Consider the following 72089-nt stretch of genomic DNA (forward strand, 5'->3'; position numbering starts at 1 on the left):
CTAGCAGTTAAATTCAGCATTTATAGTATTAACAGCACAATGGCTGGATACCTGCTAGGAGTGCTAAGGGGACTGGAGATGGATTACAGAAATGGCTGAAGAAGATTTGTTCTAGCCCTGGAAACAGACTTAACCCTTTTCCTTCCACACGGAGGAAAGAAAAACTAACAAAATAATTTTTACTATCTTTAACTCACCCAAAGCTCAAAATCTTGGGTCTTTTTCCCTCAAACCTGCAAGAGAGAGCCAAAACCAAAGATACAACCAGGACTGCATATTCTTGCACTTGAGCAAGCACAGCCTACAGCAGGCAGAGAATCCAATGTGCCAACTTTCCTGAAGTTGTCTTATCACTTCAAAATCCCATTGATAGTTTTTACCACTAATAACACACTGTGGGTCAGCTACTGTTTCATAACACAGGTAGTGACTTTATAGCTACCCAGGCATCAGATTTTGTAATCCTTGACCCATTCCTCCTTCTTTTGGCTAATTAACAACATGGCCATATTTTACTGAGTTTGAGTCATTATACTGATTTGGGGGTCACCAAGTCTACCCACACATTTGGTGATTCACTGAAAGGATTCATGGGACTCACATATAATCATACTCATGGCTAAGATTTATCACAGTGACAGAGAAAAGATACATAGCCAAGCCAGTGAGAAAAAAAGACACAGGTGGAATCTAGAACAATTCATGTACAAGTTTCCTATGTTGTCCCACTCCCATGAGGGATCATAAAAAACACATTCTCCCACCACAAAAAGAAAAATAGCAAAACATGCATAATATTTATGTTCATGGAAGTCATTTTGAGACTAAGAGTGTAGAGATTTAATTGAACACTGGTCTTAGTCTGTTTGGGCTGCTATAACAAAATACCACAGACAGGGTGGCTTATAAACAACATAAATTTATTTCATATAGTTCTGGAGACTGGACATCTGAGATGAGAATACCAGCATGGTAGGGTGGAGGCCTCTTCTAGCTTGCAAAATTCTCATTGTGTTCTCAAGTAGTGGAAGGAGCTAGGGAACTCTGTGGGATCTCTTTCATAAGGGCACTACACCCATTCATTAGGTCTCCACCTTCATAACCTGCTCATCTCTCAAAGGCCCCACTTCCTAACACCATCACATTGGGTATTAGGATTACAAGATGTAAATCTTGAGGGGGATACAAACATTCAGACCATAACAAGGGTGGGCACATAGGCATTCTCTGTGTCACTAATAAAAATTCTAGACTTCCAGAAGGAAGATGCTCACCATAAATCATGTTATTTGTAAAAACAGCCAAGGAACAATGAGACATTTTCGGTTAAGGAATATTTTAGAGGTCAAGATCCAGACACCAGGCAAGGGTCAAATCTTAAAGCTCTGGAGAATTTTTATCTGCCTTTGCTGTACACTTTCCCCATTGCAGTGGTAGTCTTAAAGGGGTAGCATCCCAAATTTCCATAATGGAACCATAGGCCCTAGCTCCAGAGAAAGTAGAGCCAAACTTATTAACAAATTATTGTGTGTGTGTGTTCTAAATCATCACGGGGCTACCTGAAGGACTAACATGAGATGCTCATCCCCGTTTTGCATAGTTGGAAACTCAGGTTAGAAAACATCAGGCACTGCTGAAAAATACTACAAACTAAACTAACAACTTGCAGATGCCTGAGATGAAAGATTATACTTGAAACACAATAGACCAGCTAAGGTCCATGAACAAAAGCTGAGAAGAGTTCTTTGGGAAAAAGAAATATTCAAAATCACTCATCTATAAAGGAGAATGTAAAAGGCTACAAAGATGCCCAAGGGAAGATGCATGTCCAGGGCAAGACTCATGCTCAGAAAAGACTTGAGAAGGCCCTAAGCTTTCACTGTAAGCTGATCCCTAGTGTCACTGCAAACCTAGCTAAGTGCTGAAGGAGTGTCTCACAAAAACCCACTCTGTAAAGACTTGGAAAAGTTTTGATTATATATAATTTTTTCTTTTCGTTTTCTTTTCCAGTTTCTTGAATTCAAGAAAATCTCTTTTAAAACATAAGCTGAACACAATCTAAGGACCAGAGAGTTCAGTGACCACAGATAACAACAAATACAGTCTTTTGAAAACTAGAGAAAGTTCTGAAACAAATGGACAACCTTTGAGAATATAAAAAAATAAAGCAAACCCTTGGGAAGCATGAGAAAATGATTTCAGAGTTACCACTTCATAAAAATCAAATATCCACTTTATGAACAAAAAAAATCACAAGGCATATAAAGACACAGAAGAATATGGCCTATTTACAACAAAGGAAAGATAGAAACTCTCCCCAAAGAAATGCAGATATTGGATTTACTAGACAAAGACATTTAAAAAACTTGCTTTAATATGTTTGAGGAACAGAAAACATGGACAAGAACTATAGGCAATCAGGGAAATTACATATTAACAAAATGAGATTATGCAATCAGTAACAAAATGTAACAAAATAGTAACAAAATGAGATTATTTATAAAAAGATACATATTAGAAAAAGTCACCAGACAAATTTGGAGCTGAAAAGTAAAATAACTGAAAATAAAAGTTCACTAGAGGAGTTCAATAACAGATTTGACTGGGCAGTAGAAAGAATAAGTGAATATGAAAGAGAACCACTGAAATTATTGAGACTGAAATCAGAAATGAAAAAGGAAGACGAAAAGCGACCACAGCCTAAGGGATGCATGGGAGGGCATAAAGCAGCCCAAAAGTATGCATTATGGGAGTCTCAGAAGGGAAAAAGAGTGAAAGGAACAGAAATAATATTTGAGAAAATAATGGCAGAAACTTTCCAAATATGAAATATCTAAGAAGTTCAGTGAACTTCAAATATACAATACACTTAAGTAGATTCCCAATAAGACATATTATAATCAAACTATCCAAAGTCAAACTCAGAGAAACTTGAAAGCAACAACAGAGAAACAACTTGTCATGTACAAGAGATCCTCAATGCAATTAATGCCAGTTTCCCATCAGGAACCATGGAGGCTAGAAGACAGTGGGATAGAATATACAAAATGTTGAAAGGAAAAAAAGACAACTAAGAATTCTATATATGCCAAAACTATCCTTCAAAAATGAGGGTGATATTAACACATTGCCAGGAAAACAAAAGCTAAAGAGGTTTGATACCTCTAGAATTTCCCTACAAAAAATGCTAAGGAGAGTCCTTCAAATTGAAATCAAAAGACATATAGACAGTACCTCAATGCCACAGGAAGAATTGAAGATCTTGCTAAAGGTAAATACACTGGCACACACAAAAGCCAATATTATTGTATTTTGGGTTTGGAATACCACCTTTTATTATCTACAGCACTTAAAACTCAAATGAAGGGATTTAGATCCAAAGACATAAATAGATTGAAAGTAAGTTCATGGAAAAAGATATTCCATTTAAATAGTAACCAAAAGAGAGCAGAGATACTATAAGACTACCACACAAAATAAACTTTAAGTCAAAACCTGTTATAAGAGACATGGACATTATATATTGATAAAAACTCAACATATCAAGAAGATATAACAATTATTTTTAATTTAAATTTAGTTCACATACAGTGCAATATTAGTTTCAATGTAGAGTTTCATGACATCTGTGAAGAGTGAAAATTTGACTTCTTCCTTGCCAATTTGTGTGTCTTTTACTTCTTTTTGTTGCTGAGGCTAGGACTTCCAGTACTATGTTGAACAACAGTGGTGAGAGTGGACATCCTTGTCGTGTTCCTGGGAAACCTCTCAGTTTTTCCCCATTGAGGATGATATTAGCTGTGGAACTTTCATATATGGCTTTAATGACATTAATTCATGTTGTTTCTATCCCAACTTTCTTGAGAGTTTTTATTAGGAAAGGATGCTGTATTTTTTAAATGCTTTTTCTGCATCTAATGGGAGGATCATATGGTTCTTATCTTTTTTTTTTTTCATTAATATGGTGTGTCACGTTGATTGATTTGCAAATATTGAACCAGCCCTGCAGCCCAGGAATGAATCCCACTTGATCATGGAGAATAATTCTTTTAATGTACTGTTGAATTTGGTTTGCTGTTGTGAAATTTGCATCCAGGTTCATCAGGGATACTGGCCTGTAATTCTCCTTTGCAGTGGGGTTTTGTCTGGTTTTGGGATCAAGGTAATGCTGACTTCATAGAATGAGTTTGGAAGTTTTCCTTCCATTTCTATTCTTTGCCGAAGATCAGTTGACCATATATACTTGTGGGTCCACTTCTGGGTTTTCCATTCTGTTCCACTGATCCATGTGTCTGTTTTTGTGCCAGTACCATACTGTCTTGACTACAGCTTTGTAATATAGCTTGAAATCCAGAATCGTGATGCCTCCAGTGTTGTTTTTCTTTTTCAGGGTTGCCTTGGCTATTTGGAGTCTTTTGTGGTTCCATATAAATTTTAGGATTATTTTTGAAATGTCCATCAACTGATGAATGGATAAAGAAATTGTGGTTTATATACACAATGGAGTACTACGTGGCAATGAGAAAGAATGAAATATGGCTCTTTGTAGCAAGATGGATGGAACTGGAGAGTGTTATGCTAAGTGAAATAAGCCATACAGAGAAAGACAGATACAATATGGTTTCACTCTTATGTGGATCCTGAGAAACTTAACAGAAACCCATGGGGCAGGGGAAGGAAAAAAAAAGAGGTTAGAGTGGAAGACAGCCAAAGCATAAGAGACTGTTAAAAACTGAGAACAAAGTGAGGGTTGATGGGGGGTGGGAGGGAGGGGAGGGTGGGTGATGGGTATTGAGGAGGGCACCTTTTGGGATGAGCACTGGGTGTTTTATGGAAACCAATTTGACAATAAATTTCATATATTGAAAAAATAAAATAAAATAAAATAAATAAATTTTAGGATTATTTGATCTAGCTCTGTGAAGAATGCAGGTATTTTGATAGGGATTGCATTAAATGTGTAGAGTTCTTTGGGTAGCACAGACATTTTAACAAGTTTGCTCCTCTAATCCACGAGCATGGGATGCTTTTCCATTTCTTTGTGTCCTCTTCAATTTCTTTCATAAGTCTTTCACAGTTTTCAGAGTACAGATCTTTTACATGTCTAGTTAGGTTTATTCCTAGGTTACTTATTGGTTTGGATGCAATTGTAAATGAGATCGATTCCTTGATTTCTTTTTTCTGCTGCTTCATTATTGGTGTACAGAAATGCAACAGATTTCTGCACATTGATTTTATATCCTGCAACTTTGCTGAATTCATGTACTGTTCTAGCAAGTTTTTGGTGGAGTCTTTCTAGCTTTCTACATAGAGTATCATGCCATCGGCAAATAGTGAAAGTTTGACTTTCCTTGCCAATGTGGATGCCCTTTGTTTCTTTTTGTTGTTTGATTGCCTAAGGTGAGACTTCCAGTACTACGTGAAATCATAATGGTGAGAGTGGGCATCCTTGTCTTGTTCCTGATCATAGGGGAAAGGCTCTCAGTTTTTCCCCTTTGACGATGATATTAGCTATGGCTCTTTCATATATAGCCTTTATGATGTTGAGGTATGTTACATCCATCCCTACTTTGTTGAGAGTTTTTATCAAGAATGGATGTTGTATGTTGTCAAATGCTTTTTCTGCATCTGTCAAGAGGCTCTTATGGTTCTTATCCTTTCGTTTATTAATGTGGTGTGTCACGTTGATTGCTGTGCGAATGTTGAAACAGCTCTGCAGCCCAGGAATAAACCCCACTTGATCGTGGTGAATAATTCTTGTAATGTGCCTTTGAATTTGATTTGCTAGTATCTTGCTGAGAATTTTTGCATCCGGGTTCATCAGGGTTATTTATTGGCCTGTAATTCTCCTTTTTAGTAGGGGCGCCAGGGTGGCTCAGCCACTTAAGCATCTGACCCTTGTTTTCAGCTCAGGTCATGATCTCACTGTCGGGAGATCGACAACCATGTCAGGCTCCACACTGAGCGTGGACCCTGCTTGGAATTCTCTCTCTCTGCCCCTCTCCCACTCATCGCCCCCCATCTCTTTCTCAATATAAGTAAACATTTTTTTTTTAAATCTCCATTTTAGTGGGGTCTTTGTCGGGTTTTGGTATCATGGAACAGTTTGAAAAGTAGGTGTTAACTCTTCTTTAAATGTCTGGCAGAATTCCCCTGGGAAGCCATCTGACCTAGGACTCTTGTTTGTTGGGAGATTTTTGATTACTGATTCAATTTCTTTGCTGGTTATGGGCCTGTTCAAATTTTCTATTTCTTCCTGTTTGAATTTTGGTGTGTGTGAATGTGTAAGAATTTGTCCATTTCTTCCAGATTGTCCAGTTTGTTGCATATAATTTTTCATAGTATTTTCTCATAATTGTTTGTATTTCTGTGGTGGTGGTTGTGATATCTCCTCTTTTATTCGTGATTTTATCTATTTGGGTCCTCTTTTCATTTTGAGAAGTCTGGCTGGGGGGTTATCAATTTTGTTTATTCTTCCAAAAAACAAACTCTTAGTTTCACTGATCTCTTCTGGGGTTTTTGTTTGTTTGTTTCTATATCATTTATTCCTGCTCTAATCATTATTATTTCCCTTCTGGTGACTTTACACTTCATTTGCTGTTCCTTTTTCTAGCTCCTTTAGGTGTAAGGTTATGTTCCACATTTGTGATCTTTCTTGCTTCTTGATACAGGCCTGCATTTGAATGTACAGTTCTCTTAGGACTGCTTTTGCTGCATCCCCAAAGGTTTGGACTGTCGTGTTTCATTTTCATTTGCTTCCATGTATTTTTTATTTCTTCTTTAATTTCCTGGTTAACCCATTCATTCTCTAGTAGGATGTTCTTTAACCTCCATGTATTTGGGGGCTTTCCAATATTTTTCTTGACATTGATTTCAAGTTTCATAGTGTTGTGTTCTGAAAATACGCATGGTATGATCTTGATCTTTTTGTATCTGTTAAGGGCTTATTTACAACCCAGTGTGTGATCTATACTGGAGAATGTTCCATGTTCACTCGAGAAGAATGTTATTCTGCTTCTCTGGGATGAAATGTTCTGAATATATCTGTTAAGTCCATCTCATCCAGTGTGTCATTCAAAGCCATTGTTTCCTTGTTGATTTTCTACTTAGATTTAACCAAGGAATTTGAATCTACAAAAACATTCCTGAAGGAAATTAAGACTGTAATAACTAGAAAACATTCTGTGTTTGTGGGAGTAAAACTTAATGTTAGGATGCCAACACTACCCAAAGCAATATACAGATTCAATGCAATATCCAGCAGAATTCCAACTGTTTTATTTGTCAAAGTTGATGAGCCAATGTTCAAATGTATATGGTATTGCAAGGAACCCTGAATAGCAAAAACAATCTTGAAAACAAAAAAGAGATCAATGTTGGAGGTCTAAAACTTCCTCATTTCAAAATCTAATGCAAAAGTACAGTAATTAAATGGGTGATATTGACATAAGGACAGACATATAGACCAAGGAAATATTGTGAGTTCACAAATAAACCCATACCTCTATGGTCAATTTATTTTTGACAGGTTTGCCAAGACCGTTAAACTTGGAAAGATTAATCCAAAAAATGATGCTGGAACAACTGGATTTCCACATGCAAAACAATTGATTTGGACCCCTATTTATACCATATACAAAAACTAACTCAAAATGAATCAACAATGTAAATATAAAAGCTAAAATATCATAAAGGTCTTAGAAGAAAACACAGGGGTAAATCTTAATGAATTTGGATTTGGTAGTAAGTCCTAAGATATTACACTGAAAACACACGCAATAAAAGAAAAAAAAACAGATAAATTAAACTTAATCAAAATTAAATACTTATAAAATGTCTTTTGCCTCAATATTAACAATAAAGTAAAAATGTGACATTCAGATTCAGAGAAAATATTTGTAAGCCATGTATCTGATAACTATTTAATACCCAAAATATCTGGGGCTCCTGGGTGGCTCAGTCAGTTAATTTTCTGACTTCAGGCTCAGGTCATGATCTCCCAGTTAGTGGGTTCGAGCCCCACATTGGGCTCTCTGTTGTCAGAGATACTCTGATCCTTCTGATCCTCTGTCGCCCTCTCTCTCTGCTCCTCCCCAACTTGCTCTCTCTCTCTCTCTCTCTCTCTCAAAAATAAAAATAAGGGGCGCCTGGGTGGCGCAGTCGGTTAAGCGTCCGACTTCAGCCAGGTCACGATCTCGCGGTCCGTGAGTTCGAGCCCCGCGTCGGGTTCTGGGCTGATGGCTCAGAGCCTGGAGCCTGTTTCCGATTCTGTGTCTCCCTCTCTCTCTGCCCCTCCCCCGTTCATGCTCTGTCTCTCTCTGTCCCAAAAATAAATAAACGTTGAAAAAAAAAATTAAAAAAAAAATAAAAATAAAAATAAACGTTTAAAAAAAAGGGCAGGAGGACTGGAGATGCAGTTGGGAACCAATCCACTGGTGCAATTAACCACAAACAGGAGGGACATCACAAGCATGAAGAAGCAAGAGGATCAGATCCCACACCAGGCACCCCTGCATGGAACCCACACTGGGAAGATGAGTCCCCATAACATCTGGCTTTAAAAACCCACAGGGCTCAACTCCAGGAGCTTTAAAAGTCAGCAAGGCTTAACTATGGGTGATTTAAAAGTCGAGTGACAACTACAAGAGAAACAGAAGGTTATAGGAAATTGAGTACCCACACTTAGCCAGAATACTAAATAACTTGGCTGGAGACACAGCACAGAAGCAGCAGTTGAAAATAGCCTAGGTTATTCAGGTCCTCTGCCCATGTTTTAATTGGATTTGTTGCAGGTGGTGGTGTTTAGTTGTATAAGTCCTTTATATACTTTGAATATTAACCTCTTACCAGATATATCATTTGCAAATATCTTCTCCCATTCACTACATAGCCTTTTTGTTTTCTTTTTTTTTTATTTTTTAATGTATATTTTTGAGACACAGAGAGAGAGACAGAACATGAGCAGGGGAGGGGCAGAGAGAGAGGGAGACACAGAATCCAAAGCAGGGTCCAGGCTCTGAGCTGTCAGCACAGAGTCTGACATGGGGCTCAAAACCTTGAACCATGAGATCATGACCTGAGCTGAAGTTGGATGCTTAACCAACTGAGCCACCCAGGCACCCCAAACCTTTTTGTTTTCTTGATGGCTTCCTATACTATGCAAAGGATTTTTATTTCAATATGATCTCAATAGTTTACTTTTCTTTGTTTCCAATTTAAAAATGGGCAGAGGACTTGAATAGACATTTTTCCAAAGAAGACAAACATGAAGAGATGCTCAACATCACTAATCATCTGGGAAATGCAAATCAAAACCACAATGAGATATCACCTCACACCAATCAGAATGGCTAATATCAAAAAGACAAGAAACAGCAAGTATTGGTGAGGATGTGAAGAATAGGAATCCCTCATGCACTATTGGTGGAAATGTAAACTGGTGCAACCTCTATGGAAAACAGTATTGACGATCCTCAAAAAATTAAAAATAGAAATGCCATATGATTCATCAATCCCACTTCTGGCTATTTACCCAAACAAACAAACAAACAAAAAACCTCTGCTAATTTGAAAAGATATATGCATCTCTGTGTTTACAACTGTCCATCCTTAGGTGAGTGGATATAGAAGATGTGGTAAGGGGCGCCTGGGTGGTGCAGTCGGTTAAGCGTCCGACTTCAGCCAGGTCACGATCTCTCGGTCCGTGAGTTTGAGCCCCGCGTCGGGCTCTGGGCTGATGGCTCAGAGCCTGGAGCCTGTTTCCGATTCTGTGTCTCCCTCTCTCTCTGCCCCTCCCCCGTTCATGCTCTGTCTCTCTCTGTCCCAAAAATAAATAAACGTTGAAAAAAAAAAAAAAGAAGATGTGGTAAACACACACATACACAAACACACACATGCACACACATTACTTGGCCATAAAAAAGGATAAAATCTTGTCATTTGCAACAACATGAGTGGATCTACAGGATATTATGCTAAGTGAAATAAGTCAGACAAAGAAAGACAAATACCAAAACATTTCACTTATATGTGAAATCTAAATAACAAATCAAATGAACAAACAGATTCTTAAATACAAAGAACAAACTGGTGGTTGCCAAAGCGGAGGTTAGTGAGGGGATGAGCCAAATAGTTGAAGGGAAAAAAGAGGTACAAACTTCCGGTTATAAAATAAATAAGACATGGAGATGTAAGGTATACAAAAGGGACTAGAGTCAATAATATTTTAATAATACCATATGGTGACTACAATTATCATGGTGAACACTGAGTAATGTATAGAACTGTCAATATGTTGTACACCTAATATAACATTGTATGTCAATTATATTTGAATATAACTGGAATTTTTGGCAAGATAACAAAAATTATAATATAGGACTTCCTTCTCAGAAAAGTGGAAAAATAAAAGCAAAATAAACCAAAAGTAGGAAGAAAAGGAATAATAAAGAGCAGAAATCAGGGAATAAAATGCGAAAATAAATGAAACAGAAGAGGAGGTAAGATGGTGGAGAAGTAGGTGCACCCTGGGCTTTCCTTGCCCCTCAGACACAGCTGTATTGAGGTCAGATCACTTGGAACACACAGGAAATCAATCTGCAGAGTGGTAGAAGGATCTCTGTAGTTGGAGGGAGACAGCTTGGCAGGTGCTTGGATCTGAACTGGGGAAGAGAAAAATGGTGATGCCATGGAGTGGAGGAAACCCTTCCCATGGAGAGACAAAAAAGAGAGAAAGAGGGGTTGTGAGAAACTGCCACATCAAGTTAGCACAAGAGGAAAACTCTCTGGACCAAGGACTGGGAAGTGAGAAGTACTGATTGTGCCAGTTCTTTTGTGCAAACAGCTTTTGGAGCTCAAACGCTGAGGTTTTAGAAGTTCACAACTTTCTCCAGAGCGCAGCAGTGGCACACACTCCTGGGGAGGAGGGAGCTGGCCCTGGTGCTCATAGGGTGGTGTAGAGGTCTCCAGGGTGCAGTGGGAGAGAACATTCCCCTTCTTGGAGTACTTTTGGAAGAAGGTTTATTGCCTCCCTAGGAACAAAAGGTCATGCAGGTGCCAGCCAAAGACCTTTCATCTGCAAGGTGGAGAGACTCTACTCTGGAGGAGGAGAGCAGATCTGTGCGGTGCCGGGTCCTTTAAGACTTTGGGTTTTGAATCCCAGCTGTGAGCTAAAGAAGAAACACAGGAGACTTGTGAGACAGGGCCAGCTGACTGCTCTCACTATTCTTTGAGGGCTGCCTGAACAGCAGGGGATGCAATATTCCCAGTCTGGGGATGAGAGATTTGGGGTGGTGCCATTTTCCACCCAACACCAACACAGCGAGACTTGAGAGAGCAACACAGTGGCCCCTGGTGGAGGTGGGATCGGCTTGCACCAAACCCCACCGCCCTGTGCCTAGCAAATACTTATTTACTGGGGCAAGACTGACTCTAAGCCAACATAATGAGCCTCTCTTCCAGAAGACCAGCATAGGCAGCACGCCCCATGCACCAAGTGCACTGAAAATCGAGTGCTTCAAAATGACACCTACAGTACTTTCTTTTTTTTCCTTTTTCTTCTATTCTATTGAATTCAAGCTCATAGTTTCTTGTTTGCTTGTTTTCCTATTTCCTTTTTTTTGGATCAGGCTTTTTTATTCTTTTTTCTTTCTTTTTTCTTTTCTTCTGCTTTTCACCCTGTTTTTTTTTTTTTTTTTTCCTTTTTAATTTCTTTGGAGTCAGCTTTATAGTTCTTTGATTCTCTGTTTTTTTTTTTTTTTCATTGTACACTTTCCTTTTCTCTTTAGTTGGGATCAGGCTTTTTTGCCCCTTTTTTCCAGAGTTAGTTCAACAAACAAATCAAAGCACACTGAGTTAAAGGTCCAAATATTCCACCACTGCAAGCAAGGAAGAGCTCGGCAGAAGACTAACCAGAGGAAAAGAGCAGCCAAAACACAACAGCAGAGTGCATACAGCATACACCAGAAACACTTCCTGAAGTGCCAGCCCCTGGACAATGTGTGACCCCTTAATATAGCATTCTTCTCCAGTGCAGGAAACGTAACAACTTTTAAAACACACAAAAGAGAAACTTAGCCAAAATGACAAGACAGAGGAATTCTCCCCAAAAGAAAGGTCAAGAACAAATCATAGCCAGGGTCTTTTTCAAAAGAGATATAAGCAATATATCTGAACAAAAATTTAGAACAACAGTCATTACTTGGCCATAAAAGCATAGAAAACACCAGATAAACCCTTGCTGCAGAGATCAAAGAACTCAAAACCAGTCTGGATGAAATAAAAAATGCTATAACTGAGATGCAAAAAAAACCCAAACTGGTTACAGTGAAATGAGGATTGAAGAAGCACAGGAGAGAATAGGTGAGATAGAAGATAAAATTATGGAAAATAATGAAGCTGAAAAAGGAGGGAAGAAATTATTATATCACGAGGGGAGATTTAGAGAACTAAGTGATACCATGAAATGAAACAATATCCGTATCATGGGAATCACAGAAGAAGAGTAGGAAACAGTAACATAAGGTTACTTGAACAAATTATATCTGAGAACTTCCCCAATCTGGGGAAGGAAACAGGCATTGAAGTCCAAGGAGCACAGAGAACTTCCCTCAAAATCAACAAAAACAAGTCAACAGCATGACATATCATAGTGAAACTTGCAACATACAAAGATAAAGACAGAATTCTGAAAGCAGCTAAGGACAAAAGGTCCTTAAACTACAAGGGTAGACACATAAGGTTAGAAGCAGACTTGTTCACTGAAACATGGCAGGCCAGAACAGAGTGGCAGGAAATATTCAATATGCTGAATGGGAAAAAATATGCAGCTAAGATTTCTTTATCCAGCAACACTGTAATTCAGGATAGAAGGAGAGATAAAGAGTTTCCAAGACAAACAAAACCTAAAGGAAATCATGACCACTATGCCCGGCCTGCAAGAAGTTTTAAGGGGGACTCTTTGAAGAAAAAAAAAAAAGGAACAAGGCAACAAAGACTACAAAAAAACAAAGAACATTACCAGAAACACCACCTCTACAGGTAACAAAATGACACTAAATTCATATCTTTCAATAATCACTCTGAATATAAATGGACTGAATGCTCCAATCAAAACACATAAGGTATCAAAATGGATAAAACACAAGATCCATCTATGTGTTGCCTACAAGAGATTCATTTTAGACTTAAAGACACCTGAAGATTGAAAATGAGGGAATGGAGAATTATCTATCATGCGAATGGAGTTCAAATAAAGCCAGAGTAGACATAATTACATCAGACATGAAGATTTTAATACAAAGACTATAACAAGAGATGAAGAACAATATTATGTCATAATTAAGGGGTCTATCCATCAAGAAGATCTAACAATTGTAAATATTTATGCTCTGAACTTGAGAGCCCCCAAAATATAAATCAATTAATAAGAAACATAAAGAAATTCATTGATGATACCATGATATCCGGACACTTTATACCTGACTGACAGCAATGGACAGATAATTTAAACAGAAAATCAACAAGGAAACAATGGCTTTGAATGACACACTGGATGAGATGGACTTAACAGATATATTCACAACATTTTATCCCAGAGCAGCAGAACACACATTCTTCTTGAGTGAACATGGAACATTCTCCAGTATAGATCACATACTGGGTTGTAAATAAGCCCTTAACAGATACAAAAAGATTAAGATCATACCATGCATATTTTCAGAACACAACACTATGGTTCCATCAGATTTGGATTTTTAAATAACCATGATTAATACATTAAGATTTCCAATGGAAACAGTGAAAAAAATTCAAGAACAGATGAGAAATGTAAGCAGAGGGATGGAAACTCTAAATGAGAATCAAAAGGGAGAGGGGCCAACATGGTGGAGAAGTAGGCGGAATCCATACTTCCCGCATCTCTCAAACGAAGAAGTGTAGAAGCCAAAGGACTTTGAACACCAGAGCCTGGGAGGAAAAGAGACTGAGTCTACTAGGAAGAAAATGGGAAAGCTGGAAAAAAGATAGGTGGGTAACTACGAACTGGGGGAGATTAAAAAAAAAGGCCACAAGGGCACAGAAGGGAGGGACTCCCTTCTGTGGAGAGACAAAGGGAAGAGAAAGAGGGGCTAGGGAAGTGCAGGACTGTATCTGGACAGGAGAAAGACCTCAGACTGAGACTGAGAGGGATCCGATCTCTAACTGTGGGGCTTTCTTCGACTGGAGCTGGCTCCCTGTTTGTGCACCTGGGGAGGAGGGGAGCCAGCCCTGGGTGCGGTAGTAGGTCAGGGGCTCAGTCTGCATCTGGAGAAAGTAGTTCCCTCCCTGGAGGCCTGCACGATAGTACAGAACCTTCCTGCGTCCGCCACCCCCGGGTGCAGTGGCTGGGCCGAGGGCACAGTCTGCAGGAGGAAAAGGTGGCCATTTCCCTAGAGTGCTGTGGAAAAGACAAAGGCTACCTGCGTCTCCCACCCCGGGGGCTCACGGTGAGGGCTGCAGCTCAGTCCCCAGTAGGAGAAAGCATTCCTCCCTGAAGTGCTGTGGCACAGACAAAGCCAGCTGGGACCACATATCTCCACACTGAGAGGCTCTTCCCCAGAGCCAGAGCACATGGACCAGGACTTTTAATCCTAGCCAAGTGCAGGGTCAGGGGAGTTGGTGGAGAGAGGACCTCCCCATCTGCGCCCCCGGGCACAAAGAAAGAAACTGATCCCATTCACAATTGCACCAAGAAGCATAAAATACCTAGGAATAAACCTAACCAAAAATGTAAAAGATCTATATGCTGAAAACTATAGAAAGCTTATGAAGGAAATTGACGAAGATATAAAGAAATGGAAAAACATTCCGTGCTCATGGATTGGAAGAATAAATATTGTTAAAATGTCAATACTACCCGAAGCTATCTACACATTCAATGCAATCCCAATCAAAATTGCACCAGCATTCTTCTCAAAGCTAGAACAAGCAATCCTAAAATTTGTATGGAACCACAAAAGACCCCAAATAGCCAAAGTAATATTGAAGAAGAAGACCAAAGCGTGAGGCATCACAATCCCAGACTTTAGCCTCTACTACAAATCTGTAATCACCAACACAGCATGGTACTGGCACAAAAACAGACACATAAACCAGTGGAATAGAATAGAGACTCCAGAATTGGACCCACAAAAATATGGCCAACTAATCTTTGACAAAGCAGGAAAGCATATCCAATGGAAAAAAACCAGTCTTTTAAAAAATGCTGCTGGGAGAACTGGACAGCAACATGCAGAAGAATGAAACTAGACCACTTTCTTACACCATTCACAAAAATAAACTCAAAATGGATAAAGAACCTGAATGTGAGACAGGAAACTATCAAAACCCTAGAGGAGAAAGCAGGAAAAAAACCTCTCTGGACTCAGCCATAGCAATTTCTTACTTGACACATCTACAAAGGCAAGGGAATTAAAAGCAAAAATGAACTATTGGGACCTCATGAAGATGAAAAGCTTCTGCACTGCAAAGGAAACAATCAACAAAACTAAAAGGCAACCGACGGAATGGGAAAGGATATTTGCAAATGACATATCGGATAAATGGCTAGTATACAAAATCTATAAAGAACTCACCAAATTCCACACCCAAAAAACAATCCAGTGAGGAAATGGGCAGAAGACATGAATAGACACTTTTGCAAAGAAGACATCCAGATGGCCAATAGGCACATGAAAAGATGCTCAACATCACTCCTCATAGGAGAAATACAAATCAAAGCCACCTCATGCCGGTCAGAGTGGCTAAAATGAACAAATTAGGAGAGTATAGATGCTGAAGAGGATGTGGAGAAACGGGAACCCTCTTGTACTGTTGGTGGGAATGCAAACTGGTGCAGCCACTTTGGAAAACAGTGTGGAGGTTCCTCAAAAAATTAAAAATAGGACTACCCTATGATCCAGCAATAGCACTGCTAGGAATTTCCCCAAGGGATACAGGAGTGCTGATGCATAGGGGCACTTGTACTCCAACATTTATAGCAGCACTTTCAACAATAGCCAAATAATGGAAAGAGCCTAAGTGTCCATCAGCTCACAAATGGATAAAGAAGATGTGGTTTATATGCACAATGGAGTACTACGTGGCAATGAGAAAGAATGAAATATGGCCTTTTGTAGCAATGTGGATGGGACTGGAGAGTGTTATGCTAAGTGAAATAAGTCTTACAGAGAAAAACAGATACCATATGTTTTCACTCTTATATGGATCCTGAGAAACTCAGCAGAAGACCAGGGGGGAGGGAAAGGGGGGAAAAAAAGTTACAGAGAGGGAGGGAGGCAAACCATAAGAGACTCTTAAGGACTGAGAACAAACTAAGGGTAGATGGGGGGTGGGGGTGAGCAGAAAGTGGGTGATGGTCAAGGAGGAGAGCACCTGTTGGGATGAGCACTGGGTGTTGTTTGGAAATCAATTTGACAACAAATTTCATTAAAAAAAAGAATCAAAAGGAAATATGAATTTTTTTTTAAATCATGGTAAGAAAGTAAAAAATGTTTTTGATGGGATCTTCAAGAGACTGGTCATAGGTGAGAAAGGAAGAGTGAGCTTCAAGATATGTCAATAGAAACTTCCTACACTGAAAAGCAAACAAAAAAGAACTAGAAAACAAAAATGGAACAAAATATGCAAGAATTGTTGGACAATTATAAAAGATATTATATCCACATAATGAGAATTCTAGAATAAAAAAATAAAAGAGAAGAAATATTTGAAGTAATGTTATAGAACTTTCTTTTTTAATTTTTTTAATGTTTATTTATTTTTTGAGAGAGAGACCGAGCATGAGTGGGGGAGGGGCAGAGAGAGGGGAAGAAACAGAATCTGGAACAGGCTCCAGGATCCAAGTTGTCAGCACAGAGCCTGACACGGGGCTTGAACCCATGAACCATGATATCATGACCTGAGTGTAAGGTGGATGCTAAACCAACTAAGCCACCCAGGTGCCCCTAGAACTTTCTGAATTTAATGACAGACACCAAACAGAATCTAGGATTCCCTGAGAATCCCAAGCAGAAAAAATACCCCCAAAATGCACACCAAGAATAGTACATTCAAAATGCAGAAAATCAAAGATGATTTTAAAAATCTTGAAAAAAAAATCTTACATATAGAGAAACAAGGATAAGTATTACATCGGAACTTCTCTTAAAAAAAAATAAATAAAACAAGGAGGGTAGAGTGAAATACATAAATTGTTGAAAGAAAAAAAAAAACACCCAAATCCACCAACCTAGAACTTTGTGTCTAGCAAAATAATCATTCAAAACTGAAGGATGAATAAAGATTTTGAACAAACAAAACTTGAGGGAATTTGTCACCATTAAACCTGCCTTGCAATAAAACCTAGATGTTCTCCTGAGAGAAAAAATATGATATATGTCAGTAACTTGTCCTATATAAAGAAAGGAGAGTGTTAGAGAAGGTTTAAACAAAGGTGAAATAAAATCATTTGTTTCTCTTATTCTTAATTGCTGTAACAGATAACAGTTTGTTTAAAATAATAATAGCAACAATGTGTTGGGTGATCTTAGTTTACAGATAAGTCAAATCAATGTCAGAAATGTAATAAAGGATAGGAAGAAGGAAGTGGAACACTAGTATACAGTACCTGAACTGCCTATAAAACAGTATAGTGTTATTTGAAGGTGAATTTAAATTAGTTATAAATGCATATTGTATACTCTAGGGCAACAACTAATTAAGAAAGAATTAGAATAGAAATTTGAAAAGAAAGAATATGGAATCACATAAAATATTCAATTAAAATCTGAGAAAATGAAAGATGAGTGGAAGACAATAAAATAAAAACAAAAAACAAGGAGTTACACATATGGTACATATTATTCTAGCCATACCAATATTCCCTTTAAATATTAATTGTTTAAATACACTTAGTCTTATTGGGCTGGTATGACAAATATATCACAAACTGGGTGGATTATGAAAATCAAAAAATTTATTTTTTTAATGTTTATTTATTTATTTTGAGAGAGAGAGTTCAAACAGGGGAAGGGCAGGGAAAGAGGAAGAGACAAAACCTCAAGCTGGCTCGACACTATCAGCACAGAGCCTGACATGAGGCTTGAACTCACGAACCAGAACCGTGAGATCATGACCTGAACTGAAATCAAGAGTCAGGCTTAACTGACTGAGCCACCCAGGCACCCTGAAAAAATATTTATTTCTTAAAGTTCTAGAGGCTGGAATTCTAAGATCATGGCACCAGCTGATTTGTTGTCTGGTGAGAGTCCACTTTTTGGTTCATAGGTGGATGTATTTTCACTGTAATTTCACATATTGGAAATGGCAAAGGAGTTTTCTCAGGCCACTTTTATGAGTACTAGTTCCACTCACAAGGACTGTGTAATACCAATCAAAATCCCAGCAAGTTATTTTGTGGATATTGACAAGCTTATGCTAATGTTGATATGAAATGACAAAATTGCCAACACAGTGCTGAAAAAGAACAAAGTTTCATAATTGATATTTTCCACCTTAAAATTTTTTTAATGCTTATTTTTATTTTTGAGAGGGAGAGAAAGAGAGAGTGCACGCACTAATGTGCGCAGAGAGAGAGGGGAAGGGCAGAGAGAGAGGGAGACACAGAATCTGAAACAGGCTCCAGGTTCTGAGTTGTCAGCAGAAAGCCCGATGTGGAGCTGGAACTCAGAAATGGTGAGATCATGACCTAGGCCAAATTTGGATGCTCAACCAACTGAGCCACCCAAGCGCCCCGGTATTTTCCATCTTTAAAATTTAAAATAAAGCTACACATAGCAATTTATATAAAAAAATAACATTGAGGTTTGGGTGGGGATTAAACAATCTGGAGACTGCTTTGGGTAATATAGACATTTTAAGAATATTAAGGATTCCATTCCGTGAATACAAGATGTCTTTCCATTTGTTTGTGTCTTCTTTTTTCTTTCAGCAATGATTTATACTTTTCAGTATACAAATCTTTCTTCTCCTTGGTTAAATTTATTTCTAAGTATTTGATTACTTTTGATACTATTTTAAATGAGATTTTTTAATTTCCTTTTTGGAAAGTTTCTTGTTAGCCTGTAGAAACATAACTGACTTTTGTATGCTGATTTTGCATTCTGCAACTTTGATGAATTTATTAGTTTTAGCAACTTTTTTTGTGGCTTTTAGGATTTTCTACATAAGATCATGTCATCAGCAAACATATATCATTTTACTTCTTCCTTTCCAATTTATTTTTTAAGTTTACTTATTTGAGAGAGAAGGAGAAAGTGCAAGTGGGGGAAGGGCAGAGAGAGAGAGGGAGAATCTCAGGCAGACTCCACACGGTCAGTGCAGGGCCTGTTGGGGGGCTTGAACTCACAAAACCCTGAGATCATGACCTGAGCCAAAATCAAGAGTCAGATGCTTTAGATACTTTTAGATTTAGATACTTTAGATACTTTTCTTTCTTTTTCTTGTCTAATCGCTTGAGCTAGAAGTTCTGGTACTATGTTGAACAAGAATGATGAGAAAAGGCATCCTTTCCTTGTCTCAAAGGAAAAAAAAAACTTCGTTTTTTTTCCTGTTGAGCATGATGCTAGCTGTGCACTTATAATATATGGCCTTTATTACATTGAGAAATGTTCCCTCTAATATACTCTTGAGAGTTTTTATCATGAATAATTGCTGAATTTTGTCAAATGCTTTGTCTGCATCTGTTGAGATGATCATGTGAGTTATATACTTCATTTTGTTAATATGGTATACCATGGTAATTAATTTACATATGTTTAACCCTTCTTATATGCCAGATATAACTCCTACTTGACCATGGTGGGCAATTAGTTTATTATGCTATTGAATTTGTTCAATAGCATAGTATTTTGTTGAGAATTTTTGCATCTATGCTCATCAGGGATACTGGTCTGACGTTTTATTTTCTTGGAATGTCTGCCTACCTTTCGTGTCAGAGAAATGCTGGCCTTGTAAAATAAGTTTGGAAGTGTTCCTTCCTTTTCAATTTTTGAAAGAGTTTGAGAAGAGTTGGCATTACTTGCTTTATGACTTTTAATTTATATTTTTATTTGGTTATAGCTGACACATAATGTTACATTAGTTTCAGGCATACAACATAGTGATTCAACATCTCTATATGTTATGCTATGCTCACCACATGTATAGCTACCATCTGTCACCATACAACGCTATTACCATATCATTGACTATATTCTCTATGCTGTGCCTTTTATTCCTGTGATTTATTCATTATTTAATTGTTTGTTAGAATTCACCAGTGAAGCCCTCTAATCATGGGCTTTTCTTTGTTGGGAGGTTTTTTATTTATGATTCACATAAAGCCACAAAAGACCCCAAATAGCCAAGGCAATTTTGAGCAAGAAGAAGAAAGATGGCAGCATCACACTTCCTGATTTCAAAGTATACTACAAAGCTACAGTAATCAAAACAGTATGTACTGGAACAAAAACAGACATATAGAGCAATGCAACAGAATAGACAGTCCAGAAATAAACCCACACATATACAATCAACAGATCTTTGGCAAAGGAGCCAAAAATACACAGGGGGAAAAGACAGTCTCTTCAACAACATTGACAAACATTGACAAATGGGGTTGCATCCAACTAAAAAACTTCTGCACAGCAAAGGAAACAATCAACAGAGTAAAAATGCAACCTACTAAATAAAAGAAAATATTTGCAAACCATACATCTGATAAGGTATTATATCCAAAATGCACATGGAATTACACAACTAAAAACATAGTAAAGCAGTAAGAGAAAAAGTGAGGGACCAAAATGTATGACATACAGGAAACATCAGAAAGTGAAATCCAAGCCTTTTCCTTTATTTAAATAGATTAAATTCCTCAATAAAAGCATAGTTTGACAGAATGGATTAAAAAAATATGATCCTACTCTATGCTGACTGTAAAGACTCTCTTTACATCTAAAGGTATACTTAAGTTGAAAGTAAAAGAATGTAAAAGACATTCCATGCAAATAGTAAGCAAAAGAGAGTAGCTGGGTAGCTACAGTAATAGCAGATAAAATAAACATTAATTCAAAAATGTTTTAACAGAAAAAGATAGTATATATTAATAAAAGAATCAATTCACAAAGATAAAACAATTATACATACACCAAATATCGAAACTCATTTAAAAAAAATTTAATGTTTATTTTTGAGAGAGAGACAGAGAGACAGAGAGTGATGTTGATCTATCAGCACAGAGTCTGACACAGGGCTTGAACCCACGAACTGAGATCATGACCTGGGCTGAAGCTGGACGCTCAACTGACTGAGCCACCCAGGTGCCCCAAAACTCATTTTGTAGATAAATAGATATGGATATAGATATAGACATATATATGACATTGAAATAATTGATGAGAGAAATTGACAGTTCTATAATAATTGTAGGAATTTTTATTAAAGTCTTCCTTTCAATAATGAATAGTAACATCTGACAGAGATTAATAAAGAAATAGAGAACTTGAACATTATAAACCAATTGGATGTAACAAGAATATATACAACACTTTACCCAACAAGAGCAGAACACACTTTTTCTGATGTGTATATGGAACATTCTCTATTATTAAGAACACAAAACAAGTCTTAGTAAATTTAAAAAGAAATCACACAAACTATTTTCTCTTATCACAGTGGAATAAAACAGAAAAATCATGGGGCACCTGGATGGCTCAGTTGGTTGAGCATCTGACTCTTGGTTTGGGTTCAGGTCATGATCTCATGGTTTATGGGTTCAAGCCCCATGTCAGGCCCTGCACTGACAGTGCTGAGCCTTCTTGAGATCCTCTCTCTCCCTCTCTGCCCTTTCCCTGCTTGTGCTCTCTCTCTCAAAATAAGTAAAAAAAATCAACAGTATAAGGTAGAGGAAAATACTCAAATATGTGGATACTTTTTTAAAAATTAGTCAAAGAAGAAACTACAAGAGAAATTAGAAAATATCTTGAGACAAATAAAAATGAAAAGACAACATTCTAAAACATATGGGATGAATTAAAGTAGTTCTAAGAGAAAAATTTATTGCTTTAAAAGCTTACATTAAAAAAGAAATACCTTAAATCAACAATTTATCATGACACCCAAAAGAACTAGAAAAATAACTAAAGCCAAAGCTAGCATAAGGAAGTAATAAAGATTAGATCAGAGATCAATAAAATATTGAAGAGAAAAACAATAGAGAAAATCAACAAAACCAAAAGTTGGGACTTCAAAAAAAATCAACAAAATTGACAAACCTTCAGGTAGACTGAATAAGGAAAAAAGAGACAATCCTCAAATTACTTAAATTAGAAATGAAAGCAGTGACTTTACTACCAATGTTACAGGAATAAACAGGATTACTAGAGAGTTTTTTGAACAATTGTACATCAACAAATCAAATAATCTAATTGGACAAATTCTTAGAAGCACATACCCTACCAAGACTGAATCATAAAGTACTAGACAATCTGTATAGACCCATAACTAGAAAGGAGATTGGATCAGTAACCAAAATCTTCCCAATAAAGAAAAGCCTAGAACTGGATGTCTTCACTGGTGAATTCTACCAAACATTTCAAGAAATAATACCAATCCTTCTCAAGCCCTTCTAAAATATTGAAGAGGAGGGAATACATCCTTATTTTATGAAGACAGCTTTATTCTGACATCAAAGACAAAGACCTACAAGACAAGAAAAATACAGACCATTACCCTTTATGAACACTGATGCAAAAATCCTCAACAAAGTACTAGCAAAATTAATTCAGCAACATGTTAAAAGAATTATATAGTATGACGAGTGGGATTTTTTCCTGGAATGCAAGAATGGTTGAACATATGAAAATCAATCAATATAATACACCACATTAAAAGAATGAGGGGAAAACCACATGATCTCAATTTATGCAGAAAAAGCATTTGACAAAATTCAACATACTTTTATGTTAAAAACACTCAACAAGCTAGGAATAGAAGAAAATTACTGAAATATATATTTAAGGTATAATGAAAAGCCCAGTGTGAACATCATACTCAATGGTAGGAGACTGAAACTTTTCCTCTAACATCGGGGACAAGATAAGGGTGCCCACTTTACCACTTCAAGTCGACATATTATTGAAAGATTTATCCAGAACAATTAGTCAAGAAAATTAAATAAAATGCATTCAAGTTGGAAAAGAAATAAAATAATCTCTGTTCATAGATTACATGATCTTATATGTAAAAACCCCTAAAGATTCCACAATTTTTTTAGAATCAAATTAAGCAAAATTCCAGGACACAAAATCAATACACAAAACAGTTACATTTTCATGCATTAATAAATAATTTGAAAAGGAAATTAAGAAAATAATCCCATAATTCTATTTATAACATCAAAAACAAATAAAATATTTAAGAATAAATTTAACCAAAGATGTGAGAGATCTGTGCACTGTAAACCACAAAACATTGCTACAAGAATTAAAGACAGAAATAAATGGAAGGACATTCCATGTTCACAGATTGGAGGAATCAGTATTGTTAAGATGTTAATACTACCCAAAGCAATCTACAGATTTAATGTAATTCCTATCAAAAACCCAACTACAATTTTGTAGAAATATAAAAACCCATCCTGAGTTCATATGTAATTTCAAGGGATCTTGAATAACTCAACAATCTTGAAAAGGAAGAACACTTTTGGAGGACTCATACTTCCTGATATAAAAATTTATTATGACGCTACAGTAATCAAAGCAGTGTGAAAATGGCACAAAACAGACATATAGATCAACAAAATAAAGAGCTCAAAAAATACACCTTTGCAAAAATGGTCAGTCTTTTTTTTTTTTTTTTTTTTGACAAGTCTGCCAAAATCATTCAATTGGGAAGGGACAGTCTTCAACAAATGGTGCTGGAAAAACTGATGTCCACATGCAAAATAATAAAGTTGTACCCTTATCTTACATCATATATAAAAATTAACACAAATGGATCAAATACCTAAGTGTAAAAGCTAAAATCATAAAACTCAGAAGAAAACATAAGGGAAAATCTCCATGGAATTAGCTTTGGCAATGATTTCTTGGATATGATATCAAATGCACAGGCAACAGAAGAATATATAAATAAATTTGATTTCATCAAAATATAAAACTTTTGTTCATCAAGGATGCCATCAATAGGGTTAAAAGGCAATCCATGCAATAAGGGAAAATATTTGCAAATCATAGATCTGGGATAAGGGATTAATATACAGAATATACAAAGAACTTCTACAATTCAATAGCAAAACAACAACTCAATTCAAAAATGGGCAAAGGACTTAAATAGACATTCTTCAAAAGAAGAATACAAATGGCCATAAAGCATGTGAAAAAATTCTCAACATCACTAATTTTAGGGAATTTCATATCAAAGCCACAATGAAATTCACACATTATAATGGCTATTATTTTTTAAAAGTACAGAAAATAACAAGTATTGGTGAGGATGTAGAGAAATAGAAACCCTCATGAAATGGTACAGCCACAATGGAATTGAGGGTATTCTACAAAGTACCTGACTGATTCTCCTCAAAACTGTCAAGATCATCAAAAAGAAAACACCTGCACATGAAACCTAACCAGGGTGACTTGTCTGCTAAAATATAACAAGATTTAAATAGGATCTAGTGTATCATAACATAATACTAAAAATGTCCAGGATATAATCAAAAACCACTCATCATATCAAGAACCAGAAAATCACAACTTGAATGAATAAAAACAATCCACAGATGCCAACACCAACATGACTCAGATATGGTGATGATCTGATAAGTATTTGAAGCAGTTATTATTAAATGCTTCAACAAGCAATTATGAAGACTTTTGAAACAAATGAATAAGAAAATCTCAGCAAAGAAATAGAAGTTATAAAAAATAAACCAAATAGAAATAAAGTTGAAAAAATAAAATAAATAAACAAACACACTGGATGGGTTCAACAGCAAAATGCAGATGGGCAGGAAATAATAAGTGAACTTGAACACAAATAAATAGAATTGACCCTAAATAAACAACAGAAAGAAAATAGACTGAAAAAAAATGAACAGAACCATGAAAGCTATAATAATAATAAAAGATCTAACATTCATGTCATCTAGGTTCCAGAAAAAAGGAGAAGGGTTGTGGAACTGACAAAATATTCAAGGAAATTAAAGCTGAAAATTTCCAAAATCTGGCAAAAAGTATAATGCTACAGAGCTCATGTAATTCTATGTGCTATTTTTGCACCTGCCTGTGAGTCTCTAATTATTTCAAATAAAAGGTTTAAAAAAGAGAAAATGACAAAAGAAAATGACCTCAAATCCTCTTGTTTGTTATTACCTCAGGGGTATAAAGTTATAAAAGAGTAGCTATAATTTATTAAACCCTTATTATGTAACAAGCCCATCATATAATAATTTTTTCTTCATAACAATCCTAAGAAGTGATAATGATTATTATAATAATAACCACCTAATGTTTTAGGGCTTGCTATGTACCAGGCATTGTGCCAAGTGCTGGGCAGTCATATCACAATGAATTATCAAAACAATCTTATGACCTAGGCACTATTAATTATCTCCACTGTATAGATATGGAAACTGGTGACCCAGATCACATAATATACAAGTTCCACAATAGGAACAAGAACTGAGATTTTAAATTTGATATTTAAAAAAGCAATAAATTTAAATTAAACCTATGATTATGTGGGAAAGAATAGGTCACATTAGCAAAGCCTAAATTATAGAATATTTAAGAGAAAATGAGATTTAATTCCTGTAATAATTTTACATTGTTAACCTGCATTAGGAAGTTTTCTTAAAAAGCTTCAGCCCAGCTATTATGATATATTAAATCAATGAGGTAACATACCTAACAAAGAAATATGTTCATATCTATCCCTACACTAGTACCAAGCAGCTTTAATATGGGCAGAGGCATTTTGATATTAAGCAAACTTGCAATATCATTCATCATTCAGTTTCACCGAAGGCAGCATAGTGTGATGAAGAGCATGAGCAATGAGATTAAATATGAACTCCTGCACCACTAATTGAATGGTATTGACAAATTACCATGTCTGTATCTCAGATTTCTCATCTGAAAAATGGAGATAACCACCCTTATCCAAACTAGTGAGAACATAATTCTGAAATGTCCTAAAATGCCACGTTAATATAAAGTAAGAGTATGCAATTTAATACTTGACCATGAAGTGCAAATGCCTTAAATTGACTAATATGGATCTTAGTAAATATAAATACCTCCTCAATTCCTCTAAGCTGTAAAATAAAAAGTACCTTATCACAGGGAGAAAGGGAACTCATCACAAACCACTCAATCTTCCCTTATCCATAGGACTCCTGGCAAACTATAGGTGATATCTTGGGCAACAAAGATTTATGGTGGGAATTTCATTTCCACTTGTTACTGATATATTCCACATTAAAACATGCACATACAGGGGCACCTCGGTGGCTCAGTCAGTTAAGTGTCTGACTTCAGCTTAGGTCATGATCTCACGGTTTGTGAGTTCGAGCTCTGTGTTCGGGCTCTGTGTTGACAGCTCAGAGCCTGGAGCTGCTTCGGTTTCTGTGTCTCCCTCTCTCTGCCCCTCTCCCGCTCTCTCTTTCTCTCCCTCTCTCTCAAAAATAAATAAACATTTAAAAAACTTAAAAAAAAACATGCACATACATGCAGAGATGCATACATAGACACAATATCAATATTTATTACCTCCTTTCACCTTGATAGCTGATGTAGAAATATGAAATGATAAAGCACTCCATACTGGTTCCACCTGCTGTGAATCCCTCTGACCATGCGTTTCCTCTCACTCTGGATCATACAGATGTGTGTGTGTGTGTGTGTGTGTGTGTGTGTGTGTGTAACAGTCTGAGAACATGTTAAATGTGAAATACAAAATGTAAAAATACAGCCGCTTTTCACCATTTTCATGAAGTTGCCTTGTGAAATTTTTATTTCAACACCAATCTGCTTGGAAAGCTTTTATTCTTATGTCAAGTGATACACTTGATTGGAATGCTGAAGCTTTCATGTGAAGTTTAAATTAATACACAGATTCTGTACTTTACAGAAGCAGTGAATCACAAATAGATGATTAACGTATTACAGACTGATTTCGTCTTCCAAATACACCTACACTAGTATTGACATTGAAGTAGGTGTCAGAACCAGTAATACACCTTTTATATACACTACTTCTTGTATACATGTTTATACTTGTATTTATATACACCTGACCCAAATCTGTCCTGGGGCCAAGGTGCCACTGTACTTCATCAACCAAAAGGTATCTATTCTGCAGGTATTTAAAACCAAAACCTCCCACATTATCCAATTCTGGGACTCTTCCCTTGTCATCCACTTAAGTTTCTCTTTCCCCCAGGTGGGGGTCAGAACAAATGCTAACCAAGCTAGGATTCTCCCACTACGCTGCAACCTATTTTTGCCCTCCCTACGAGTACCTTGGCTTTAGCAGACAAGTCGACCTTGACCTCATCGCGGAAGAACGCACCTCTACTTCAGATCTCCTCCAAAACCACTGACACCCGGCCTGGGTATGCCTCCTCCAGAACTGCCTCTCTTCTTACCGGCCACAGGCACTAGTACACACACAATGTGGTTTCATAAAGCACCGGAGCCAGGAAGACGTCTCACCCACTCCTTTTGACCAGCAGGCACAAACACACACACGCACGGACGCACGACCGTGCGCACAAAGGCCAAAGAGGATACTTAAACACTAGTGGCCTCCATGATGATTCAGTCTGTCTCCCCTACCCCCACGTATTCTTGCACACGCCCTAATAGAAAAGTTTTACCAGGGCTAGGGTCTTTTGTGACAAGTGACCATCCCGCACTAGCTTCCCTCCCACTTTACCCCATCCCACACGGGACGTCGCGCAAACACACAGAAACGCACGCACGCGCGCGCGCACACACACACACACACACACACCGCCTGAAGAGCCAGAAGTGAGATGAGTGCACCTGCAAAATGGAAGTAGTGATTACCCATTGGCTGCATGACATAGAGAGTTTTATGCCTTGAAACACCCTGAGAATAGGTCAACAAATGGATCATTAGTTTTAAAAAACAGGCAGAGATTGTTTACTTTTGGACATTCTTTTCTCTTTTGCTCTAAAACCCTGTATTATTCTGCAAAAAAACAAAAACAAAAACAAAAACTCAGAGACAATATATTTCAGAAATGTGTTCCATGTTAAACTTATTCTTTATTTTTAAAAGTATACTGCTTTAAAATAATCGCTACATGTTGCATACATACCTATGTGGTAACTAAAAAAAAAAATTGTTATGTACCTATGGATGATATATAATACCATGTGATTCTTATTTTATGTATTCTATTTTTCTCTGGTTTCCAAATATTTTAATATAATAATGCATCATTGGCCAGTGAACAAATGGCATGTGGTATTGAGTTTGGCATACACAGCTACAAAGATAATGAATGTACTCAGTGGTGAGGAAGTAACACCACAGTCACTATATTTTCCTCTTCATTAACCAGGCTTGCCAGTACCTTGCCAGTCCTTAAGTACTGCTGCTAAATTTGCCACTTAGCCTTCCTTAATACTTGCAGAAATCCTGGAGATTTTGTTATTAAACTGCAAAGTATGTTCTTTCACTTTTTGTTAAATTAGAAACAAATTAGGGAGACAATTATTAATAATTCAATAAAAATTTATTGCACTCCTATTGTATACCAGTTTTTAGTATTTCACAGATAAAAACTTAGTAATAAAAATAATTCAGATACACCTATACAGCACTCACTATGTGTCATACAGATTTCAAGCACTTCATATAAACCAATTAAATCTTCATAATAATCTGTGAGGTAGATGCACAAATTATTATTATACTTTTACAGATATGAGAACTAAGACACACAAAGTAGCTTGTACAAGGTCACCCAACTAGTAAATTACAAAATTGGGATTTGAATTTAAGCAGCCTGGCTTCAAAGATGAATTACTCTGCTATATGGTATATAATACTAAATACTGTAATTTACACCATAAATTATTAGGTTCCCCCAAAATGGAATTTTATTCCATTTAGGCATTTCAGTATATTCCCTGGGAATACCAAAATTCTAACAAGGCCCAATAGCCACCTTAACAACCCTTTCAGGACTTTATAAATGATACATTTTTCAACAGAACAATTACAAAAAGAATTAAGGTAAAAATTCTATTCTTAGTCACACTTGGGCCCTACCTCCTAGTATAGGCCTCTCTGGTATATGGGCTGAAGCCTATGGCCTACCCTCAAAGCCTAAATTTTCTTTCCACTAGTCTAAACTTAAATCAAATGAACATCCATCCCAAGACAAGCTGAGAGTGATGACTGCCTCAAATTTCATCCCTGAGAAGGGGTGAAAGAGAAGGAAATATAAAAAAGCAGTCCCTGACATTAGGAACCTGGTCTGGTCCTCACAGCTAGGCCATGCTATTCTATTGGATAAACCATCTAATAGAATACCAACTTCAGACAAGGTTATGCTGGGACTGTATGAAAATGAGGCAAAGTAAGGCCATCTAATTTTGTCTAAGCACAGACAAAAACAAGGTCACAAAACACCAAACATCACTACCATTCTAGTTAAAGTCAGTGGCTACAACCTCTTTACCAATTACAGCTTTATCCTTGTTCTAGTATCTCCCCCCTATAGAAGAGATTTATTGAACTACCAATCATTAAATTGTCCTACAATATAAAATAAACCCCCACTTCCATAGACCCTCCATCAAATCACACAACCAAAGCCCAAATTCTGCAATATGTTTTCTAACACTTACTTACTGATAACACACAGTGGTTCCCCAGGATGTGTGTTCTCCTGGGGGAGATGATGGAAGCTGGGTATGTTCAACTTGTTCACCTATGTTCAACTTGGGCATGTGCTTATTCAACTATGGGTATGTCCTTGATGGTCTTTGGCTGGACACCACTGACATGAGGGATAAAGCAAAGGGGCTGGTCTGCCCTTACAGAAAGCCCAGAAACAGCTTTACTGCTCGCTCTTCTGGAGGCAAGAGAAAGGGACAAGGAGAGACTTCAAGATGCCTGATCCTCCTCTGTAAAATAGCAGGAAAGATACACCCACGTTCCTGACTTTTTAATGCATAATAACAATAACAATGACTAAAAGGGTCCCAATCTTTATTTTGTGGAAGGGTTTGAAGAGGAATGGGAATTTAACAAACGTCAAGACTGAGGGTGGTGAAGACTATGAAAATGTTTACATTTATCAAGCATACATTGTATTTCCCAACTTAGGTTCCCCTATAATAGTAAGTTGTCTCTAGTTCCTTATACCCTGCCAACTATTGCAACCCCATAGAAAAGCAAGTGAGCATTTATTACTGACCCTGGGAGGAAGATATATTTAGAGGAGGATCCCATCCAGACAGGAAAAGGAAAGAAAAAGCCCATTATCTTCCTCCTCAGTTGATTGTAAAGATGAGGCAGAGGTAAAAAACAAAAAAAAAAAATCAGTGTTATAAACTTACCTCTCTTAGCCAAAATCCGAAGGAGGCATGTTCAATAATGGAGGAATAAGTCACAAGCAGAAGAGATTTTGTTCCACTTTCATCTTATAATTCTGTGGGATCACATCACAATCACCTGGGATGGAAGAGTGGATAGGCAGCAATAACGAGACACAGCACTTCTTAGCCACTCTCAGATCTCACACGGCTTGGAAAGGATTTAAAAATTCCCTGTTGTCCCAGAGGGATAGATGTGACCTTCACAGAGTCTGCCAAAATGGGAAGCTGAACCTCTGGGTTTCCACACGTGAAGAAGGCAATGCCAACTCTGGGACAATGTCAGCTCTCTAACCAACCACATCCCTTTTCCCTGGTCAGTGCAGCCCCCTCCCCACCAATGTCATAAAACAATATAAGCCCCTGTACATCCAGATGACATTGTGGAAGGGTAGGTAAATCTGAAATATAGACTAACACACAGGAGCCTGTTATTTATGCAGTGTTTAAATTATAAACAGCAGTTAATTTCCTGGATTAAAACTGAGACTTTTGTTTCTCTGCAAACTTGGGGTGTGGAGGTGCACTCAGAATTAAAATTACATTAGTTATAAAACCTAAGATAGTTTCTTTGCACATCTAAGTATAGTGTTAGTAAATCTGCATGCATATTTAAACACATTGAAAAATAATAGAAAGTAAATCAAGACATTAACAGTGCTTATCTTTGGGGAGTGAGTATATGGATTTTGGTTTAATCAATGTATTGTTTAGTATTTCCTAAATGTTTTCCAATAAGCATAACACTTTTATAATGAGAAAAAAAGATAAGTTGTAAAACAGGAAACACACTGAAATTTTTATTTATTTTATTTTGCAGTGAAAGAACATGAAAAAAGCTTTTCAAAATGTTCATGTGATTACTTCCAATGAATGATTAAGTGTACTATAGGAAGAGAAATTACACACTGTAATTACAGTTTACATAATTACACAGAACAACATGTGGCAATCTTTTGAAAGCACTGTGATTAACACTTCACTGATAAACAATAACGTCAATATAACTAAGTTTTATTATTTATCATGGTCAAATAAAATACAAGAGCCTATGGATAAGCTGTTACTAACAATAAATGCAGTTTTACCTGAAAATTTTAACCATATGCAGGCTTCTTAAGCATTCAAGTTTTAAATTCTACTGTATTTTGTTGCAAAATGAAGCAGGTACAAGAGAATAAACCCACTAGATAAAGGACTAAGAAAACACACACACACACACACACACACACACACACACACAGCTTCAAAAAACCTTGGGTTGGTTCTCCAAGATTTTCTTTCCAAACAAATGTTGGTCTCATTTAGCAGTTCTGAGAATATTCACAGCCACAGATTAATAGCTATATGTTTAAAGGACTTTAGAAGGATTAAACTACACATTATATAGATATTTTAAACCATCTACCACAGTTTATATTTCTTGAAAACATTCTACTACTAAAATGCAAGGTCACATTAATTAGTATTTAAATCTCTCTCATATTTCTGAGACCTATGTTTTAAATGACCCTACAAGAAAAAATTCAGAACACAAGGCTCTAATTAACTTCTTGCATCTTGAGTAACTAGATCTACAGCAGTTAATGTCAGGACCAAGTACACTTTGCTTTAGCGATCAACATCTTCTACTATTCCCTCAAGATTTTTGCAACAAGCTTTAACCTCCTCAATTGCAGCCATCCAATTATCATAAATAATTTTGTCATAAATTGCATCATTAACTTCCCTAACTACCCCCTCCTGCTGAGATTCAAGTGCATCACCTGAGAAAAACAACACTGATCTTGGTATTATATAAGTACGTAAATTGTGACCAAGTAAAAAATCATCATTTCCATCCTTTCCATTTGAGTTGATTCCATGAGGAGTAAAGAAATTGAAGAACGAATCCTTGGGAAAATCTTCAGTTACAGTTCGGATTGTCCCCCAGATCCGGTGTTTCTGCTTCTTCCTGATGGTTTTCAAAGTGACATTCTTACCTTCATTCCAATCTATCTCACAGCCTATGCAATACTCAATTGCAGTTCCCCTATAGGGATGGGGATCATAATACGCCAGCCTTGACTTCAGCACATAAGTTTTTGTTAACAGCTCATTTTTGAAATATTCATTGGGCTTGAAGTGAAATTCTAGCGTGAAACTGAGAGGCTCGCCAGGATCTGAAAGTTTCACTTTAATATCTGTCAGGAGCTTCAGAATAGGCTCATCATATTTCTTAATCAAAGGAGTGAGTGTGTCAACGTTTTTTAATACAGTCAGCCAAAAATTAGGAATTCCTTTAGGATCCTGTTCTTCTTTATTCTCTTCTCCGGTAGCCTCGATGTCGTCATCAGTATCCTCGTCATCGTCATCATCATCATCCTCCTCGACAGCATAATCATAATAATCTCCTTCACAACCATCATCCTCATCCATATACTCATGTACCAGACCCTCCTCATTACCATCCATTTCTTCCTCATCATACATCTCATCATCGTAGTCCTCAGAGTCTGACTTATATTCACATTCCTCTTTTGTAGGTTCATAGATTGCATTTATGATCTGACGTCTTTTTTCCAATAACGGTTGATACATTTCAGCAAACTTCCTTTCAATGCCATGAAATTCCCTCAGAAATTTGGATTCCAGATTGGCCACTCTAGTTTGAAGTTTTTTGAGGGCTAACACACGGTACTTAACTTTCAAAGGCAGACTTTCAACAAAGTCTGTATCTAAAAGATAACCAATAAGTCCTTTTGGACGGTCTGTGTCTGAATCCTCATCAGTATCTTCATCTTTTACCCCGCCTTCCCCGGACCTAGCAGCAGCATCTTCACCTTTCTCCCCTTTTTCCCCAGGCCCTGCGGCGGCTTCCTCACCGTGCACTTTATCATCTCCAGGCCCAGCTGCGACATCTTCACTGTGCTCCGGTTGTTCCCCGGGTCCCTCTATCATTACCTTATTACCAGCCTCTTCTTGACTAGATTCTAACAGTTCCTTGTGGTCGGCTGACTCGGCCATTTTTCAAAGGACCGTACACGCTTAAGGTGGCTATCGCCAAGATAAGGAAGGAGACCTGACCTCCGCAGGGAAAGACTCACCGGAAAAGCAGAAGCAGCGGCGGCTGGGACAGAGGTGGAATGCGCAGTGGTGGCAGGCTGCAAGAGTAATGGTTGAGGCTGCTGCCGGGATGAAGGCTGTGCTGAGGCCGAGAGAAGCGGGAGGAGGGAATGGTGCCCTGGGCTGGAGTGCAGAGAAGGCGATGGTCGGTCTTGCAGGAACCATCCAGAGACTGCAGAGAGCTGCAGTGGGCGGACCTCCTCCGCAAGCAGCTAGTGCCGCAAGAAAAAAATGGTGCCACAGTATGATTACGCAGACGTCTCCTGACTAGATTTTCTTGGTGCATATAGTTTGCTGAGTCACTCCCTTCCTCCCTACGACTCTGCTCTAATTTCATTTGCTGGGCTACAGTGATTGACAAATCCTGAGCCAATAAATTATTAGATCTATCAAGTTTCCAAGCCCGCTCACCTTCCCAGGTTCTCTAATATAGCTGATTCATCTACCTCTAACTTAACCTCCAACCCCCACCCCCACCCCTGATTTTTCCAGAAACTTAAATTTTATTTGTTTATTCTTTCAATTTGTAACTAGTATTCTACTTTTATGATTTCAAGAAAAGCTAAAAGAAAATAGTACCTAAAATGTCGGACAAGGAGAGAAGACAAGGCATCCATCCATCCTAAATTTGTCCCTTTAATTTTAGCCCCAGGCTCTGGGAGGAGGAAAGGGGTTTGGGGAGGGATTTATAAAGAGAGGCAGAAGGGAAAACACTAAAAAGAAATTAGCTATCTTGGTCTTAAGGTGATGTAACTGACAGTGATTTAAATATTCTATTTTTGTTTTTTTTACTGTATTTTCCACAAGCTTAATGGTAAGTGAGCAGCAATTTTAAATTGGAAATGCTCCTAACATTTCCTGGGATAGGAGAGGGGACAGAAGACGTGATTAGTTAAGGTTAGTGTGAAATACAGCCTAGTTAAACTTTGGTGAAGATCCAACGTGCTGTATCCAACTGTCTGACAAGTGAACACACAAGACAATAAACTAGTTGCCTGGCTAATCAGTAACTCACTCCTAATACTGACTTCCCTCTTCCTCCTTTTTGATTCTGGCTGTCAAGCCATTGGGAATTTTAAAAAGAAATGTTTAAATGTAAAGTAATATTTATTTTACAAATCACAGCACTTGCTTGACGCTTTTGTTACTGAAAATATTCTAAATCTCAGCATTACAGACATGGTTAAATATATGACAGAGTATTCACAAGGTGGAATGCTATGTATGCAGTCATTTAAAAATTTCCTCTGGTTAGGAATCATTGATGATGTTTATTTTGTCCATATTTCCAATGTTGGTCATTTATTAATGAATAATTTTAAAAATTTTACTATTTCCCAGATTTAAACAATCTGTATTGTGTTATTATCACAGAGATAAACACTGTTTACATATTTTATTTCTTTTCAGACTCTTGCAGTATACTGGTAATTTTTTTCTTTTTTCATATTTTATTTCTGTGTACTGTGTATCATTACAATATTTACAAAATTCAATTTTCAGGCTTATGTATTGATCTGGTAGGTCCCTTGTTATGAGTCCATTCATTGCTTTCCAAGTTTCCTTTTTTCTGGTTCTAGAGTTGCACCATTCCTTGTAGTTATCTGATATAAATACAACACATGCTTATTTTTGTAAAATTTGGAAAATGAGGAAAATTTTAGAGTATAACAGAAATCACTAGTAATCTCACAACCCTGAGAGAACCAATGTGAACATTTTGGTCTTGTTCTTTCTAACATGTCTACATATGTGTTCTGTTTAGGCTAGAGTTTTCTCAAAATAAAACTGAGATAAACTCTTTTATAAACTTTTCCCTCTCACTAACATATTCCAGTATACTTAAGTAGTTTCTAAAAATGTAATTTTAAAAGAAAACCCACTATTATATAAATATATTATGACGTTAAACCAAACTATTAAAAGATGAGGAGAATGTGTGCCATCTAATTTTAAGATTGAAGAGTCCTTCATAGTCATACATGCAGTCACAGAAACCATAAAGGGAATGATGTGTTTCATTACATATAACAAAAGTATATGACACCAAAGCATAGGCAACAAAACAAAAAATAGATAAATTGGAATTCTTCAAATTAGAAACATTTGTTCACAAAAAATACTCTCAACAGAGCTAAAAGGCAGCCCATCAGGTGGGAGAAAATGTGTGCAAATCATATAACTGATAGAGGATTAATATCCAGAATACATAAGGAGTCCTACAACTCAAGAATAACAAAAACAAGCAAATCAGTTAAAAATGGGCAAAGGACTTGAAAAGATATCTCTACAAAGAAGAGATACAAATGGCACCTGAAAAGATGTTCAATATCACTAATTAGAGAAATGCAAATCAAAACCACAAAGAGGTATCACTTCACACCCATTAAAATGGCTATTATCAGAAGAATAAAAACAAAATAAGTGTAGACAAGAATATGGAGAAATTGGAAACTTTGTGCATTATTGAGGAATGTGAAATGATGCAACTCCAATAAAAAGCAATATGGTAGAACCTCAAAAAAATCAACATAGAATTACCATATGATCCAACTATTCCACTTCTAGGTATATACCCAAAAGAAATGAAAGCAGGGTATCTAACAGATATTTTTACACCCATATGTTCATAGCAACATTTAAAAGAAAAATTTAATGTTTATTTATTTTTGAGAGAGAGAAAGAGAGAGTACAAGCAGGGGATGGGGCAGAGAGAGAGAGGGAGACACAGAATCTGATACAGTCTCCATCCAGGCTCTGAGCTGTCAGCACAGAGCCCGACGCGGGGCTCGAACTCGGGAACGGTGAGATCATAACATGAGCCAAAGTCGGATGCTCGAATGACTGATCCATCCAGGTGCCCCAGCAGCATTTTCCACAATAGCCAAAAGGTGGAAACAATGTAAATATCCATTGATGGAAGAATGGATTTTTTTTTAAAAAAGTAGTACATATATACAATAGAAATATTATTCAGCCTTAAAAAGGAATGAAATTCTGACACATGATACAACGTGGATTAACCTTGAAGACATTATGTTAAATGAAATAATACAAACACAAAAAGACAAATATTTTGTGATTCCACTTATATGAGGTATCTAGAATTGTCAAATTCATAGAGAAAGAAGGTAGAATGGTGGTTGCCAGAGTCTCGGGGAAGGTGGGAATGGGAGTTTTTGTTGCCATTTTGATACTTGTGTTGTGGTTGTTTTTTTTTATAAATTTTCTCTGATCCTGTCTTCTTTTACTCTCTTGCATGGTTTGTTGGCTCTCTTTAGTGATATGCTTGGATTCCTTGCTCTTTAGTTTGCATATCTATTACTGGTTTTTGACTTGTGGTTACCATTACATTTGCATATACCATCTTCTGCATATAGCAGTCTATATTAAGTTGATGGTCACGTAAGTTTAAACCCCAGGGCACCTGGGTGGCTCAATTGGTTGAAGGTCTGACTTCAGTTCAGGTCATGATCTCACAGTTTGTAAGATCAAGCCCCGCATCGGGCTCCATGCTGATAGTGTGGAGCTTGCTTGGGATGGGATTCTCTCTCTCTCTCCTCTTTCTCTGCCCTTCCCGTACTCATGCTTTTTTTTTTTCTCTGTCTCTCAAAATAAATAAATAAACTTAAAAAAATGTAAACCCCTTCTTTACTCCTCTTTCCCCCATGCTTTAGATATGTGGTGTCATATTTTACATCCTTTTATTTTATGAATCCCTATACTGCATTTTACAGAAATACTTATTTTTGTTTTTTGCTTTTCATACTCATGGTCTTCCTTTCCACTCAAAGAGTCTCCCTTAATATTTCCTCTAGGGCTGGTTTAGTTGTCATAAACTCCTTTAGGTTTCGTTTGTCTGAGAAACTCTTTATCTCTCCTATTTTGAATGATAGCCTTGCTATATAGAGTATTCTTGGTTAAGGACTTTTCCCTTTCAGCACTTTGTATCATGCTACTCCATTTTGGCCTGCAAACTTTCCAATGAAATATCCACTTATTGCCTTGTGGTTTTCCTTTATATGTAATTGTCTTCTTTTCTCTTGCTTCTTTTACATTTTTTTCTTTTCTAATTTATTTCTCTAATTTTTGCCACTTTAATTACCTTGTCTCTTAGTATGGTCCTCCTTGGGTTGATTTTTGAGGGTGAACTCTGTGCCTCATGCATCTGGATATCTCTTTCCTTCCAGATTAGGGAAGTTTTCAGCTATTATTTCTTTATGTTTTCTGCCCTCTTTTCACTCTCTTCTTCTTTGAATAGCCCTACAATGAGAATGTTATTATATTTGATGGAGTCACTGAGTCACCTAAAATCATTCTCAATTTTCATACTTTTTTCCACTCATTTGTTCACTTTGTTCACTTTCCATTACTGTGTCTTTCAGGTCATTTATTCATTCTTCTGCTTCATCTAGCTTGCAATTAATGTAGTTTTAATTTCATTTATTATGTACTTAATCTCTGATTGGTTCATTTATATGTCTTTGTTAAGGGTCTCAACTCTTTTCTTAAATCCAGTGAGTATCATTATGATGCTTAGTTTCAATTCTCTATCAAGCATCTTATTTATATATGTTTTGCTTAGGTCTTGCGCTGTGGTTTGGTACTGGTCTTTCATTTGGAACATATTTCTCTATCTCCTCATTTTGTCTAACTCTGTGTGTGTTTCTCTGTGTTAGGAAATACATCTTTGTCTCTTGCTCCTGAGGTAATGGCCTTATGAAGAAGATGTTCTGTAGTGCCCTGCAGTGAAGTGTCCTGTGTATGGTTCTTCAGGGAGTATCTTCTATATGTGTAGTGTGTGCCCTGCTATTGAGTCCTGGTTTCTTTTTCATTCACTTCACGTGTCTGTAAAGGCTCTCTTTGTCTGTTGTGGGCAGGGTTTGGTCCATGGCCAAGTTGGTCATGTTTTTACAAGGTGCACATTGGTCTATTTGCAAAACGAGACCTGCCTCCACTACTGCCACCAGAACTAGGTCCAGAAAATCATGTGGGTCAGGAGACCCACATGATTTCCTTGGGAGAAAGCCCACAGTGCTGAGACTGAAGTGAGGAAAAACGGGAAGGGCTGATTTGCCAAAGCATATGGGGGGGGGCAGGGCTTGGTGCAGAAAGTTAGGTAGTAGGTGTGGGTACTAGGCTGATCCTTGCAAGAGGCCCTGGTTTTATGATGGGGAGGGTGGTAGACGCAAATCGCACTGGCCAGCTCCTTTGATCCTGGAGGGGTCTCCCCATTATCCCTGCCTCTTTGTACCATGCTGTGAGATGAGCAATTCACTCTCCCTCCTCTCTTCCTTTTCATTTATCAAACTGCTGGTTCTATGCTGTATCTGCATGGTGTGTTTGTTGTAGTGTCTCTTTAAGGGTGGGGACTTTGCTTCCTGTATCACATCAGGCTTGCCCAGAACTGAGCATGCTGGTTTGTAATATTCTAGGCTTTAAGTCTGGCTGGTTGTAAGAACTCATGAAATTAGGTCTCTCTAGCTTTCAAAGCCAAATGTTATGGGAATTTATCTTCCCTGTACTGGCCACCTGATGTAAAAGTTTGGTTTTTACCCTGTGCACCACTGGCTCCCTACCCACCACAGACGGTCAAGGTCTGTTTAGCTCCAAAACAACGTCTTTTTTTCAATATATGAAGTTTATTGTCAAATTGGTATCCATACAACACCCAGTGTTCATCCCAAAAGGTGCCCTCCTCAATACCCATCACCCACCCTCCCCTCCCTCCCAGCCCCATCAACCCTCAGTTTGTTCTCAGTTTTTAAGAGTCTCTTATGCTTTGGCTCTCTTCCACTCTAACCTCTTTTTTTTCCTTCCCCTCCCCCATGGATTTCTGTTAAGTTTCTCAGGATCCACATAAGAGTGAAACCATATGGTATCTGTCTTTCTCTGTATGGCTTATTTCACTTAGCATAACATTCTCCAGTTCCATCCATGTTGCTACAAAGGGCCATATTTCATTCTTTCTCATTGCCATTGTGTATATTGGTACTCAATTGTGTACTCATTGTGTACTCCATTGTGTATATAAACCACAATTTTTTTATCCATTCATCAATTGATGGACATTTAGGCTCTTTCCATAATTTGGCTATTGTTGAGAGTGCTGCTATAACCATTGGGGTACAAGTGCCTCTATGCATCACTACTCCTGTATCCCTTGGGTAAATTCCTAGCAGTGCTATTGCTGGGTCATAGGGTAGGTCTATTTGTAATTTTTTGAGGAACCTACACACTGTTTTCCAGAGTGGCAGCACCAATTTGCATTCCCACCAACAGTGCAAGAGGGTTCCCGTTTCTCCACATCCTCTCCAACATCTATAGTCTCCTGATTTCTTCATTTTGGCCACTCTGACTGGCATGAGGTGATATCTGAGTGTGGTTTTGATTTGTAGTTCCCTGATGAGGAGCGACCTTGAGCATCTTTTCATGTGCCTGTTGGCCATCCGGATGTCTTCTTTAGAGAAGTGTCTATTCATGTTTTCTGCCCATTGCTTCACTGGGTTATTTGTTTTTCGGGTGTGGAGTTTGGTGAGCTCTTTATAGATTTTGGATACTAGCCCTTTGTCCAATATGTCATTTGCAAATATCTTTTCCCATTCCGTTGGTTGCCTTTTAGTTTTGTTGGTTGTTTCCTTTGCTGTGCAGAAGCTTTTTAACTTCATAAGGTCCCAGTAGTTCATTTTTGCTTTTAATTCCCTTGCCTTTGGGGATGTGTCGAGTAAGAGATTGCTACGACTGAGGTCAGAGAGGTCTTTTCCTGTTTTCTTCTCTAGGGTTTTGATGGTTTCCTGTGTCACATTCATGTCATTTATCCATTTTGAGTTCATTTTTGTGAATGGTGTGAGAAAGTGGTCTAGTTTCAACCTTCTGCATGTTGCTGTCCAGTTCTCCCAGCACCATTTGTTAAAGAGACTGTCTTTTTTCCATTGGATGTTCTTTCCTGCTTTGTTAAAGATGAGTTGGCCATACATTTGTGGGTCTAGTTCTGGGGTTTGTATTCTATTCCATTGGTCTATGTGTCTGTTTTTGTGCCAATACCATGCTGTCTTGATGATGACAGCTTTGTAGTAGAGGCTAAAGTCTGGGATTGTGATGCCTCACGCTTTGGTCTTCTTCTTCAAAATTCCTTTGGCTATTCGGGGCCTTTTGTGGTTCCATATGAATTTTAGGATTGCTTGTTCTAGTTTCGAGAAGAATGCTGGTGCAATTTTGATTGGGATTGCATTGAATGTGTAGATAACTTTGGGTAGTATTGACATTTTGACAATATTTATTCTTCCAATCCATGAGCAGGAAATGTTTTTCCATTTCTTTATATCTTCTTCAATTTCCTTCATAAGCTTTCTATAGTTTTCAGCATACAGATCTTTTACATCTTTGGTTAGATTTATTCCTAGGTATTTTATGCTTCTTGGTGCAATTGTGAATGGGATCAGTTTCTTTATTTGTCTTTCTGTTGCTTCATTATTAGTGTATAAGAATGCAACTGATTTCTGTACATTGATTTTGTATCCTGCAACTTTGCTAAATTCATGTATCAGTTCTAGCAGACTTCTGGCGGAGTCTATCGGATTTTCCATGTATAATATCATGTCATCTGCAAAAAGTGAAAGATTGACTTCCTCTCTGCCAATTTTGATGCCTTTGATTTCCTTTTGTTGTCTGATTACTGATGCCAGAACGTCCAACAATATGTGAAACAACAGCAGTGAGAGTGGAAATCCCTGTCGTGTTCCTGATCTCAGGGAAAAAGCTCTCAGTTTTTCCCCATTGAGGATGATGTTAGCTGTGGGCTTTTCATAAACGGCTTTGATGATCTTTAAGTATGTTCCTTCTATCCCGACTTTCTCGAGGGTTTTTATTAAGAAAGGATGCTGAATTTTGTCAAAGGCCTTTTCTGCATCGATTGACAGGATCATATGGTTCTTATCTTTTCTTTTATTAATGTGATGTATCACGTTGATTGATTTGCGAATGTTGAACCAGCCCTGCATCCCAGAATGAATCCCACTTGATCATGGTGACTCATTCTTTTTATATGCTGTTGAATTCGATTTGCTAGTAGCTTATTGAGAATTTTTGCATCCATATTCATCAGGGATATTGGCCTGTAGTTCTCTTTTTTTCCTGGGTCTCTGTCTGGTTTAGGAATCAAAGGAATACTGGCTTCATAGAATGAGTCTGGAAGTTTTCCTTCCCTTTCTATTTTTCGGAATAGCTTGAGAAGGATAGGTGTTATCTCTGCTTTAAACATCTGATAGAACTCCCCTGGGAAGCCATCTGGTCCTGGACTCTTATTTGTTGGGAGATTTTTGATGACTGATTCAGTTTCTTCGCTGGTTATGGGTCTGTTCAAGCTTTCTATTTACTCCTGATTGAGTTTTGGAAGCGTGTGGGTGTTTAGGAATTTGTCCATTTCTTCCAGGTTGTCCAGTTTGTTGGCATATAATTTTTCATAGTATTCCCTGATAATTGCTTGTATTTCTGAGGGATTGGTTGTAATAATTCGATTTTCATTCACGATTTTATCTATTTGGGTCATCTCCCTTTTCTTTTTGAGAAGCCTGGCTAGAGGTTTATCAATTTTATTTATTTTTTTAAAAAACCAACTCTTGGTTTCGTTGATCTGCTCTACAGTTTTTTTAGATTCTATATTGTTTATTTCTGCTCTGATCTTTATTAATTCTCTCCTTCTGCTGGGTTTGGGGTGTCTTTGCTGTTCTGCTTCTATTTCCTTTAGGTATGCTGTTAGATTTTGTATTTAGGATTTTTCTTGTTTCTTGAGATAGGCCTGGATTGCAATGTATTTTCCTCTCAGGAAACGCTGCATCCCAAAGCGTTTGGATTGTTGTATTTCCATTTTCGTTTGTTTCCATATATTTTTTAATTTCTTCTCGAATTGCCTGGTTGACCCATTCATTCTTTAGTAGGGTATTCTTTAACCTCCATGCTTGGAGGTTTTCCAGACTTTTTCCTGTGGTTGATTTCAAGCTTCATCGCATTGTGGTCTGAAAGTATGCATGGTATGATTTCAATTCTTGTATACTTATGAAGGGCTGTTTTGTGACCCAGTATGTGACCTATCTTGGAGAATGTTCCATGTGCACTCGAGAAGAAAGTATATTCTGTTGCTTTGGGATGCAGACTTCTAAATATATCTATCAAGTCCATCTGATCCAATGTATCAATCAGGGCCCTTGTTTCTTTATTGACCATGGGTCTAGATGATCTATCCATTTCTGTAAGTGGAGTGTTAAAGTCCCCTGCAATTACCACATTCTTACCAATCAGGTTGCTTATGTTTGTGAGTAATTGTTTTGTATATTTGGGGGCTCCTGTATTTGGCGCATAGACATTTATAATTGTTAGCTCTTCCTGATGGATAGACCCTGTGAGTATTATATAATGCCCTTCTTCATCTCTTGTTACAGCCTTGAATTTAAAGTCTAGTTTGTCTGATATAAGTATGGCTACTCCAGCTTTCTTTTGACTTCCAGTGGCATGAGAAATAGTTCTCCACCCCCTCACTCTCAATCTAAAGGTGTCCTCAGGTCTAAAATGAGTCTCTTGTAGACAGCAAATAGATGGGTCTTGTTTTTTTTCCATTATGATACCCTATGTCTTTTGGTTGGCGCATTTAGTCCATTTACATTCAGTGTTATTATAGAAAGATATGGTTTTAGAGTCATTGTGATGTCCGTAGGTTTCATGCTTGTAGTGATGTCTCTGGTACTTTGTCTCACAGGATCCCCCTTAAGATCTCTTGTAGGGCTCGTTTAGTGGTGACGAATTCCTTCAGTTTTTGTTTGTTTGGGAAGACCTTTGTCTCTCCTTCTATTCTAAATGACAGACTTGCTGGATAAAGGATTCTCAGCTGCATATTTTTTCTGTTCCTCACATTGAAAATCTCCTGCCATTCCTTTCTGGCCTGCCAAGTTTCAGTAGAGAGATCAGTCACGAGTCTTATAGGTCTCCCTTTATATGTTAGAGCAGGTTTATCTCTATCTGCTTTCAGAATTTTCTCTTTATCCTTGTATTTTGCCAGTTTCACTATGATATGCCATGCAGAAAATCGATTCAAGTTACATCTGAAGGGAGTTCTCTGTGCCTCTTGGATTTCAATGCCTTTTCCTTCCCCAGATCATGGAAGTTCTCAGCTATGATTTCTTCAAGTACAACTTCAGCATCTTTCCCTCTCTCTTCCTCCTCTGGAATACCAATTATGCATAGATTATTTCACTTTAGTGCATCACTTAGTTCTCTAATTTTCCCCTCATACTCCTGGATTTTTTTATCTCTCTTTTTCTCAGCTTCTTCTTTTTCCATAATTTTATCTCCTAGTTCACCTATTCTCTCCTCTGCCTCTTCAATCTGAGCCGTAGTTGTCTCCATTTTATTTTGTAACTCATTGATAGCATTTTTTAGCTCCTCCTGGCTGTTCCTTAGTCCCTTGATCTCTGTAGCAAGAGATTCTCTGCTCTCCTTTATACTGTTTTCAAGCCCAGGGATTAATTTTATGAGTATTATGCTAAATTCACTTTCTGTTATATTGTTTAAATCATTTTTGATCAGTTCGTTAGCTGTTGTTATTTCCTGGATGTTTTTCTGAGGGGAATTCTTCCATTTCGTCATTTTGGATAGTCCCTGGAGTGGGTCGGGATTGCAGGGCACTTCCCCTGTGCTGTCTTGAATAACTTTCGTTGGTGGGAGGGGCTGCAGTCAGACCTGATGTCTGCCCCCAGCCCACCGCTGGGGCCACAGTCAGACTTCTCTTCCCCTCTCCTAGGGGCAGGATTCACTGTGGGGTGGTGTGGCCCGTCTGGGCTACTTGCACACTGCCAAGCTTATGGTGCTGGGGATCTGGCGTATTAGCTGGGGTGGATCGGCAAGATGCACCGGGGCGGGAGGGGCAGGCTCATCTCGCTTTTCCTTTAGAGATCTGCTTGGGGAGGGGCCCTGTGGCACCGGGAGGGAGTCAGACCCGCCGGAGGGATGGATCCGCAGAAGCACAGCCTTGGGTGTTTTCGAGGTGCAAGCAAGTTCCCTGGCAGGAACTGGTTCCCTTTGGGATTTTGGCTGGGGGATGGGCGAGGGAGATGGCGCTGGTGAGTGCCTTTGTTCCCCACAGAGCTGAGCTCTGTCCTCGGGGGGCTCAACAACTCTCCCTCCCGATGTCCTCCAGCCCTCCCGTTCTCCGAGCAGAGCTGTTAGCTTATAAACTTCCAGATGTCAAGTCCTTCTTGCTGTTGGAACACACTCCGTCTGCCCCTCCACTTTTGCAAGCCAGACTCGGGGGTCGCTTGGCCGGCGGGCTGCCCCTCCGCCCTGGCTCCCTCCCACCAGTCTGTGGAGCACGCACTGCCTCACCGCCCTTCCTACCCTCTTCCGTGGGAGTCTCGTCTGCGCTTGGCTCTGGTGAGTCTGTTCTGCTAGTCTTCTGGCTGTTTTCTGGGTTATTTAGGCAGGTGTAGGTGGAATCTAAGTGATCAGCAGGACGCGCGGTGAGCCCAGCGTCCTCCTACGCTGCCATCTTCCCAGGATCCTCCACCCAAAACAGAGTCTTTACTCTTTCTTGCTTCCTCTATGTGGCTCTTCCCTACCTTTAGATGAGGAGTTTGCCCATCTTTGAATTGTTATTTGGGTTATTTATACTGATGTGGGTATTATCTAGTTGTATCTGTGGAACAAGGTGAACTTAGGGTCTTCCTACTATACCATCTTCCCAGCTTCCTTTTTCTAACATTTTTTTTGACAGAGTCGTTAGAATTTTCTATATGTAAAATCATAACCAGAAAACAGAAAAATTTACCTCTTCTTTCCTGATTTTGATGTCTTTTTTTTCTCTGCCTAATATCTTTGTATAGGATTTCCAATGCTACATTGAATACAAGTGGCAAGAGCAGGCACTTTTGTCTTGTTCTTGATGTAAAGAAAAACTCCGAGCATTTCACTGTTTACTACAATGTTAGCTGTGGGCTTGTAAAATATGGCCTTTTTATGATGAGCTACAATTCTTCTAAAATTTGTTGACATTTTTTTTTATCATGAATGGACTTTGAATTTGGGGAAATGCTTTTCCTGCATCAATTAGGAAGGAAAAATACTAATCTTTCATGCTGTTTGGTATGGTATCACAATTATTAATATTGCAGTTGGACCATCTGTTAATTTGAGGAATAAATCCCAGTTGGTTGTGTTGGGTGATTGTTTTAATTTGCTGGTAAATTAAAGACTAGCAATCAAACTTTTTTGCTAATCTTTTTTGAGAATTATTGTATCTATATTCATTCAGTGATACTAGTCTATAAGCTTCTTGTAGTGTCCATTCCTGGTTTGGTATTAGATATTTCTGGTCTCACAAGAAAGAGTTTAGAGTATTCCCTCAACTTCAATTTTTTTGGAAGAGTTTGAGGAGTTTTGGTGTTAATTCTTCAGTGAAGTTATCAGTGAAGTCATCTGCTCCTGGGCTTTACATTGTTGGGAGATTTGTATTAAGTGTTCCAATCTCCTTACTCATTATTTGTTCAAATTTTTCATTTCTTCATGATTTAGTCTTTTCTGATTTATGTTTCTAGTAATTTCTACATTCACTCTAGGTTATTCAAATTGATGACATGTAAGTGTTCATGGTATTCTCTTATGACTGTCTGTCTGTGGTATCATTTAAATAACTTTTCCTCATATATAATTTTATTTATTTGAGTCTTCTTTTTTAGCAAAGGTAAACATTTGTCAATTTTTAAATTTTTTCGAAAATCCAACTCTGAGTTTTGTTGATCTTTTCCATTATTTTTCTACTCTGTGTGTCATTTATTTCTACTCTTACCTTTATTATTTCTTACCATCTTCTAACTCTGAGCTTAGTTTGTTTTTTTCCTAGTCCCTTGAGTTATAAAGTTAAGTTGTTTATATGACATCTATTTTTGTTTTCCAGCTTTATTGAGATATTACTGATGTACAACATATGTAAACTCAGTACAATGTAGTAACTTAAATATTTTTAAATTTTTTTAATGTTTACTTATGTTTGAGAGAAAGAGACAGAGCGTGAGGGGGAAAGGGACAGAGAGACGGAGACACAGAATCAGAAGCAGTCTCCAGGCTGCGAGCCCAATGCAGGGCTCAAACTCACAAACCGTGAGATCATGACCTGAACTGAAGTCGGACGCTCAACTGACTGAGCCACCCAGGCGCCCTAGTACAATGTGGCAATTTAAAACATGTATATATTACAAAATGATTACCACAACAATGCTATTTAACACTTCCATCCCCTCAAATAATTACCGTTTTTAGAGGAGGGATAACATTTAAGATCTGCTCTCTTAACAATAACAAAGTATATAATACAGTATTTTTAATTATGGTCATCATGATGTACATTAAATATCCAGAACTTATTCATCTTATAGCTGGGAGTGTGTACCCTTTGTCCAACATCTCTCCATTACCCCCACACCCAGCCCCTGGCAACCACCAATGTACTCTCTCTTTCTATGAGTTCAGCTTTTTAAAATATTCTGCATGTGTGTGAGAACATACAGAATTTGTCTTTCTATGCTTGACTTATTTCATCTATCATAAAATGCCCTGAAGTCCCATCCATACAAAAGGCAGGATTTTATTCTTTCTAATAGCTGAATAACCTGCCACTGTGTGTGTGTGTGTGTGTGTGTGTGTGTGTATCCTTTTACCCATTCATCACTGGATATTTATTGTGTTAGGCTTCATTCTTCCTCAAGATTTGCATTAGCTATTTGGGGGCCTTTTATGGTTTCATACAAATTTTAATGTTTTTAAATTTTCTGATATATGAACATAGAATATTTTTTACTTATTTCTAACTTCATCAATTATTTTTATCAATACCTTATAGTTTTCTTTTTTTATTTTTTTAACGTTTACTTATATGAGAGAGAAAGAGAGAGAGAGAGAGAGAGAGAGAGAGAGGCAGAGCGTGAGCAGGAGAGAGTCAGAGAGAAATGGAGACACAGAATCCAAAAGAGGCTCCAGGCTCTGAGCTGTCAGCACAGAGCCTGACGCGGGGCTCAAACTCACCGACTATGAGATCACACCTGAGCCAAAGTTGGATGCTTAACTGACTGAGCCACCCAGGTACCCCAATAAGTTATAGTTTTCAGTGTGGAGATCTTCCACTTTCTTGGTTAAGCTCATTTTAAGTATTGTATTTTTTATGTTATTGTAAATGGGATGGTTTTCCATATTTCTTTTCAAATAATTCATTTTATTTTATAAAAAGCAAATGTTTATGTGTATTGATTTTGAGTCCTGACACTTCACTGAATTATTTTATTATTTTTAATAAATTCTTGTGGAATATTTATAATTTTCTATATACAAGATCTTGTCATCAGCAAACAGATAATTTTCCTTCTTCCTTTTCTTTCTTTTTTTTTTTTAATTTTTTTTTCAACGTTTATTCATTTTTGGGACAGAGAGAGACAGAGCATGAACGGGGGAGGGGCAGAGAGAGAGGGAGACACAGAATCGGAAACAGGCTCCAGGCTCTGAGCCATCAGCCCAGAGCCTGATGCAGGGCTCGAACTCACGGACCGCGAGATCGTGACCTGGCTGAAGTCGGACGCCTAACCGACTGCGCCACCCAGGCGCCCCTCCTTCTTCCTTTTCAATTCAAATGCTTTTTTCCTGTTTTTAAAGTCTTTATTTTAATTCCACTTAGTTAACATGCAATGTTATATTACTTCCAGGTGTAAAATATAGTAATTCACACTGTATTCATGAAGAAGAGTGTTGTCCTTAATCCCCATCACCCCATCCCCATTCACCTACCCCCATCCCCTCTGGTAACTGTCACTTTGTTCTCTATAATTAAGAGTCTGTTTCTCTCTCTCTCTCTCCCTCTCTCTCTCTCTTTCTCATCTCTCTCTCTTATTTTTTCACTTTGTTTGTTTTGTTTCATAAATTCCACATATGAATAACAACATATGATATTTGTCTTTCTCTGCTAACTTATTTCACTTACTATAATACTCTCTAGCTGAAACCTTGTCAATGAAAATGACAATATTTCATAGTTTTTTTTATGGCTGAATAATATTCCATTGTATATATATACCACCTCTTCTTTATCCATTCATTATCCATTCATTAATCGATGGACACTTGGGCTGTTTCCATAACTTGGCTATTGCAAATAATGTTGCTATAAAAATGAGGGTGTATGTATCCCTTTGAATTAGTGTCCTTGTAGTCTTTGGGTACTCAGTAGTGTGATTGATCATAAGGTAGTTCTATTTGTAGTTTTTCTGAGGAACCTCCATACTGTTTTCCATAGTGGCTACACCAGTTTGCATTCCCACCAACAGTGTAAGAGGGTTCCCCTTTTTCCACATCCTCATCAAAACGTCTTGTTTCTTGTGTTGTTGATTTTAGCCACTCTGACTGATGTGAGGTGATGTCTTATTGTAGTTTTGATTTGTATTTCCCTGATGCGTGATGTTGAGCATCTTTTCATGTCTGTTAGCATAGCTTGCTTTTCCAAAACAGAGGAAAAGGCAGAGGAACGCAAAATGCAAAAATGCAAAAATGCAAAATGCAAAAATGGAGGAATTTATCCCAAATGAAAGAACAAGATAAGGTCATGGTCAGAGATGTAAACAAAACAGATATAAGTAACATGCAAAATTGAGAATTTATTCCTTTTTTAGTATTCATTCTAATTCCACTTAGTTTACAAACAGCTTAATAGTAGTTTCAGGTTTACAACATACTGATTCAACACTTACAACACCTGGTGCTCATCATACTAATTGCGCTATTTAATCCCTTTCAGCTATTTACTTCATTCCCCCACACACACCTCCCCTCTGGTAACTATCAGTTTGTTCTCTATAATTAAGAGTTTGTTTCTAGGTTTCTCTCCCTCTCTTTTTTCCCCCTACACTTGTTTGTTTTGTTTCTTAAACTCCATATATGAGTGAAATGAGTGAAATCATATGGTGTCTTATTCTGACTTATTATGCTTAGTATATACTCTCTACCTCCATCCATGTCTCTGCAAATGGCAAGAATTCATTCTTTTTATTGCTGAATATTTCATTGTGTATATATACCACTTCTTTATACATTCACCAGTCCCATGGACACTTGGGCTGTTTCCATGATTTGACTATTGTAGATTATCTTCCTGTAACCATTGCAGTATATGTGCACCTTTGAATTAGTATTATTCTATGTTTTAGGTAAATACATATTAGTTCAACTGCTAGATCATAGACTAACACTATTTTTAACTTTTTGAAGGAGGTACACACTGTTTTCAAGACTGGCTATACCAGTTTATATTCCTACCAATAGTGCAAGAGTGTTCCCCTTTCTCCACATCCACACCAACACCTGTTGTTTCTTGTGTGGTTGACTTCGTCATTATGACAGGTGTGAAGTGATACCTCATTGTAGATTTCATTTGAATTTCCCTGATGATCAGGAATGTTCAGCATCTTTTCACGTGCCTAATGGCCATCTGTATATCTTCTTTAGAAAAATGTCTATGTTTTCTGCTTATATTTTAATTGAATTATTTGTATTTTGGGTGTTGAGTTTAATAAACTCTTTATGTATTCTGGATACTGACCCTTTATCAGATATGTTATTTACAAAATATCTTCTCTCATTAATTAGGTTGTCTTTCAGTTTGCTGATTGTTTCTTTCACTGTGTAAAATCTTTTTATTTTTATGTAGTTCCCAAAATTTATTTTTCCATATATTCCCTTCCCTCATGAGACATATCTAGAAATATGTTGCTACGGCAGATGTCAAAGAAGTTACTTCCCATGTTCTCTAGGATTTTTAAGATTTCCAGTATCACATTTAGGTCTTAATCCATTTTGAATTTATTTTTGTGTATAGTGTAATAAAGTGGCCCAGTTTTGTTGTTTTGCATGTTGCTGTCCAGTTATCCCAACACCATTTGTTGAAACTGTCTGTTTCCCATTGGATAGTCTTCCCTGATTTGTCAAAGATTAATTGACCATATAGTTATGGAAAGACATTCCATGCTCATGGATTGGAAAAACAAATATTGTTATAATATCTATACTATCCAAATCAATCTAAATATTTAATGCAAATCCTATCAATACATTTACCGCATTTGTCTCCGGAGTATAACAAACAATCCTAAATTTTTTATGGAACTACAAAAGACCCCAAATAAACAAAGCAACCTGAAAAATAAAAGTAAACCTGGAGACATCACAATTCTGGGATTCAACTCATATTAAAAAGCTGTAGAAATAAAAAATACACATATAGATAAATAGAACAGAATAGAAAACCCAGAAATAAACACTCAAGTATGTGGTCAATTAATCTTCAACAAAGCTGATGGAAAAATTAAAGCAGAGATCATAAGGTTATTCACTGGGCTTGAGAAAAGAATAGAAAACATCAGTCAAACCCTTACCACAGAGATAAAAGAGTTTTTAAAAAAGAATCAAAGAAGAAGAGTGCAATAAATGAGATTGGAAATGTATTTTCTGTGATGAAAAGCAGGGTAGAAGAAGCTGAAGAATGAATTACTGACCTAGAAGACAAAATAATGGAAAGTAATGAAGCTGAAAAAAAGAGAGAAAGGATTATTATGCCACATGGGAATAGACTTAGGGAACTCAGTGACTTCATCAAATATGATAACACTTGTATTATTGGAGTTTCAGAAAAAAAAGAAGAGGGCAGAAAATTTATTTGAAGTAATAGCTGAAAACATCCCTAATATGGGGAATAAAACTGACATCCAGATCCAGGACATGCAGAGAACTCCCATCAAAATCAACAAAAGAGGGTCACCACCAAGACATATTTTAATTAAATTTGCATTATATAATGATGAATTAAAAATCTTAAAAGCATCAAGACAAAGGAAGTTTATAATTTACTAGGGAACACCAATATATCAAACTAGGAAAACATTGCAAGCCAAAAGGAGTGATATAATATTCAACATGATAAATGGGAAAAATCTGCAGTCAAGAATACTCTATCCAGAAAGGTTATCATTCCAAATCAAAACCAAATGAGATCGTGGCCACTGAAACATCCCGCAAGAAACATTAAAGGACACTCATTGAATGGAAAGGAAAGACCAAAAGTGAGAAAGAAAAGAAAGGAACAGAAAAAATCTCCAGGAAAAATGACAAAACAAGTAAGAAATGGCAAAAAAAAAATACATATCTATCAATAATTACTCTGAATGTAAGTGGACTAAATCCTCCAATCAAAAGACATAGGGTGTCAGAATGGAAGAAAAAACAAGACTCATCTATATGCTGCCCACAAGAGACTCATTTTTGACCTAAAGACATTTGCAGATTGAATATGAGAAGATGAAGAAATATTTTCCATGCAAGTCAATGTCAAAAGAAAGCCAAAGCAGCAATACTTATATCTGTCAAACTATATTGCAGACAAAAGATTGTAACAAGAGACAAAGAAAGGCACTGTATCATAATAAAAGGGTCTATCTAACAAGATCTTAAAATTATAAATATTTATGCCCCAAACATGAGCACACCCAAATATATAAAATAATTACTTACATCACTTACATACTACACTTACATACTACATAAAATTCACTTACATCAATGGACAGATTATCTAGACAGAAAATCAATAAGGAACCAAGAGTTTTGAATGACACACTGGACCAGATAGACTTAACAGATATATTCAGAATGTTCCATCATAAAACAACAGAATACACATTCTTGTCAAGTGCAAAAACTGACAAGGTGCAACATAGATCACATACTAGGTCACAAATCAGGCCTCAACAAGTACAAAAAGATTAAGCTCATACCATGCATATTTTCTAACCACAACACTATGAAACCTGAAGTCAACCACAGGAAAACATTTGGGAAGACCATAAATATATGGAAGTTAAACAATATGAATTGAAAAATGAATGGGTAAACCAGGAAATCAAATAAGAAATTAAGAAGTACATTGAAACAAATGAAATGAAAACACGAGGTCCAAAAACTTTGGGATGCAGCAAAAGAGGTAAAAAGAGGGAAGTATACAGCAATACAGGTTTACTTCAAGAAGCAAAAGAGAAACTTCAAATAAATATCCTAACCTCATCTAAAGGAGCTAGAAAAAAAACAACAAACAAAGCCTAAAGCCAGCAGAAGAAGGGAAATAATAAATATGAGAGCAGAAATAAATGATACACAAACTAAAAAACAAAAAACAAAAAACAATAGAACAGATCAGTGAAACCACGAGCTGGTTCTTTGAAAAAAGTTAATAAAATTGATAAATGTCTAGCCAGTGTTATCAAAAGGGAAAAAGAACCCAAATAAATAAAGCCATAAATGAAAGAGAAATAACAAACACCACCACAGATATACAAGCAATTATCAAAGAGTACTGTAAAGAACTATATACCAACAAATTGGACATCCTCGAAGAAATGGATAAATTCCTAGAAAGATATAAACTACCAAAACTGAAATGGGAAGAAGTAGAAAACTTGAACAGACTGACAACCAGCTAAGAAATTGGATCCGTGATAGAAAATCTCCCATCAAACAAAAGCCCAGAGCCAGATAGCTTCACAGGGAAATTATACCAAGCATTTAAAGAAGAGTTAATATGCCTGGGTGGCTCAGTTTAAGTGTCCAACTTAATCTTAGGTCATAATCTCATGGTTTGTGGGTTTGAGCCCTGCATTGGGCTGTGCTGACAGCTCAGAGTCTTAAGCCTGCTTCAGATTCTGTGTCTCCCTCTTTCACTGTCCTCCCCCGCTCACACTCTGTCTCTCTTTGTCTCTCAAAAAACAAATAAAAATAAAATGCTAAAAAAAATTAAAGAGTTAATACCTATTCTTCTCAAACTATTCCAAAAAATAGAAATGGATGGAAAACTTCCAAATTCATTCTATGAGGTCAGCATTACTTTGATTCGAAAACCAGACAGACTCCACTGAAAAAGAGAATTACAGGCCAATATCCCTGATGAACATGAATGCAAAAATTCTCAGTAAAATACTAGCAAATTGGATCCAACAGTGTATTAATGGAGTTATTCACTATGATCAAGTGGGATTCATTCCTGGGCTGCAAGGGTGGTTCCATATTCACAAATCAATCAACATGATACACCACATTAATAAAAGAAAGGATAAGAACCATATGACCCTTTCAATAGATGCAGAAAGAGCATTTGACAAAATACAACATCCATTCATAATAAAAACCCTCAACAAAGTAGGATTAGAGAGAACAAAACTCAACATAATAAATACCATATATTAAAAACCCACAGCTAATATCCTCCTCAATGGGGAAAAACTGAGAGCTTTTCCCCTACGGTCAGGAACAAGATAGGGTTGTCCACTCTCACCATTGTTATTTAACACAGTACTGGAAGCACTCGCACAGTAATCAGTCAACAGAAAAAAATAAAAAGTATCCAAATTTTCAAGTAAGAAATCAAACTTCCACTATTTTCAGGTGACATGATACTGTATATAGTAAATCCAAGAGACTCCACCAAAAAAATTGCTAGAAGTGATACATGAATTCAGTAAAGTCGCAAGATACACAATCAATGTACAGAAATCTGTTACATTTCTATACACCAATAATAAATCAGCAGGAAGAGAAATTAAGGAATCAATCTCATTTATAATTACACCAAAAACCATAAGATTACTAGGAATAAACCTAACTAAAGAAGCAAAAGAACTGTACTCTGAAAACTGTAAAACACTGATGAAAGAAATTGAAGATAACACAAGCAAATGGAAAAATGCTCCATGATCATGCACTGGGAAAAACAATGTTGTTAAAATGTCCATATTACCCCAAACAATCTACACATTTAATGCAATACCTATCAAAATATCAACAGCATTTTTCACAGAGGAAGAACAAACAATCCTAAAATTTGTATGGAGTCACAAAAGACCCTGAATAGTCAAAGTAGTCTTGAAAAAAAGAAGCAAAGCTGTAAGCATCACAATTCCAGACTTCAAGTTATATTACAAAGCTATGGTGATGAAGACAGTACGGTACTGGCAGAAAAAACAGACACATAGATCAATGGAACAGAATAGAAAACCCAGAAATGGACCCACAAATATATGGTCAACTCATCTTTGACAAAGCAGCCATAATAATGTCTTACTAGATATATCTCCTGGGGCTAGGGAAACAAAAGCCAAAGTAAACCATTGGGAGTTCATCAAAATAAAAGGCAAAGGAAACAATCAATAAAACTAAAAGACAAACTACTGAATGGGAGAAGATATTTGAAAATGGCATATCTGATAAGGGGTAATTATCCAAAATATATAATGAAGTTATAAATCTCAACACCCTAAAAACAAATAATCCAGCTCAAAAAATTGCCAGAAGACATGAACAGACATTTTTCCAAAGAATACATACAGATGGCTAACAGATACATGAAAGATGCTCAACATCACTCATCATCAGGGAAATACAAATCAAAACTACAATGTGATATCATCTCACACTAGTCAGATGGCTAGAAACAACAACACAGGGATAAAAAGGTGTTGCCAAGGATTAAAAAAATGGTAATCTTTCTTACACTATTGGTTGGAATGCAAACTGGACAGCCACAATGGAAAAAGTATCAAGGTTCCTCAATATGTTAAATATAGAACAGCCTTATGATCCAGCAATTGCACTGCTATGTATTTACCCAACGAATACAAAAATACTAATTTGAAGGGATACATGCACCCTGATGTTTATAGCAGCATTATCAACAATAGCCAAATTATGGAAAGAGCCCAAATGTCCACCAACTGACGAATGGATAGAGAGTATGTGGTATAACAGCTCTAGAAGTGGAAGGAGTGGCAGCAGCCAGGCAGCTCAGCTTTAGGAAGGCTCTAAGCATGCTGAGATCTGCAGGCCCCTGGCACAAGCCTGCCCCACCACCACTATGCCCAAGAGGAAGGTTAGCTCTGCAATAGGGGCATTGAAGGAGAAGCCCAAGAGGAATTCAGCAAAAGTGCTCCTGCAAAAGTGTAAAGGAAGCCAAAAAGGACAGCAGAAAATGATAAAGGGAAGCAAAAGGAAAGGGAAGCAAAGGGAAAACAGGCTGCAGTGGCTAACCAAGAAAGATTTACTTGCAGAAAATGGAGACCCTAAAAATGAGGAGCCTCAGCCTCTGATGAAGCAGGAGAGAAAGAAGCCAAGTCTGATTAATATCATATGCCATTTCTTATCAGTGGTCCTTTGCCCCCTTCTTCTACAATCCAAAGGAGTATTTTTATCAACCATTTTGTAAATTCAAGTTTTTTAGTAGCTCTAGAACACTTTTAAGAAGGAAGGAATCCCATAACATCTCATTTTTAAAGTGTAAATGCTTTAAGAGGTGAAATCAGAGGAGTTAATATGGTGGAGAAGTAGGGGGACCCTGGGCTTTTCTCATCCCTCAAACACAGCTTTGTTGAGGTCAGATCACTTGGAACACCCAGGAAATCAAGCTGAAGACTGGTAGAAGGATATCTACAGTTGGAGGAAGACAGCGTGGCAGGTGCAAGGTGCATTGAAGTGAATTGGGGGAGAGAAAAACTGCACTGCAGCAGAAGGGAGGGAACCATTTCCAAAGAGAGACAAGGGAGAGAAAGAGAGAGGTGTTGCGAGAGTGTAGCATCAGGTTCGCACAAGAGGAAAACCTCTCTGGATCAAGGACTGGGGAGTGAGAAATACTGAATGTCACAGGTTTTTTTTGCAAACGACATTTGGAGATCAAACTCAGGTTTTGAAAGTGTGCTCCTGGCAAGAAAGAAGGAGCTGGCACTGAAGTGCATAGCGTGGTGTAGGGATCTCCAGGGAACACTGGGAAAGAACATTCCTTTTCCTGGAGTACTTTTGGAAAAGGGTATATTGCCTCTCCAAGGACAAGAGACCCTGTAGGTGCCAGCGAAAAGCCTTTCATCATCAGGGGACAGAGGTGCATACAGCCAGAAGGCATACAAACTTTTTGCTGCTTTTAGAGGTGTTACATCAGAGATGCCCTGCATGGCACAAGCATAGGACTATTTACTGGGGACAAAGGATATCAGAGTGCAGAGAAGCTCTACCCCAGAGGAGGGGGGTGGGTCCATGTAGTTCCAAGTCCTTTAAGACTTTGAGTTTTGAATTCCAGCCATGCACCAAAGAAAAACCAAAAGAGAGCTGTGGCGCAGGATGAGCTGACTGCCCTTGCTATTTTATGAGAGCTGCCTGGACAGCAGGGGTGTAAGATCCCCTTTCCAGGGACTAGAAAGAGGGGTGGCACAATTTTACCCCAAACACCAACACAGAGGGACTTCAGAGAGCAACACAGCAGCCCCCAGTGGAGGTGGGAACGGCTTACACCAAAATCTACCCCCCTGTTCCTGCAACTGTTTATATACTGGAGCAAGACTGACTCTAAGCCATCAACAGGAGTATCCCCCAGAAGACCACCAGAGGAAGCATGCCACATGCTATACTGAAAATCGAGTGTTTCAAAACAACATCTGCAGTTCTGGTGGAAATACAAGCAAGTTTCCTTTTTTCTTTTTTGTTTCTTCCTTTTCCTTCTTTTCTTCTTTTGGAATCAGTCTCATAGTTTTTTCTTTGTTTGTTTCCTTTTCTCTCTCTCTTTTTTTTAAATCAGACTTTTTTTCTTTTATTTTTATTTCTTTTTTCCCATTTTTTGTGTGTGTCTTTTTCTTTGGAATCAGCCTTATAGTATTTTGATTCTTTGTTTTGTTTCTTTCCCTTTCCTTTTTTTCTCTTTGGGGATCAAGATTTTTTGTTTGTCCTTTTTTCCAGAGTTATTTTACAAGCAAATCAAAGCACACCTAGTTAAAGGTCCAGATACTCCCCACTTCAAGCAAAGAGGAGTTCTGCAGAGGATTAACCAATGGGGAAGAGCAGCCAAAATGCAACAACAGAGTGCACAGAGCATTCCCCAGAAACACTTCCTGAATTGCCAGGCCTTGGACAGTGTATGACCTCTTTTTAATATAGCATTACTCTCAGGTGCAGGAAAGATAATAAACTTTTAAAACACCCCAAATATAGAAACGTAGACAAAATGACAAGACAGAGGAATTCTCCCCAAAAGAAAGGTCAAGAACAAATCACAGCCAGGGACTTTCTCAAAACAGATATAAGCAATATATCTGAGCAGGAATTTAGACCAACAGTAATAAGACTAATACCTTTGTTTGAAAAAATATATATAAGCCTTTGCTGCAGAGATCAAACACAAAAACTAGGCAAGCTGAAATAAAAAATGCTATAACTGAGATGCAAAACTGACTGGATACAGTGACAATGAGGATTGAAGAAGCATAGTAGAGAATAGGTGATATAGAAGACAAAACTATAGAAAATAATGAAGGTGAAAAGAAGAGGGAAAATAAACTACTATATCATGAGAAGAGACTTAGGGAACTTAGTGATTCCATAAAACAAACAATACCCATATCATAGGAGTCCTAGAAGAAGAAGAGCAGGAAAAGGGCGCAGAAGGTTTATACAGCTGAGAACTTCCCTAATCTGGGGAAGGAAACAGGCATTTGGGCCAAGAAGCAAAGAAAACTCCCCTCAAAATCAACAAAAACAGGTCAATAGCACAACATATCATAGTGAAACTTGCAAAACACAAAGATAAAGAGAGAATTCCAAAAGCAGCTAGGGACAAAAGGTCCTTAATCTACAAGGGTAGACAGATAAGTTTATCAGCTGGCCTCCACTGAAACTTGGCTGGCTAGAAGGGAGTGGCAGGAAATATTCAACGTGATGAATGGGGAAAATATGCAGCCAAGTATTATTTATCTAGCAAGACTGTCATTCAGAATAGAAGAGATAAAGACTTTCCCAGACAAACAAAAACTAAAGGAGTTTATGACCAATAAACCAGTTCTGAAAGAAACTTTAAGGGGGACACTGAGTGTAGAAAAAAAAAGACCAAAGCAACAAAGACTACAAAAGATCATACAACATCACCAGAAACAACTCTGAAGGTAACACAATGGCACTAAATTCATATCTTTCAATAATCACTCTGAATGTAGATGGACTAAATGCTCCAATCAAAAGACATAGGGTATCAGAATGGATAAAAAAACAAGATCCATCTGTATGCTTCCTACAAGAGACTCATTTTAGACTGGAAGACACTGCAGACTGAAAGCGAGGGGATAGAGAACCATCTATCCTGCTAATGGAGGTCAAAAAGAAAGCCAGAGTAGCCATATTTATATGTCAAACTAGATTTTAAAACAAAGACTGTAACAAGAGATGAAGAGGGTATTATATCTTAATTAAAAGGTCTATCCATCAAGAAGGCCTAACAATTGTAAATATTTATGACCCCAACTTGAGAGAACCCAAGTATATAAAGCAATAATAACAAACATAAAGAAACTCATTGATAATAATACAATAATAGTAGGGGATTTACTACCCACTTATAGTAATGGACAGATAATCTAAGCAAAAGCCACAAGGAAATAATGGCTTTGAATGACACACTGGACCAATAACTGAACAGATATATTCAGAACATTTAATCCTAAAGCAGAAGAATATACATTCTTTTCAAGTGCACACAGAACATTCTCCAGAATAGATCACATAACTGGGTCACAAATCAGCCCTCAACAGTTACAAAAAGATTGAGATCGTACCATGCATATTTTCAGATCACAACACTATAAAACTTGAAATCAACCCCACAAGAAAAAATTTAGAAAGCCTTCAAATACATGGAGGTTAAATACCATCCTACTAAAGAATGAATGGATTAATCAGGAAATTAAAGAAGAAATAAAAAATGCATGGAAGTCAATGAAAATAAAAACACTACAGTCCAGAGCCTTTGGGATGCAGCAAAGGCAGTCCTAAGAGGAAAGTATGTTGCAATTCAGGCCTATTTCAAGAAGCAAGAAATGTCCCAAATACACAATCTAACCTTACACCTAAGGAGCTAGAAAAGGAACATCAAATAAAGCCTAAATCCAGCAGAATAAGGGAAATAATAAAGATTAGAGCAGAAATAATCAATATAGAAACACCACCACCACCAACAACAACAAAACAATAGATCAACAAAACTAGGAATTGGTTCTTTGAAAGAATTAACAAAATTGATAAACCTCTGGCCAGACTGCTAAAAAAGAAGAGAGAGAGCACAAGTAGATAAACACACACACACACACACACACACACACACACACACACATAGAGATTATAATGAACACCACAGAAACACAAACACTTAGAATACTATGAAAAATTATATGCCAACAAAATGGGAAATGTGGAAGAAATGGACAATTTCCAGGGTTCCTGGGTGGCTCAGGTGGTTAAGCCTCCAACTCTAGATTTCAGCTCCGGTCATGGTCTCATGGTTCGTGAGTTCAAGCCCCACATCAGGTTCCTCCATGACACTTAGAGCCTGCTTCCGATTCTCTCTCTATGCCCCTCCTTGACTCATGCTTTCTCTCTCAAAAATAAACTTCAAAAAATGAACAAATTCCAAGAAATTCACAAAATTCTACCAGACATTTAAAATTTTTGTTTCTTAATGTTTTTATTTATTTTTGAGACAGAGAGAGACAGAGCATGAGCAGGGAAGGGGCAGAGAGAGAGGGAGACACAGAATCGGAAGCAGGCTCCAGGCTCTGAGCCATCAGCACGGAGCCCGATGTGGGGCTCGAACTCACAGACTGTGAGATCATAACCTGAGCCAAAGTCGGATGCTCAACCGACTGAGCCACCCAGGTGCCCCTCTACCAGACATTTAAAAAGAGTAAATACATAGTCTTCTCAAACTGTTCCAGAAAATAGAAATGGAAGGAAAGCTTTCAAACTTATTCTGTGAATCCAGCGTTACCTTGATTCCAAAACCAGACAAAGACTAAAAAGGAGAATTACAGGTCAATATCTCTGATGAAACTGGATGCAAAAATCCTCAATTAGATACTAGCAAATTGAATTCAACAGTACGTTAAAATAATTATTCATCAGGGGCACCTGGGTGGCTCAGTCAGTTGAGTGTCATACTCTTGGTTTTGGCACAGGTCATGATCCCAGGGTGGTGAGGTCAAGTCTCATGTCAGGCTCTGCACCAAGAATTGAGCCGGCTTAAGATTCTCTCTCTGTCTCTCTCTCTCTCTCTCTGTCTCTCTCTATGAAAGAAAAGAAAAAAGAGGAAAAAAAAACAATTATTCACCACAATCAAGTGGAATTTATTACTGGGCTGCAGGGCTGGCTCAATATTTGCAAATCAATCAGTGTGATATACCACATTAATAAAAGAAAGGATAAGAACCACACAATCCTGTCAATGGATGCACAAAAATCATTTTACAAAATAAAGCATCCACTTTTCATAAAAACTCTCAACAAAGTAGGGATAGAAGGAACATACCTCAACATCATAAAGCCCATATACAAAAGGCCCACAGATAATAGAATCCTCAATGGAGAAAAACTGAAAGCCTTTCCCTTGTGGTCAAGAAGAAGACAAGGATGTCCACTCTCAGCACTATTATTTAACATAGTACTAGAAAACTTAGCCTCAGCAGTCAGACAATAAAAAATAATAATAATAATAAAGCGCATACAAATCAGCAAGAAGCAAGTCAAATTTTCACTATTTGTAGATGACATAATACTCTATGTAGAAAACACAAAGGACTCCACCAAAAAATTACTAGAACTAAAACATGAATTCAGTACAGTTGCAGGATATAAAATCAACATGGAGAAATCTGTTGCATTTCTATACACCAATAATGAAGCAGCAGAAAAAGAAATCAAAGAACCAGTCCTATTTGCAATTGGAACAAAAACAGTAAGATACACAGGAATAAACCAAACTAAAGAGGTAAAAGATCTATACTCTGAAAACTGTGAAACACTGATGAAAGAAATTGAACACATAAATAATAAAAAATAAATAAATTTATTTTTAAATAAATAAATAAATAAAGACACATAAATAAAAAAGAATTCCATGCTCATGGATAGGGAGAACAAACATGATTAAAATGTCTATACTACCCAAAGCTATCTACACATTTAATGCAATCCCTAACAAAATACCACCAGCATTCTTCACAGGGCTAGATCAAACAATCCCAAAATTTGTATGGAACAAAAACACCCCAAATAGCCAAAGCAATCCTTAGAAAGAAAAACAAAACTGGAGGCATCACAATTCTAGATTTCAAGCTATGTTACAAAGCTGTAGTCATCAAGACAGCATGGTACTGGCACAAAAACAGACACATAGATCAATGGAACACAATAGAAAACCCAGATAGACCCACAACTATATGATCAACTCATCTTTGACAAAACAGGAAAGAATGTCCAATGAAAAAAGACAGTATCTTCAACAAATGGTGTTGGGAAAACTGGATTGCAATGTCCAGAAGACTGAAACTAGGCCACTTTCTTTCACCATACACAAAAATAAGTTCAAAATGGATGAAAGAGCTAAATGTGATACAGGAAACCATCAAGATCCTAGAGGAGAACATAAGCAGCAACCTCTTTGACCTTGGCCAGAGCAACATTGTACTAGACACATCACTGAAGACAAGGGAGACAAAAGCGAACAGACTTATTGGTACTTCACAAAAATAAAAAGCTTCTGCAGAGTGAAGGAAACAATCAACAAAACTAAAAAACAGCCTACCCAATGGGAGAAGATATTTGTAAATGACATATCTGATAAAGGATTAGTATCCAAAATCTACAAAGAACTTATCAAGCTCAATACCAAAAAACAAACAACCCAGTTAAGAAATAGGTAGAAGACATGAATAAACACTTAAAGAAAACATCCAGATGGCTAACAAACACATGAAAAGAAGGGTGCCTGGGTGGCTCAGCCGGTTTAATGTATGACTTTGGCTTGGGTCATAAAAGGAAAATAACTTTTTTATGTACAGAAGAACCCCCACAAGGCTATGAGTGGATTTTTAGGAGAAACACGGCAGGCCAGAAGGGAATAGCAAGATATATTTAAAACACTGAAAGAAAAAAAAAAATCCAACCAATAATACTTTACTTCTCAAAGTTATCATTCAGAATTGAAAGATAGAGTTTTCCAGACAAGAAAAAGCTGAAGGAGTTCATCACTATTAAACAAGCCTTACAAGAAATGTTAAAAGGATTTATTTATTTTGTAATGTTTATTTATTTTTGAGAGAGAGAGACATAGTGTGAGCAGGGGAGGGGCAGAGAGAAAGAGAGACACAATCCAAGGCAGGCTATTGTTGATAATGCTGCTATAAACATTGGGGTGCATATACCCCTCCAAATCTGTATTTTTGTGTTTTTTGGGTAAATACCTAATAGTGCAATTGCTGGATTGTATGGTAGTTTTACTTTTAGTTTCTTCAGGAACCTACATACTGTTCTCCAGAGTGGCTGCACCAGTTTGCATTCCCACCAACAATGCAGGAAGGTTCCCCTTTCTCCACATCCTTGCCAACACATGCTGTTTCTTGTGTTGTTAATTTTAGCCATTCTGACAGGTGTGAGGTGGTATCTCATTGAGGTTTTGATTTGTATTTCTCCAATAAAGAGTAATGTTGAACATATTTTCAGGTGTTTTTTAAAATTTTTTTTAACGTTTATTTTTGAAAGAGAGAGAGAGACAGAGCCTGAGTGGGGGAGGGGCAGAGAGAGAGGGAGACACAGAATCCAAAGCAGGCTCCAGGCTCTGAGCCTTCAGCACAGAGCCTGATGCGAGGCTCGAACCCATGAACTGTGAGATCATGACCTGGTCCGAAGTCAGACGCTTAACTGACTGAGCCACCCAGGTGCCCCTGAATTTTTTTGTAATGTTTATTTATTTTTGAGAGAGAGAGAGAGAGAGAGAGAGAGAGAGAGAGAGCACGCACGAGCAGGGGAGGAGCAGTGAGAGACAGAGACAGAAGATCCAAAGCAGGGTCTGTGCTGACAGCAAAGAGTCTGATGAGGGGCTCAAACTCATGAACCATGATAGTCTTGTGGGAGTTCTTCTGTACCTAAAAAGTTATTTTTCTTTTATTTCTTTTAAATTTCTCTCCTTGTCTTTAAATTTTGACATTTTAATTATAATGTGTTTTGATGAGGAACTCTATAAGTTCCCCTCATTTGGATTCACTGAGCTTCCTGTATGTGGATGTCTGTTTTCTAGTCCCAGATTAGGGACGTTTTCAGCCATTATTTCCTCAAATATATTTTTCAATTCAGTTACTGTATTCTTCAGCTTCATGACTTTTGTTTGATATGTTATGTTTTCTTTCTCTTTGTTTATATTCTCGTGTTCATCGTTTCTTCTCCCAAGTTGGTGAGCATCTTTGTGACCATTACTATGAGCTTTTTACCTATTTTCATTTTATTAAGGGTTTTTCTGTCACTTTATCTTGTTCTTTCATTTGGAACATTTTCCTCTGTTTCCTCATTTTTCTTGACTCTCTGTTTCCATGCATTAGATGAAATAGCCACTTCTCCCCCTCTTGAAAAAGTGGCCTCATGTAGCATATGAACCTTATCATTCAATCTTGCCCTAGCTTATGGTCGTCTTGTAAACTTTTGTGATAGTCCTGGGAGCCTATTTAATTTTTAATAGCTCCCAGTAGCTGAGGGTGTTATCTAAAAGGGGAAGTTCTCAGTCGGCACTCAGAATCAGATTGATTGGAAGCCATGCCCTTAGGCAGCAGCATTTTTAAAATGCAAATATATACAGTCCTGTGATCTGCAAGTGTAAGCCCTGATGGCCACCGTAGACCATGTTAAAGTTTCCTCTGAGGGTCATCAGAAAAAAAAAATGGACTGTAGATTACTGTATATGTTCTTTTCTTGGATATACTAGCAAGCTGTAGCAAGACAGAGGGAGATTACAAATGTGGTATTTCCCAGCCTGTGTACCCTGAAAGGATCATAGATCTCTTGTGTGCCAAACCTGAAGCCTGCCCCTCAGACTAAAGCTCGAGGACAAGAAAATCGGCCTTTTTCACAGAACAACTTGGGGTATGCTTCAGTCTGCTGTCTGTGAAGTGCCCTAAGAGTAGCTGCCTACTAAAATCTGTCTCTTCAACTGTTACAGTCCTATGGGTCCCAGAAACACAAGTTCTTCTTCCCACAAGAGCCAGGTGATCAAGGGGCATCCCTTGGGTAGCAGCCACAAAACCCAGGACATCAGATGTAAAAGCCAGGTAATCAGACATAAGAAAGAGCTCCCTTTCTAGAGATACTGGCACTCTGGTGTGTGGCAGAAGAAGAATGCAAGGATAGTGCCTGTCTTTCAAGGCCTCTGGAAAGATTTATTGTCAGCCCTTATATGTGTACCCAATTAGAAACCTACTCCTCAGTCTGCAGCTATGATGATAAGCTTATAGACCTCTTTCACAGAAATTCTGAGCTTGTAGGTCAGCCTGTGCCTGAGGTTTGTAGGTGTTTAAGAACACTTTTTTCCATTAGTTACAGTCTTGTGGGATCCACAAGTGAAAGCCCCACTGGCCTCCAGGGTGAAGAAATATAATAGTGTCCCCTGGAACCAACTTCAAAAATCAGGGCACCAGAAAAGGGTATAAGCTCCTTTCTGTTCAGCTGCAGTGAAGCAAAGGGAGAGTGCAAAGATAGTGTCCACCAACTTCTGTTTTCCCAGAGTACCTCCATAGACATATAGAAGAGTGACAGACCAGAAGCCTGCCTCTTAGTCCAAAGCTTCTAAACAAGCATAAGGCCTCTTCCTCAGGAAGACTAGAAGTGTGTTTTAGTCTTCCTTGGGGAAGTCTGCCATGAACTGTATCTCTAGTTGTTATAGTCCCATGGGACCCAAGAACACAGGATACCCTAACCTCAAGAGGCAAGTGGTAAAGTGGTGTTCCCTGGGCAGCAACCTCAAAAACAGTGACACCAGACATAAAGTCAGGGGCACAAGATGTGTGTAAAAGCTCCCTTCAGGAAGATACTGGTGCTCTGAAGCACAGCAGAAGAAAAGAATGAAGATGGTGGCTGCTGATTAAAAAAGAAGAAGGTCCAGAGCAAAAAAGAGAGAGAGAGAGAGAGAGAGAGAGAGAGAGAGAGAGAGAGAGAGATGGTGGCCACAGACCACCTTCAGAAAGGTAGAGGGAGAGTGTGAAAATGACACCCTCCATACTCCATCCCTGGAGAGTATCCAAGTAGGCTCCTGCCCTTTCAGCCAGTACTTTAAGATTAGCAAATAAATCTCTTTCACATAAAGTCTGGGCACTTTTCAAACTGCTGCTTATGCACTAGGCCCTGGGGTGAGTGTCTGCTCACAAGCCTTTTAAGAGCCAGCTCTCAAATTGCTGCAGAACTTTGGGTATTATGGTCACAAGCCTGTTGGTTTTCAAAGGCAGGTGATTAGGAGGCTTATCTCTTAGGAGCAGACGTTAAAAGTTGGTATGGCTGATGTAAGTTATAAACCTTATTTTCCTCACAAAGAAGCTCCAGGTTTGTGAGTTTCCTTTCTTTTTTTTTTTAATTTTTAAATGTTTATTTTTATTTTTTGAGAGAGAGAGAGAGAGAGAGTATGAGCGGGGGAGGGGCAGAAAGAGATAGGGAGACACAGAATCCAAAGCAGACTCCAGGCTCTGAGCTGTCCACACAGAGCCTGACATGGCTCGACCCCACAAGCTGTGAGATCATGACCTGAGCTGAAGTCAGATGCTCAACTGACTGAGCCACCCAGGCACCCCTGTGAGTTTCCTTTCTAATAAAGGGTCACCACACCAAGAGTGGGGTTTATGGTGAGATGGGGTCTCAGCCTCTTCTACCCACTTTGATGTGATATTTTTCTCATTTGCCTACAATGAAAGAGTTGTTAAGCTAGTTTTCAGGTATTTTAAAAAGTAAACCATTTTATATGTAGCTGTAGATTTGCTGTGTCCATGGGGGCAGGTGAGTTCAGGATCTTCTTACATCACCAACTTAAACCACTTCTAATTTTAGTTATTTGTATTTTCTTTGTTTTGTTCTTTGTCAGTCTAGCCAAAAATTTGTCAATATTATTTATATTTTCAAAAAATCAATTTTTGCTTTCTATGATTTCTGTTTTTATATATTTTTTTTAAATATTGTTTATCTGTGTTCTAATCATTTCCTTTCTTCTGCTAGCTTTAATTTTGTTCTCTTCTTTTTAAATTTAGCAATTTATAGCTATAAATTTCACTCTTAAAACTGTTCTTGTTGCATCTCATAAGTTTGGGTATGTTTGCTATGTTTTCATAATCATTTGTCTTTATGTACATTCTTTGACCATTGTTTTTTCCAAGACTGCTTTATTTGATTTCCACATATCTGAATTTGCAAGTTTTCCTTCTGTTTTGGTTTTTAACTTCACCTTGCTCTGTTGATTAACAGTCTTTCCTTCAATGTATTTCTTTCTTTCATTTTACTATGAGTAGCTAGAAGAAACCATACCACACCTTCAATACTTTACTTGTAAATATCATAAGATAAAATCCAAATCATCATTTAGAAATTCTCCTTTTTATAGAACATAATAGCTTCAGAACACAGTTCAGCTGAGTTTCTGTCGCTATATAATAAGAAACTCTTTGCCTCCAGTCTCCATAACATGTTTTCCATCTCCATTTGAATGCTCACCAGCAGTACTTTTAACATCTGTATTTCTAGTAAGTCTCTTTATGATGATTTAGGTATACTCTAAGATTATATGTTTTTCCCTACCATGTTCCCACTTCTTTCTGAGATCTCACTAATAATATCATTAACATCCATATTTCTAACAGTTTATTTAAGGCAATTAAGACTTTTTCTAACATACTTCTTAAAATTCTTCCAGACTCTAATTCCAAACTTACTTGTACATTTGTAATGATTCACTACAATAGCAACCCATTTTCAGATACCGAAATCTTATCAATTTGTATTAAAACTAAATACCATTACTTTATTTTTAAAAACATATTACTTTTTGTGAAACTAATACCATTAAATTACTTTAGTTTTCTATTGCTATTATAGCAAATTACCACAAATTTGGTGACCTAAAACAATGCAAAATTATTTATCTTACTATTATTACAATCATCAGAAATCTAAAACGGGTTTCACTGGACTAAAATTAAGGTGTCATTAGGATTGCGTTACTTTAGGATACTTCTAAGGAGATTCTGTTTTCTTGTCTTTTTTATCTTCTACATGCTGCCTGCATTCCTTGGCTCATGGTCTCTTTCTCTAACTTCAAATCCAGGAACTGCATCACTCTGACTTCTACTTCCCTTTTCTGACACTGATGCTCTTCCTTTATCTTAAAAGTACTTTTATTTTTATATTTGACTTACTTGCATAATACACATTTATCTCACCACCTCAAGATCTTTAACGTAATAACATTTGCAAGGCTTTCTTTCTCCTGTAGATAATATTTTTCAGGATCCAGAAAGTAAGATATGAACATTTTTAATAGGAGCATTTTCCTGCCTACCATATAAACTCTCATCTCAGAAGCTAGAAAACAAATAGCAAAGCAAGCCAGTCATTTAGAATTTAAAAAAATATTAAAGAATAAAAATAAATAAAATAGAAATGGACCCATAATAAGACAATAAGCAAAGCCATTTTGTTTATGTGAAGAGATTAATTAAAAGTAAGTAAAATACAACTTACAAAAATCATGAATTAAAAAGTGGGTTGTGGTGCCTGGGTGGCTCAGTCGGTTAAGGGTCCGACTTTGGATCAGGTCATGATCTCACAGTTCGTGAGTTCGAGCCCCGCGTCGGGGTCTGTGCTGATGGCTCAGAGCCTCAAGCCTGCCTCAGATTCTGTGTCTCCCTCTCTCTCTGCCCTTCCCCCACTCATGCTCTATCTCTCTCTCTCTTAAAAATAAAGAAACATTAAAATAATATTTTTAAAAATGTGGACACTACATATTCTACACCTTATTAAAAATATAATAGAATATTATGAATAGCTGTATGCAACTAAATAAAACTAAAATAGGGGCACCTGGGTGGCTCAGTCACTTGAGTGTCCAACTTTGGCTCATGTCATGATCTCACTGTTCTTGAGTTTGAGCCCCTCATTGGGCTCTGTGCTGACAGCTTGGAGCCTGGAGCCTGCTTCAGATTCTGTGTCTCCCTCTCTCTCTGCCCCTCCCCCACTTATGCTCTGTCTCTCTCTTCCAAAAATAAATTAACATTAAAAATAAAAAAAATAAAACTAAAATAAACAGATGAATTTATTTTAAAAATAACAAAAGAAAAAATGGTAATCAGCTAATTTTTTGAAAAAATTGAATTCAGTGTTGCATTTTATCCCATAAAATTTATTTTATTTTATTTTATTTTTATATTTAAATTTTAGTTAGTTAACTTACAGTGCAATATTGGTTTCAAGTGCTTATCACAAGTGTCCTCCTTAGTAACCATCACCCATCTAGCCCATTTCGCACCTACCTCCCTCCATCAACCTATAGCTTGTTCTCTATCATTAAGAGTCTTTTGTGGTTTGTTTCCCTCTCTTTTCTTTCCCCCCATTCCCATATGTTCATCTGTTTGTTTCTTAAATTCCACATATGATTGAAATCTTATGATACTTGTCCTTCTCTGATTGACTTATTTTGTTTGGCATAATACATCCTAGCTCCATTCACATCACTGCAGATGGCAAGATTTCAAGCTTTTTGATGGTGTGAAATATTCCATTATATATATACATATATATATTCCATTATATATATTATATTCCATTATATATATATATATAATATTCATATATATATATATATATATATATACACATATATACACCACATCTTCTTTATCCATTCATCAGTTGATAGACATTTGGGCTCTCTCCACAGTTTAGCTATTGTTGATAATGCTGCTATAAACATGCAGGTGCATGGACCTCTTCAAATCTGTATTCTTATAACATTTGGGTAAATACATAATAGTGTAATTGCTGGATTGTAAGGTAGTTCTATTTTTAGTTTCTTGAAGAATCTCCATACTGTTCTCCACAGTGACTGTGCCAGTTTGCATTCCCACTAACAGTGCAAAATGGTTCCCCTTTCTCTGCATTTTTACCAACACCTGTTGTTTCCTACGTTGTTAATGTTAGCCATTCTGACAAGTGTGAGGTGGTATCTCATCATGGTTTTGATTTGTATTTCCCTGATGATGAGTGATGTTGAACATTTTTTCATGTGTCGGTTGGCCATCTGGATGTCTTCTTTGGAGAAGTGTCTATTCATGTCTTTTGCCCATTTCTTCACTGGGTTATTTGTTTTTGGGGTGTTGAGTTTGATACGTTCTTTACAGATTTTGGGTACTATCCCTTTATCAGATATGTCATTTACAAATATCTTCTCCCAATCCATAGGCTGCTTTTAGTTTTGTTGATTGTTTCCTTCACTCTGCAGAAGCTTTTTATCTTGATGAAGTCCCAATCATTTGTGTTTGCTTTTGTCTCCCTTGCTTTCAGTGATGTGTCTAGTACAAAGTTGCTCTTGCCAAGGTCAAAGAGGTTGCTGCCTGTATTCTCCTCTAGGATTTTGATGGTTTCCTATCTCACATTTAGGTCTTTCATCCATTTTGAACTTATTTTTGTGTATGGTGAAAGAAAGTGGCCTAGTTTCAGTCTTCTGCACTTCACAATCCAGTTTTTCCAACACCATTTGTTGAAGATACTGTCTTTTTTCATTGGACATTCTTTCCTGCTTTGTCAAAGATCTAGGTCTATCTGGGTTTTCTATTGTGTTCCACTGATCTATGTTTTTGTGCCAGTACCATACTGTCTTGACAACTACAGCTTTGCAATATAGCTCAAAAGCCAGAATTGTGATGCCTCCAGTTTTGTTTTTCTTTCTTAGGATTGTTTTAGCTATTTGGGGTGTTTTGGTTTCATATAAATTTTAGGACTGTTTAATCTAGCCCTGTGAAGAATGCTGGTGGTATTTTGTTAGGGTTTCCATTAAATGTGTAGATAACTTTGGGTAGTATAGACATTTTAAAAATGTTTGTTCTTCCAATCCATGAGCATGGAATTCTTTCTTATTTCTTTATGTGTCCTCTTCAATTTCTTTCATAAGTCTTCTATAGTTTCCAGAGTATAGACATTTTACCTCTTCAGTTAGGTTTGTTCCTATGTATCTTATTGGTTTTGGTGCAATTGTAAATGGGATTGATTCCTTACTTTCTTTCTTTATTTTCTTTTTTCTTTTCTTTTTTTTTTTTTTTTTTTTTTTGCTGCTTTGCTATTGGTGTATAGAAATTCAACAGATTTCTGCACATTGGTTTCATACAAATTACTAAATTTATGTATTAGTTCCAGAAATTTTTTGGTGGAGTCTTTCAGGTTTTCTGCATGGAGTATTATGTCATCTGCAAATAATGAAAATTTGACATCTTCCTTGCTGATTTGGATGCCTTTTATTTCTTTTCCTTATCTGCTTTCTGAGGCTAGGACTTCCAGTGCTATGTTGAACAACAGTGATGAGAGTGGACATGCCTGTCATGTTTCTGATCTTAGGGGGAAAGTTCTCAGTTTTTCCCCACTGAGGATGATATTAGCTGTGGGTCTTTCAAATATGGCCTTTATGATGTTGAAGTATGTTCCTTCTATCCCTACTTTTTTGAGTTTTTTTTTTTTTATCAAACATGTTGTAGTTTGTCAAATGCGTTTTCTGAATCTATTGACAGGATCATATGGTTCTTAACCTTTCTTTTATTATTGTGGAATATCACATTGATTGATTTGCGAATTTTGAACCAGGCCTGCAACTCAGGAATAAATCCCAATTGATCATGGAGAATAATTCTTTTAATGTACTGTTGAATTTAATTCGCTAGTATCTTGAGAATTTCTGCATCCAGCTTCATCAGGGATATTTGCCTGTAATTCTCCTTTTTGTGGGGTCTTGGTCTGGTTTTAGAATCAAGGTAATGCTGGCCTCATGGAATGAGATTGGAAGCATTACTTCCATTACTATATTTTAGAACAGTTTGAGAAGAATTAACTCTTCTTTAAGTGTCTGGTAGAATTCCCATGGGAAGCCATCTGGCCAAGACTGTTATTTGTTGGGAGATTTTTGATAACTGATTCAATTTCTTTGCTAGTTATGGGCCTGTACAAAATCTATTTTTTCCTGTTTGAGTTTTGGTAGTATGTGAGATTCTAGGAATTTGTTCATGTCTTTAAGATTGTCCAGTTTCTTGACATATAACTTTTTATAGTATTATCTTATAATTGTATAATTTTTATAGTATTCTCTTATACTTGTTTGTATTTCTTTGGTATTAGTTGTGATCTCTCCTT

The 72089-nt window shown here is 37.3% G+C and overlaps 1 protein-coding gene and 1 pseudogene across 1 annotated transcript; one reads left to right on the forward strand and one right to left on the reverse strand.

Moving 5' to 3' along the window:
* Window positions 1-31445: 31445 nt before the first annotated feature.
* NAP1L2 (nucleosome assembly protein 1 like 2) lies at window positions 31446-33743 on the reverse strand. Its single transcript, XM_045471354.1, has one exon. The coding sequence runs from the start codon at window positions 33657-33659 to the stop codon at window positions 32265-32267; it is 1395 nt and encodes a 464-aa protein (XP_045327310.1). The 5' UTR covers window positions 33660-33743; the 3' UTR covers window positions 31446-32264.
* A 21988-nt stretch (window positions 33744-55731) lies between these two features.
* LOC123594512 lies at window positions 55732-55997 on the forward strand (annotated as a pseudogene).
* Window positions 55998-72089: the final 16092 nt, after the last annotated feature.

Source organism: Leopardus geoffroyi, chromosome X, assembly GCF_018350155.1.
Source record: "Leopardus geoffroyi isolate Oge1 chromosome X, O.geoffroyi_Oge1_pat1.0, whole genome shotgun sequence".
NCBI classification, from domain to species: Eukaryota; Metazoa; Chordata; class Mammalia; order Carnivora; family Felidae; genus Leopardus; species Leopardus geoffroyi.

Bases quoted from the DNA above. Each gene is read 5' to 3' on its own strand.
- NAP1L2 (XM_045471354.1), bottom strand. From the start codon at position 33,659: ATGGCCGAGTCAGCCGACCACAAGGAACTGTTAGAATCTAGTCAAGAA.